The sequence below is a fragment of the Mastigoproctus giganteus genome, chromosome 2 (genome assembly GCF_048544385.1).
Source record: "Mastigoproctus giganteus isolate SK-2022 chromosome 2, ASM4854438v1, whole genome shotgun sequence".
In the NCBI taxonomy this organism is placed as follows: domain Eukaryota; kingdom Metazoa; phylum Arthropoda; class Arachnida; order Uropygi; family Thelyphonidae; genus Mastigoproctus; species Mastigoproctus giganteus.
In genome coordinates this window covers 180,768,429-180,833,395 of record NC_143576.1, presented here as the reverse complement: position 1 = coordinate 180,833,395, position 64,967 = coordinate 180,768,429, and the positions used below count along the sequence as shown (strand labels likewise).

Sequence of the window (64,967 nt, the reverse complement as noted above, 5' to 3'; positions counted from 1 at the left end):
GGTCACCGTGCATCCACAGGGCAATTGACTCGTCCAGCAGGATAGTGTGGCCCCTCACCCAGCTGTGGTGACTAGAACATGGTTCGAAGCGCATTCTGCACATTTTGCGACCATAGAATGGCCTCCCGTTCACGAGATACGAACCCTGTGGAGCATCTTTGGGATGCTGTGAAAAGTTCCGTTCGAGCTTTGGATCCTCCACCCAGGAATGCGGTGCAGCAAGAATGGTTCGCCGACCGGGCTAGCCAGGTGGGTAAAGTGCCTGCCTGGCAACCCAAAGGTCTCGGGTTCGAATCTCGCCTTGGGCTTGGATCATAGTAAAATGCAAAAATCTTGGGAGGTGCATTATGGCCACAGAAGCTGATGCGTCAACAACTAACAAAAAAAAAAAAAAAAATGGTTGGAAATGCCCGTGGAATGCTTTCATGAATTAATGGACTCTGTGCCTCACCTCGTCACTGCCCTTATTCAGGCGAAAGGTGGGCCTCCCCGTTACTAGGTAGGTATCCTTGGATTTCTGTCCACTCAGTGTATTTAAAGCAACGACCAACACAAAATGCAAGTGAAGTGCTGGCAGGAAGGTGAAAATTATTAAGAAGTGGGAAGCAGGACAAAGTTTGCCATCTATTGCACGGGAATTAGGTCGCACCGTTTCAACAGCGAATACTATTTTAATGGACAATGCGGGTATAAAAAGAATACGTCAAAGATCCACGCACTTAAGATCAACAGTAATCACAAAACAGCGCTCAGTGCTATGTAGAAGATTGAACACATGTTAATAATGTGGATGGAAAATCAGTTTCAAACGCGAGTGTCCCTGAGTCTAATGGCCATTCAAGCAAAAGCAACAAGTAGTTATAAAGATATTAAGGATAAGTACGGCAAACCCCAAGCCATGTTCGTAGCAAGAAACGGACGGTTTAATAGGTTCAAGCATCGCACTGGTTTCCAAAACATTAAAGTATGTGGTCAAGTCGCCAGTGCCGATTCTGCAGCTGCAGAGAAATTTTGTGATTATTGGAAAAATTATTGATGAAGGCGGCTATTCAACGCAGCAAATTTTTAACTTTGACGAGACTGCTCTGCATTGAAATAAAATGCCGGATCGAACATACATTGCCAAAGAGGAAAATACAATGGCAGGTTTCAAGTCATCAAAAGATAGGGCCACGCTCTTTCTTGGGGCTAATACAGCAGGAGATTACAGATTAAAACCACTGTGTACCATTTTGGAAATCAGCGGGTATTTAAGGGCATCAATAAAGCCATCCTACCCGTGAATTTCCGATCGAACCAGAGAGCATTGATAACAAAATCTCTCTGTGAGGATTGGTTTCAATGCTGCTTAATTCCCGAGGTTGAAAAATATTGTAAAGACAACGAGGTTCCTTTCAAGATTTTGCTTCTATTAGATAGTGCTCCTGGGTATCCTACGCATCTAGATGATTTCATTTCAAACGTGAGAATCATATTTCTACTGCAAAACACGTCTTCACTCATCCAACCTAAGGATCAGGGTATTAATTCGAATTCAAAAGCATACTATTTACGCACAACATTTTCTCAGGCATTGTCTGCAGTAGACGATGAGAAAAATTTTACGTTAAGAAAATTTTCGAAATCTTACAATATTTAGCACGCCAACTTAAACATTAATAAGATCTACGCGGAAATTATTAAAGTTGTTTAAATGGCGCACGTAACAGGCTTCGAAGGATTTGAAAAAGACGAATCATATGAAGCGGTTACAGATAATATTGTAAAGGTTGCAGCGTTACTTCAGCTGGAGTTGATGCCAAATACATGGAGGAGTTAATAGAGGAAGAAGAGAAGGAATTATCTAACGAAGAACTTATTGATTTGCAGGTAGCAATGGTGAAAGAAGAAAATGCTGCCGAAGCTCAAGATGAACCAAATGAGGAACCGAGACGATTCATCACCAGAGAGATGGCAATGGCAGTTCGTGAAATTGCATTGGCAATGGCGACATTTAAGAAGATGGATCCTGACAGCGAATCATTTTTAAAAGTTAACAAAGGGGTGAATGACATGCTTGCTTGTTACGAAGAAATCAACGAAGAAAAGAAAAAAGACACCATCCAGTCATCCATTAATATGTTCTTACGTAAGGCTGTGCAGATTTAGGAGTCGAGCGGCAGACTCCTAAATCTGCACAGCCCTCAACCACCGAGAGACTTACTTGTCAGCTGACGACGTCGATTCTGGCAACGAAACTCGAGAGATAAATCTTTCTGAAGTTATACCATTCTCCTCTCTTTTTATGTAATCTTATAATTTTGAAATATTTTTAAATTTCACGCTTTTGTAATTTTTCCTGCGCATGAGATAAAAAAAAAAATTGAATAAATACAATAAATAATTCTATTTATGTTGTTCGTCGAACATTTCTTTTTTGATTCAATCAATTCAGCGAGCAAATTTGCGAGTACTGCACAAGCAGGGGGCAAATTCCGACTTACGTACCGTTCCGCAGAACGCAACCCTTACGTAAGTCGTGGAGTTCCTGTATTATATTAGCCCACTCCAATATTTAAATTCATCTGCCGTGCATTGCATATTATGTCTTTAAATTCCATGTATTCTATGGTCGATTTGCCTGTTTTGCTGGATAAAAACCCCCAGTTTCTGGCGCGGGAACGCTTGATATCTATGCCTGAGCTCGACTAACTCGACTAACTCAAAAGGATATCAAAAGGATTTTGACAAATCTTGATGCTAAGAAAGCTCCAGGTCCTGATGGTATTTCGCCACTTGTTCTCAAAACCTGTGGTCCTGAAATTACTCGTATTCTTTGCCGTCTTTTTTCACTTTCTTATTCCAAATCTGTTTTTCCTTCTGCTTGGAAATTTGCTCATATCCAGCCAGTTCCTAAAAAGGGTGACAAATCCCTCCCATCCAATTATAATCCCATTGCAATTATTTCTACTCTTTCTAAAGTAATGGAGAAATCAATTAATCGCCAACTCTTAAACTACCTAGAAACCTACCGTCTGATCAACGATCGCCAGTATGGATTCCGACAGTGTCGACCGACTGATGATATTCTGGCTTATGTTACCCATTTATGGACTAATCAGATGGAAAGTTCGGTGAAACACAAGCAGTTGCTCTTTACATCTTAATGGCTTTCGATCGTGTTTGGCTTAAAGGTCTTCTAAACAAGCTTCCATCTTAAGGGGTTGCCAACTGTTTTTAGTAATTGGTTATCCAGTTTTCTCTCTGATCGCTCACTGAGGGTGATGGTAGATGGCTCTTTGTCTTCTAACTTCTCCACTAATGCTGGTGTCCCCCAAGGTTCAGTTCTTTCCCCCACTCTTTTCTTCTTGTATATTAACGACCTTCTTCCATTGAATGGCAGTCCTATCCATAGTTTTGCCGATGATAGCACTTTGCACTCTACTTTCAATTTTGAGAAACCTTGCCCTGCTCAATCAGCTTCAATGTCTCGAAAATCTGCTACCAATTCCTTAAATGCCGATCTTCAGTTAATTCTCCAGTTTGGCAAAGACAACGTAGTTGATTTCAACCCTTCTAAAACTCAGTCTTGTCTTATATCTCGCAAACAAGGATTCTTCTGCTCCTATGCTTATCTTTAGTGACACTCTGATTTCTAGGCAAAATTATATATCTCTTTTATGGATTATCCTGACTTCTAACCTCTCTTTGCACAAGCACATTACAAATATTGCTTCCTCTGCATCTAAAAAACTTGGTTTTCTCTTTCGCTCTCGGCGTTACTTTCCTTCCAAACAGCTGCTTACTCTGTATAAATCGCAAATTCGCCCTGCCATGGAATATTGTTCCCACATCTGGGGTTGTGTGCCCAAAACCTCTCTCAGGCTTCTTGATCCGTTCAGAAGAGGGCAGTTAGGTTAATTAATGATTCATCTCTAACAGAGTCTCTCCACTCGCTGTGCCATAGACGTTTATTCATTCAACTGCCGTTTTCTGGAACAACCTTCCTTCATACGTATTTCCTGAAAATTACAATCTACAGAAGTTAAAGTCAAATGTCAACAAACATCCCGACGTAGCCCAGTGGTCAGGGGCGAGAGTGTATATCGCGCGTTCTTTGAGTGGACCGGGGTTCAAACCTGTGACTAATAAATACGATAAATATTTGTTTGCCGATTAGATAGCTATTGAGTGGTCTTATAGGACTGTCATCACAATATACAGGGAATTTTCAGGACTTTTGTCAGTATGATATGATGTTATAGCCTTAACAAAAGGAAAAATTGACCTAAGCGGTTGTACAGTTCTGTAATCTAAAACGAGGAATACAAAACTCCACTTTTTTTTTTTTGATTTTCCAGAGTATATTTACTTAGTTCAGTTGGATATTTCCTTACTGTACACACATTTGTTTGTTTGTATTATTTTTAACTTATTTGTTTGTATTATTTCCTTTTCAATTCCGAAATAAACACACTGAGGCAACTGCAAATTTACGTCTATTTATTTTTCAAATACAAAATGCCAAACCATGTATTTGAAAATTAGTTAAGCAGGTGGCGAAAGAATACATCGAAGAATGTATTCTTCACGTTCGTTCAATCGGAATCACTCATTACTTGTCCACTCCACAGCGGTAGGTAAACCAGGAAAATGAAGGTATCGGAAAAGCAGGCTTCGAATTTTTCTCGTCTGGAAATATAATATTAAATGATAATTTTAAAATATCTAATCCATAGAAATAACTTTTCTGTTAAATTCTAAATAACAAGAGAAGTTAATTCTTTATTTTCACATCCATTCATTTAAATATCTGGAATAGTTGCAAACATCATCTTTTACTTGTGGTTCGTTTTTAACTGAATATAGACAGGGTGATTAGAAATTTTGGAGCTTGGGAAATAAATTGAAAATGGATACGTGAAACTTCGAAGATATATTGCAGTTACATCCACTCTAGAATGCCATCACTGCAAATTTTGATTACTATGGAGGAATTACTGATGTTTACTTTTGTACACTCGATCTATAGACATGTATAAAAAAACGAAATTATTATATTAGAGTTATTTGTAATGGATTTACCTAAACCCGCATTTCTGTCTGTAAATTGCGTGTGTCCTCTGTCGATTTGCCTGTTTTGCTGGACGGAAAAACCTTGATATCTACGCCTGAGACAGACTAACTCAGCTACGGAATGAAAAGAATCCCATTAAAGTTCCTCGCATCATCGACGGGATTCGAACCCGGACCTTTTCCACCTGGTATGGAGAAGACGTTGACGATACCACTGTGCTACCGCACGGACTATAGACATGTAGAGTCGTGTTGACTTGTACAGTATCTTATGTAGGGCAGCAACTGAACATCAGGTTAATGCCCTCGTGGGTATCGCAGTTGGTAGAATCGCCATCCTCCCCCACACCGGATGGAAAAGACCTGAGTTCGAGTCCCATCGATGACGTGAAGAATTTTTATGGACACTCTTTTTTCACAAAGTGGCTGAGTTAATCGGCCTCAGGGGTAGCATGGATTTTTCTACCGGAAACTCGGGTTTTCTTCTAGCAAACAGAAAATCGACAATAGAACACGCGCAATTTACAGATAGTTTACAAGGAGCAAAAGGCTTTAGTCGCTAATGCTCCTGAAACCCTACTACAACATCCCACCTTGGTACACTGTGTTGAATACAGAACTCCGTATCAGTAAAAGGTCAGAAATCTGTGTGATGTTATATTTAGGTTGTTTAGTTTTTTCTGGCTGCTTAACCACAAAAAAAAAAAAAAAAAATCATCTGGAAAGCTTGCCCAGTGAAAATAAACCAACCCAGCTGAACCCTAGACCTATATCGACTACTAAGTTTCATCTTCGAAGCTAGATTTCAAGTGTTATGGACTCTTCGAACGTGATTTATATTATAATTCAAATATGGAATATAACCTGGAAGAAAATAATAATGGAAAAACGAAATACATTATCGATGCCTAAAAGCTCGATGAACATGAGGTTGAGCATAATTCATTTAGAACTATACTGTGACCTCCTTTATTTTTTTAGAACACAGAAAGTTGGAGTTGGAGTAAAGCGGATGTAAATTGCTCTCCCGAAAATTTTTACAAAACTGTTATTAAAAGTGCTCTTTTTGACCTTTGCTATCAGGATTCAGCGGATGAATTACGTCTACAATGTGCTGCCTCTTTATTAGGTACACCCCTGCTGTGCACACAAATGTTTTGTCCCACAATGTTGCAAGTCACATGACCACAGTTGTGGATATAAAAGCTGCAGAACAACCTTTCTAGTATCAGTTAAGCGTACAAACTGTAGAAAGAATAGGGAAAAGGAGTGATCTAACGGACTTCGAACGTGGCATGGTAGTAGGTGCAAGACGTGCTGGACAAAGCATCTCTGAAACGGCAGTTCTTCTGAACTTTTCACACTACACAGCTTCGAGGGTGTGTCGAGAATGGTGCAACGAACAGAAACATCCTCTCAACGGCACTCCTGTGGAAGAAAATCGCTTGTTGATGAGAGAGGTCAGAGACGGATGGCTAGAATTGTGCAAGCAAACGGGCTACAATGTCGCACATCACATCAGAATACAACCTTGGTGCGCAGAACAAAATATAGCAACGGACCACTAGTCGCACTTTGTCGCAAATGGGCAAAACCAGCCGACAGCCACATCGCCTACCTTTGTTATCAATGAAGAACAACAGAGCACGCCTTCTGTGGGCACAGCAACACCAGCACTGGACTATCGAGCATTGGAAAAGAGTTGCCTGATCTGACGAGTCGAAGTTCCATTTCTGGTCAATCATGTTGATGGAAAGCTCAGAATTTGGCGAAAACAACATGAATTCCTGGACCCGTCATGTCTGACTACTGTGCAAGGTGGTGGGGGCAGTGTTATGGTGTGGGGAATGTTTTCTTGGCACACATTGGGTCCATTGATACCCATATATTCACGTCTGAATGGCACAGCGTACCTAAACATCGTTGCTAACCAAGTGTATCCGTTCATGTTGACAGTTTATCCTCAGTCAGATGGTTACCTCCAGAATGATAATGAGCAGGTGCACAAAGCCCGAATCACTATGGAATGGTTCCAGGAACATGACAATGACTTTTCTTTGCTGCAGTGGCCCGCTCAGTCCACGGATCTCAATCCTATTGAACATCTTTGGGATGAGTTGGAAAGGGCTGTTCGCTGCAAGCCTACACCTCCGTCGAACCTCAAGGAACTGCGTGACTCACTTATGTCTGCAAGGTACTCCATTTCTACACAACGTTTTCAGCATCTTGTTCAATCCATGCCTAGACGAATTCAGGCTGTATTGTAGGCTAAAGGGAGCTCAACCCGATACAAGGTAGGTGTACCTGTTAAAGTGGCAGCACAATGTATGTACTGTTGCAAGAACAAGAAAAAACCTCAAGACTGAGAGACGTTCGCGTTTTCTGTTACTAATCTTGAATGTACCACGGCTTGCTATTATTAAATTCTTCATTGCATTTTTACTTTTACATAATGACCATGAAGAAGAAAGTATTTTCTTAACCGATGAGGTGTGGGGTCGGCAAAGGAAATGTACTCAGTGGATATGGCAAAAGGATAGGAGTTCAAGGTGTGCTTCATGGTCGATTGGATCCAGAATGCGTTTGCGATAACTCTGCTCTTTGGAAACCCTCACGACAAATAGACTAAGCATCTGAGTCAAGATGAACCAGTTTGTGAGATGGAATCGGATTTTTTATGGTACAGTGAAAAAGTAGACCTTAAGCCATAGAATGGGAATCGTGCAGTGGCAAGGATCCTCTTTTTAGGGAACATCAGTAGTATGGCAAAAATTTTCATAATAGCTGTTACTCTGATATCTCTTATTCTGATTGGAAGCGTAAGGATTTTGATTTCGGTTGCTACGTCGATGGTTATACGACAGCCCGACTCGATATTTGAAGGGACTCCATGATAGCAGTCATTATCCCTCTGTCAGCAGTACCTCAATTAGTGGGGGCTACAGATCCTAAAATCTTCTCCATATAGAAAGGAGGATTAAATGATAGTGTTAATATATTGCATGGTTATGCAAAGGGTATTCCCGTGCAATAGGTGCTGCTTTTCATTCCAATTCAGCTTTTGCATTCGTGCTATGATAAGACGACAGATATCCAAGCCATAAACATGTAGAGAGAAAACTGCAGACATGTCAGGCGTGCATACCTTTATTTCAAAATAGCTAATATTGGTAAAATCCAGTGTTCCCACTTCGAAGTGTGAAGTACTTGATGGTATCAATATATGCGTCATGCAAAGTTAATTACTTCTGCAAGCGATTCACCCAACTTAGCCAAAATAATAGCTGCCTCCAACAGAGAAAACTCAAGAAAACAATAACAACAATTCAAATCCAACCTTTCCAGACTCAAACAAATGGACAGAATATTCCCAAATGCATCCCTTCGCCTCATAAATCAACACAACATTGATTGTGAAAGGTTGCTCAACTCTAAAGCCTACAGGAGTGAGATTTCCAATCAGATGATGAAAAATAAAAACGACAGCCTGCCTGCAACCCTGTAATTGTAACTGTGTGCCAAATGTGATGCTCTGCAAAATTTTTAAAAAATTAATAGGTGTAATTCGTATTCACTTTATGTATATATGATTGTGCTATGTAATTATTTTGTATTTTTTATATCCTTGTACTGAATTTCTGTCAGTAGCCTAGTGCTGTGATGGGTGTGCTGTATTTGCAATAAAATTAATATTTATTTATTTATTTATTTATTTGTGTACTGTCACTGAAGCAACCCATGGAAGCAACATTCATTGCTCTGTATAGACACAAGAGGAGAAACAATTTCTATTGGGACAGATCTGGTGAATACTGCGATATTGGTAAAATAGCAATTCAAGGTCGTAGCCGACGGTGTTATTGACGAAGTGTTTTCAAATCATGTACGATATCATAAAATACCTTAATGATTTTGCACCCTGTTTCTATCTTTTGTAAAATTCTTTGACTCTAGTTATAATTATACACACAAAATTTCGATTTTGATTTGATTTTTTCGGCAAAAAATATATCAAGGACCACCTTGTTGATATGGATACTCATTTCGTCTGCTAAGAGACTAATGAGCTGGTTGCTCAAACATTCAGGAATAGGATACAGATTTTCAACCTGAATCTATTTCCAAGGAATGTGGAAAAGAATATTGAGTTTAATGGTAAATTTTCATTAATAGCACACACACACACACACACACTTGCAAATATCGTATTATCTTATATACTTACGATTAAGCACAAGCTGGGTTGGTATAATTTTCGAATCTTGTACACATATATTTTTCAAGGTCCAGTCCGCATTTCTAAGTGTAAAATAAAGCATCGATGTATAAACTTGAATATGCAAAAAAAAAAAGAAGAAATTTTTGCACTGCGTTTGATTATATAATAAATAATGAACACTTTTGAAATAATTGAAATTAAATAAAAATCCTTTATTTTTATATAAGATGAGCCTTGAACACAATTCCCGCCACTTCAAAAAGCCAGGGGTTGACAATGAAATTGAAACAAAGCACAAAGAAATAAAATAAGTACAATAAAATAAGAATTGTTAATTAACTAATGGAATATTATTCTAAGGTGCATAGCTAAGTATAAAGTTACAAGTAAGTACATAAATCAGTAGACAACTGCAATACAGATAACTAAAACTTATTACAAAAAATAGGTGTAGTAAATAAAATAAGAGTATAATATTGTACATTCGGTAATCATTATACTGGGCCTATATAAAAAGCGAACTAGGAACTGATGACATTGCTGGCATCCTCAGATAAAGAACATCGATCCTATGTGTGTGTCTGGCGAATGGACTCTTGATAACATTTTAATTAGACGGCCCCATTATGTATTGGAATTAAACCGCTTCCGACTATGATGCTGAATTTGTCGAGAAGAGAAGAGAAGAAGAAGCCGCAGTCCGGCTACCACTCTGAACGGAACATTTACTTTTGTAGAAAACGATTTATCAATACATGTCTGTTGTGTGCAATCAGTTTGGGTGCCTATCTCAATCCTAGTATGGGGGTTCGCTAAGAACAAAGTTCCCAGTTATTTCGCTCGGTAATTATTCCTACAAGAACTTTGGCTCTGAAGACAAGCCACATGTCGGTAATTAAGGTGGGCTCCTAATGTAGTGTTTGGGTCATGGCAGTTGTTCTCATCTGAGGATGGGGGCATGAAGTTCATATGTGGCTGACTTCAAAAATTAGCGTTCTCCTACAGTACTAACCAACTAACCAACCAACCCACCAAATGATATCTGTACATTGGTGGGGAGAAGTTTATAGGAAAATTTGAGTGGGACGGCAGATTTCTGCACCATAAAATGTTTTTTTTTTGTTGTTGTTATTTATTGTACTATGTGGTCCCAGCCAGCTTTCTTAGCAACCAAGCAATATGTTTAGAATGCTGTACCATTTAACAATGTTTATGTTAACTTCTCTCAGATTCCTTCGTAGAGGGTCAATTCGTTCTCAGTGTAATGTCCATATCGCAATGCAACATCATGAAGGTATCGTACACTATAAAGACCCAACATAAGTTTGAGATGAACTCCGAGCATCCAATTGACACTTTTAGGTCCACCATGAAGATTCAAAATGAGCGGAACTGCAATCTAGGAAATAGATGTCTAAACCAAGAATTGTGGTCACAATGAAGACGTCAACTTTTCTTTAAACCTGAAACGTGCCAACAGTAGAGCAGTTAACAGTAAAGGGGAATACTTCAACCAGTCTCCACGTATCGCAGTACAGTCTATGTCGCTGATTGGCCTAAGCCCTACAATAACAGACCAACCAACCAACCAAATGTTGTCTGTACATTTGTGGGGAAAAGTTTCTATTAAAATTTGAAAGAATTTGAATGCAATTATCTGAAGACATTAAGGTATTTTTTGTGATCATCAAGTTTCTTATCGATTGTATTAGTAACAATACAATCCAAGACCGCATTTGAAATACTGTGTCAAATTTTGAAGACCTCATCTAAAATAAGATATTGAGTTTCTTCAAAGGGTTTTTCCATTACTTCATTCAGTATGAATTCTGAAATAGGACAAAATGAGGCAAGGAACCAAGCTTATACAGTAAAGGCAAGGAACCAAGCTTATACAGCTAAAAAAAAATCTATCCACCTCATCTGTATCCACGCCCTGCAATAATCGACCTAATGCTTCCTTAAATTTATTTAAACTACCCAGTTCCAATGCATCAGATGGGATACTTTGTTTCTACAATCAACTACCGCTGGCTAAAAGCAAATTTCCTTATATTGATCCGGCAACCATCCTTCCTCAATTTAAATACAGTAATGTCCTTCATTTGTGTTATCTGATCAATGGTAAGCATGTCATCAGCATTAACTTACTTAATCAATACAAAGCCTTGAACTACTCAGTCAGCTCTCCGGGCAGTTTCCTTGTTTCTCGATGCGGCAGTTTGCAAAAATTAAAGCCTTTATTAGTAAGAGTAGCCTGTTATTTCTCGCCCTCCATTGCTCTTCTCTCAACCCATTCCAACAGATCCTTCAGAAATGAAGTTTCCGGGTCTGGATGCAATACTCCAGATATGGTTTAAACATCGCTTTATACAAGGGTATAATCACTTCCTTATCCCTGGTGGCAAAATTCCTGTATATCATTGGCAAATCACCATTAGCTGTTCTCGAGGCTTTTTTGCATTGTTCAGAGAAATCTGAAGTCTCAATTGACCTCAGTGTTTTCAATTCTCCACTACCTCAGTTTGGTACCACGTAGTATGTTAATCTGGGGTAACTGATCCCCATATGAAGTATCTTGCGTTTGTCAATATTAAACTTCAATTGCCACTTCTCAGAGGCGCCTCCGTAGCCGGGCAGGCAGGAACAGCAGTGCGTAGCATACGCTTCCTGATTAGACCGGGGTTCGAGCCCGTAACCACCAAATACGGAGGATGCGGAAAGGTCAGGAAATGACCATCGCATATCCCCGCAGCAATATGGCCTTAGTTGCTAATGCTCCTAAAAACCAAATAACAACAACAAGCCACTTCTCAGCCCACCTGCCTAAATTTGTCTATATGTTGTTTCAGTATCATATCGCGATTACCGTGATTAGCCACTCAGCCAACCCTAGTATTATCTGCAATTATACAATAAGTCTGAAATGCCGTTATCAATATCATTAATAAATACGGAAAACAAAAATGGCACTGAACGTTGGGGGAGGGGTACATTAGTCTAAGAAGAGCTGTGCCAATTGATAACCAATCTCTGATTTTTCCCACTCAACCTTTATCCTTAGCAGTAACTTACCCCTAATACCATACTCTTCGAATTAGTACAGCAATCTTTCATGAAGAAAGAAGCAAAAGCGTTTCTGAAATCTAAGGATGTGATATCAAAATGATTTTGTGCATTGGTTTCCTTTGTTACTGCGCCATATTATCCAATCTGATTGGTCAGACAAGCCCTTAACAAATGTCTGTTTTGATTGCACGATAACTGGCTTCCTGTCTGGATGATCCCGCATTAGTTCGTTAACCAACGGTTCCACTGGTTTTCCTGAAACAGAAATCAAGCTAAATGGTCTGTAATTACTCATTTCGCCCTCTAATCTTCCTTTGTGAATTGGGGACACATTCGCACTTCTTCAATTCATAGGGACCTCCCCTGAATCCAAGAATGGTCTCATAATTTTGGCTAAAAGTTTGCTTACCTCCTTTTCTGCCTCTTTTAATACAGTTCAATAGAAATCGTTCGCTTCAGGAACATTGTTTACTTTTAGCTTTACTTCTGACTATGTTGATGTATAGTGCTAGATTTCAACTTACCTTATAGGCAACAAGGCCAGCTTGCACGTAAGGTTCGCTGTCATGGTAGTTATGGTTTTTTTTCCCCCGAACGCATTTTTGCGCTTCCACCAGTTTCTAATAAAAAAAAAAAGAATAAATAAGCAAAAATAAAAAAGGTATATTTATAATTTTTTGTGGAAAATTTGCTTGAAAAAAATCACAATCATAAATTTCAGTAATTAACTGCAACTAATCCAGCAGTGGTTGGCTATAAAAGAAAAAAAATTAAGTTATTTCAGCATTCGTAGAGAAAACATTTCTGGTGTGGAGTACAAACAAATTTGAGATAACTTAAATCAGGAGTTCTCAAATGTTTTGCGATACCAGGAAACCCTAAAAATTTTTAAGTGGTATGTGTCTGTTAAGCGCTAAAGAAACTAAGGCTATGAGGCGTCAGCATATTGTATCTCTAATGACCGTTATATGACCTACATCGGTAACTCGTGAAAGAGATTTTTTTTTTCTTCTACACCGTGTGTGTCTACAGTCGTCTTTGCTCTTGCTGAATAGTAATACAAATTAGTTAAGATACGCAGTGATTTAATTTCAAGTGCGTTAGCAAGTAATTTATGATTTATAATAAAAAAGAGGATGGGAGCAGGGGCACGCCGTCCACGTGAGCAATGTGTGAGAAGCACACAGGCTCCACGAATCCAAAGGTAAAATTCGTTGAATTTTAGAATATTATTTTTTGATATTTTTAATTAATGGGGCTCCATATAAATTTTTGCACATTCCTGGCGCCCTCCTGGTTGAGAGAAAGTACGACTTTTATGCGTTTGCACAGATTTCGTTTCTGCGCATTCGCTACATTGCCCTTTCATTCGTTCAATCAGTGCATGGCATCAGACATAATGTCTAGTGCATTATCTACAATATAGTATACGGTATAAGAATAACCTATGTGATACATATGCTATTCATATACCGGAGCTTAAAGGGGAATAGGTATTCTGTGTGTTATCAGACACTTAGTCTAAAACACTGATGGATCCAATATCTTTCTGTTACATAAGGTTCAGGAGAAGTCCGGTTGGCTTGACTCTCTAAAATCCACTCATGCTCACCTTCTCGTTGGTAAGCCCTATTACGTCACTTAAGTGGCAACGAACGTGTAGAGTAGTTCTCTTCAAGACGCCTGATCAGCGTGAAGAGGAAAAGACCAAACTCTCCAGCATATAACACCACGATGAAACCAATGGCCCTCAGTCCCCAGCAGCTTTCACTCCCCCTCTTACGGCAGCGAGAAGATCAGAGTGGAAGCAGAGGTTGCTAAGAATCTCTGGGTACGACCAGGCTGCCATGCACGGAAACTGACCTTGGCCTGTTACAACGTAAGATCACTTATTGATGAAGGCAGGATATTAAAGGTGGAAAATAAATTAGAAAATGTGAATTGGAATATCATCGGTTTGGCTGAAACAAGAAGAAGAAATGAAAGTTTATGAAGTGGAAATCTGCTGTACACCAATGGAAACAGTGAAAGGAGCGAAGGTGGAGTTGGTTTTCTGGTACATAAAGATGTAAAAAACAACATTTTGGAATTCAAGAGTACATCACCAAGGGTGTCAAGACTAATACTCAAGATTTCTAAGAGGCACCAGCTAAAGGATATAATGATTTATGCACCAACATCGAGTCATGATGATGAAGAAGTTGAAGAAATGTACACTGAAATTGAGAGTCTTCTAGAATCTAGATGATCAGTAAACTCACTACAATCTCATTATGGAGGACTTCAATGCTAAGGTTGGAAAGAGACAAAACGGCGCAGAAAGGGGAACTATAATAAATTTTGGAATTGGTGAAAGAAATGAAAGAGGTGAAAGACTTGTGGAATTTGCAGAATCTCAAGAATTGTCAGTAAGGAACACTTTTTTCAAGAAAGGAGTGAGCAGAAAGTGGACATGGAAGAGTCCAAATAGATTAACAAGTAATGAAAACGACTTCATCCTCACTAACAGAAGATATATCGTGAATGATGTTACCGTCCTGAACAAGGTAAATGTTGGAAGTGATCATAGAGTGATAAGGTGCACACTTGACATAGATGTAAGAAAAGAAAAAAACTGACTCAAGTAAATAATACGAACGTCTTTTAGATAACAGAAGAGGAGAAAAAGCAGTATGTACTGGAACTTAAGAACAAGTTTGAGCTTCTGCAGATTGTTCAGGACCGAGAGTCGATCAGGGATAATACAACTTTCTGAAAGTCATAAAGCTCAAGAAACCTATAGATAAAAAGAAATTCAAAGAAGAAAAAATTAGTAAAGAAACACTTGTCATGATGAACCGAAGACGACAAATGAAGAGCAAGATAAACAAGATAAACAAGAGCAAGATGATAATTAGGTAATTTAAATGAACATTTAGGTAGATTACGGTCACTAATAAGAGACCGTAACTATATACATTAATATTTAAAACCTTACTGTCACTATTCTTTTATCCCATTATTCGTAAATATATAGGACGGAGCTTTGTGAAATTCTGAAGTTTAGAGAAAATCTTTATTGCAACTATATGAATTCAATGTACATATATAGATTTAAGTGAAGTTGCAATTGTCACGGCCAACGGCTAATGCAGTTCTTTATAATCAGATATATAAGGCTATTAAATATAGTCACACATAGATAAATTAATAATTTATAATTTAACTGACAAGGAGAAAATTGAGTATACTGAATTATGCAAAGCCATTAGAAAGAGACTCAGAGAGGACATAAGAAGATTTAACACAAGAAAAGTAGAGCAAGCATTAAGGGAAAACAAAGGACTTAAATCAGCAGCCATTATCAGTAATACAGAAAGACGATTGGTACTGAAATTGAAGAATAGCGATGGCGTACTTATAAATAGCAGAGAATGCATCATTCAAATAGCAGAAGACTACGATAGAGAATTTTATAAGGAGCGAGGGAATGATATCAGCAGTGGGGAAGGTGGACGGCAAATTAGCAAAACATACGACATACACAATATTATTCCTGATGAGGTAGAACATGCGTTGAAGAAAATGACGTATCAGAAACCCCCGAGGGAAGATGGAGTTACTGTAGAGTTGTTCAAATTGGGAGGAAGAGACATAACACAAAAACTGGCAAGGCTCCTCACAAAATTCATTAGAAAAGGTGTGACGCCTAAGCAGTGGAATAATGCAATCATAGTTTTGCTGCATAAGAAAGGAGATAAATCAGAAATTGGAAATTATAGAACAATTAGCTTGTTATCCCACATCTCCAAGTTGTTCACAAGAGTCATTATTAACAGATTAGAAAGAATACTTGATGAGAATCAACCGAAAGAGCAAGCTGGCTTTAGAACAGGATTCTCAACTATGGATCACCTTCACATAATATCACAGCTAATGGAGAAAGCAAATAAATATAAAACACCATTATGCCTGGCATTTGTGGATTATGAAAAGGCATTTGACTCCATACAGCATAAGGCAATGTTTCGGGCACTGGAATGACAAGGCATAGACAACCCCTTATATTATGATTTTGAAGAAAATATATGAGAGTGCTACCTCCTTTATTAGACTAGAGAAAGACATTGTCAAATTTAAAATCAAGAAAGGAGTTCGACAAGGAGACACAATATCTCCGAAGCTGTTTACTGCTGCCCTTGAGGAAGCTTTCAGAAGATTAGACTGGTCGCAGAAAGGAGTCAATGTGAATGGAGAGTACCTAAACCATTTACGATTTGCAGATGACATTGTGGTCATAAGCCACGATCCCAAAGAATTAGAGGAAAATTTTAATCAGTTATGCACAGTTAGTAAGTATTTTGGACTAAAGATGAATATGGCTAAAACAAAAGTAATGATGAACAAGTATGCCACGGAAAGGGAAATAATGATTGAAGGAGCAGTAATTGAAAAGGTGGAGTCATATACCTATCTGGGACAAGTTATTAGCTGTAATAATGATAAATGGCTGGAAGTCAAGAGAATAATAAATTTTGGATGGATAGCATTCAGGAAATATAGTCCCATACTGAAGAGCAATATCCCAGTTTGTCTGAAACGTAAAATAATGAATCAATGTATACTCCCCACCATGACTTATGGAAGTGAAACTTGGGCACTCACCAAAAGAATAAAAGAGAAGCTGAGAACTACACAGCGAAGAATGGAACGAATTATATTGGGAATATAACGGAGATGGATAGATGAAATTCACGAGTTTGTGAGTAGTAAATGGATGGCCATTAAACAAAACAGAAAAACTGCAAAGTTTCTGGAGAGGCCTTTATCCTGCAGTAGATTGAAAATGGCTGATGATGATGTGCTACATATTAAAAAAAAAAGACATAATCGTCGACGATTTTCTTTAAGTCTGATATTAATGGAATTAAGGATAGCTTTCTAAAAGAACGAAATATAAAATTTAATGAAAATCTATTGAACGTGAATTGAAGACAGAGACATTCTGAAAAAAATAATAGCACATTACGCGTATATGCTGATGCGCCTAATAAACAATGCCGCATGAACTCAGTAAGTAATATGATTCCTAGGAAAAGACGTTTCTTACGAAATGAAAGGACACGTATCCCATCGCGTCCGCTGGGTTGAATGCGAGGGAACGAATTTCCTGCATTTGCAGCAAATACATGCAATTCACAGAGAATTCAAAATTGAACCACTTCTGTCCAAGTGAATTCCATCATTACAAAGTAAATCTCTTTTGTTAATGTAGAACAGACGAAGCTTTTAGCAGGCTTGGTCAGGCCAATAAACTTTTCTGAGTCCATCGAGTCAAATCTATAGTTAATCCCTAAGGCCTTCATCACATAGTATTCCTCCAATTATACGAGTATCTCGGCAGAATTGCAGACAATAATATTCTGACCTATTTCGCGACATTCTACAGCATTTCTTGACCGTGTCATCAATTCGTTTATGCTTAAAGACTGTATTAATTTTGATATGTTTACCTTGTGATTCCTTTAAGCTTTATTTTAATATCTCACGTACTAATGAAAACTTTTGTTCTAATTACACTAGCCAACAAGATTTTTCTTCCAAAAACTTAAATGCTGTTTTTAAACAATTTTTATGCGTAGATTTCGAAAATCACCTCGATAGCTCTGCACGCATCACGTCACAGTTATTAAATAGAAAGGGAGTTACGTTTTAACAAAAATAGCAATTTCGCATAATCTAGCCAGTAATATATGACATACTGATCTGATTTATTTTAACAGATATAAGCTAATTCGCTTAATTTTAGTAGTCAATTTTGGCCTCGGTTATCTTGTGATAACCATAATCAGATTTCTATCTATTGTTTTTAGGTTCCAATTTCGATGCAATAATTTACAATTTCAATAACTTAGGGTTTTTGGTGAGGATTTTTCCTTTCAGTGTTTTCACACGAATAAAACTGGTAAGTTGCCACATCTGTGTACTGTCTAGTGATAAAAATTGAATTTGTGTTGTTTTATATTGTAGTGTTCAAAACGGAATTTACGTTTTCAGAAATTCAATTAGTGCTACAATGAAACAAATAGACACATAGGAAATTTATCAATCATCCAGACAATTTTTGTTATGTTTGGGGACGGTTTAGCACAAAGACTCAAAGAAAAAATATCTAAGACAATACAAAACGTTCGTATTCTTTTTTTTTTTTTTTTTTTTTTCGGATGTAAAATTGATGATCAAAACAAACCTCGGGCGCCTCACGAGTGTTTTTTTTTTATCTGAACGACAAACCTTAGGAAGTGGTTACATGGCAAACTCAAAGCGTTACCTTTTGCAGTCCCTATGGTTTGGCGAGAACCATCTAACTACATAAACCCTTAATTATTTCTCCTTCGGTATGACAAATATATCTGGTATATCTGAAAAGTCTAACAGGCTATAATATATCCAAATATACCTTCTGCAATTCTAGGTGTCGTGCATAAGTCAGATGAATCGCGTTTTATTCATAGATGTCTCAAAATTAAGTTTAAAAGCAGTTTTTCTTCATAATGGCAACCAATTTCCATCAGTTCCTGTGTTTCATTCAGTCGGACTTAAAAAAGGCATGAAAACATGTCTAAGGTTCTACATGCCATAAAATACCAGGATTATGGTTGGAACATATTCAGTGATCTTAAGGTTTTTGGTTTGCTTGTTGGTTTGCAGGGGCGTTTCACACAATATTGTTGTTTTTTGTTGTGTTTGTGGGACAGCCATGCAAGAGAAGAACACTATGTGTGCAACATTGGGAAAAGCGAGAGGAGTTCAAACCAGGACAGTGTAATGCAAAATATATATAGTCTTTTAGTGCAATCAAACAAGGTTCTTATTCCACACCCATGCACATCAAATTTGGATTGATGAAAAATTTCGTGAAGGGACTAGATAAAGAAGGAAACACACTTCTCAAGAATGCAAACCCTAACGGTCTTGCATATTTGAGAAGTGTCTTTTCTAATTTAACATATGTCAAACTTAAGGAAGGAATTTTCGTAGGACCCCAAATTAGGAAACTCCTGAAAAAGGATGTGTTTGAAACGCTGTTAAAGGAGGTTGATTTAGCAGCTTTGAGATTGTTTAAGGCGGTACATGGTGTTTTGGGTAACCGGAAAGAAAAAAAAAATTGAAATATTGTTGTCTAATTTACTCGAGTGCTACAAAAACATAGACTGTCGAATGTCGTTGAAAATTCATTTTCTTCTTCCCATCTCCAATATTTCCCCCAAAATCCGTGAGATGTGAGTGATGAACAAGGGGAGCGGTTTCATCAAGATATTTCCACGATGGAAAAGCGGTACCAAGATTGATGGAATCCTATAATGATGGGGGATTACCTTGTGAGGGAGAGTAAAGAGGAATATAAGAGAAAATCCCTTAGTAGCAAACATTTTTAAGGATAATTACAGGCATGCTGATTTTATATTATTGCCATATAACTATTTCGCTAGGATTTATGAAATTTTTATGATGCATACTATTTTTTTACACTTGTATTTCAAACTTGAATTATACGTATACAGTGTATATCCTTTTATTTTAACATTAAACGTTGGTACGTCTTTTGATGTAGAGGTGATAGAGATTTTTTTATGGTGATTTTCGGAATCAGTGCGTTTATTTCCTCCAGAAACACATATTTTAATTGCGGAGGTAGAAAAAAAATATTTTGTTGACAAGTGTTATAGAAATAATAAGGAGTAATGAAATCTTAAATACCTTTATCGTAATATTAGTATTAGTAATGGCCGCATCGTGCAAGGAAGCCAATGGCTTATGCTGCACCAGCCAAACAAAAAAATAATAAAAAATAAAATATTAAAAAATACATAAAATAAAATAATAAAAAAATACATATAATAAAAAAATGCATATAATAACAAAATACATAAAATAAAATAATAAAAAAATACATAAAATAAAATAATAAAAAAATACATAAAATACAATAATAAGAATGAAAACATTAATAATAAGAAGAAATTTTAAAAATATTAATAAGAGAAAAGGAAACGGACAACCTATGCATTTCCCTCCTCCCTTAGGTAATTATCCAGCTAACCTTTGAATTTCCCCAGACTGTCAGCCTCTACCACCCATGTAGTAACTTATTCCCGTAATTTATAACTCGCTGACCAAAATAAAACTTCCTGCAATCCAGTCTAAACAACTCCCCACGTAACTTGAAATTACGACCCCTACTTCTAGAATCATTTATAACCGTGAAAATTTCGTCCTTATTCATTTTGCTTATGTGTTTCAGAGCCTTAAACACCTCAATCAAGGCTTTTCTAAGGCGACTTGTTTCCAAGGCCTGCAATCCACATATTCGAAGTCTTTCCTCATATGGACGCTATTTTGCCGATTTCACCAGGCGATGTACCCATCTTTGGACCCTTTCAAGAAGAACAATGTCTTCCGTTAGGTGCGGTCTCCATACTTGAACTCAGTGTTCCAAGTGTGGTTTAACAATCGTCTAATATATTGGGACTATGACGTCCTAATCTCTACTAGCGATTGTTCGATAAATCATCGATAGGACACCATGGGCCCTGCTTGCAACCAGTCTACAATACTCGGGGAACTTCATATTTGACCGTATCGTAATACCAAAGTCCGTATCCTCCATTACCGGTTTTAGTTCGACTCTGTCGAGTGTATAAGTTATTTTGGAGTTACTGATCCCCATGTGAAATTACTTATACTTTGTGGATTAAAGCATAGCTGCCATTTTTCTAACCATCTCAGGAGTCTATCTAGGTTATTCTGAAGAAGCTCTGCTTGGCGGCAATCATTAACTACTCTACCAATCTTTACATCATCTGCAAATTTAGACATCACGCCTTCTATTCCTTTATCGATGTCATGTATGAAAATCAAAAACAACAGTGGTCTAATACTGATCCTTGAGTACCCCACTTTTTACATCAACCCAATCTGAGGAATAATCATTTATTACAACCTTCTGCCTCCTGTTCTGAGTCACCCTGTCATCCATCTAAGGATTTTCCCAGTGATTCCAACTTGTTCCAGCTTATAAAGTAACCGCACATGTGGGCCTGAGTCAAATGCTTTGACTAGAAATTATTTCCTAAATCCAGCTCTTGTCAAAATAGCTAACCAGATTAGTGAAACATGATTTTCCTTTTACAAAACCATGCGGAGTATCGTTCAGAATTTATTTTCTATCTAAACGATTCTGAATTCCACCCTTGATCATAGTCTCCATGACTTTCCCTACTACTGAAGTTAGGCTAACCGGCAGGTAATTTTCCACTTCACTCTTAAAACCGCCCTTATATATTGGAGATACATCGTCACTTTTCCAATCCAACAGAATCACTCCCGAGTCCGGTGATGCTCTCATAATTAGCCTCAATGGTTTAATACACTCACTTGCTGCCTCCCTGAGAATACAGGGTAAATACCATCAAACCCAGGAGCCTTATTGGCCTGTAGGCTCGGAATTTTGTCATTAAATAAACATGTGAAATTTCGAATTTATTAATTACATTTTTTTCAACTTCACTCCAATAATTTCTCATTGACGTGAAGGATTTTTCTTCTGTAAATATCGATGCAAAGTAACTTATTTTGAACTACCCTAACAGTTTTCACTCGAAGGATTCGTCAACAACAAAAAACAAATTTACATTTTCCTTTATAATTTCAATCTCTCTCACTTTTTCTCTCTTTCTCTGTCTTTCCCTCGACGCTTGCTCAAGGCGCTATTATGAAAAACAATGTATACAAGAAATGTATATAAAATGTTTATATAAACCTACCTCGGGTAGACAGCCGCAGTTGCAATTACGAAATACACCTTCACATCGCTCCTTGACAACTTCTTCAGCAGAACTTGCGCCCAGACAATTCATCCAGTTCTCTAAGTACTGTTGATGAAAAAACAATATTATCAGCATGAAAACAGAAAAAAAATTATGTATATCACTAAGTTTATGTATGTATCATTATCATTAAATGAAATAAATGAAGTATAGTGATCTTGCTTATGAAAGGGACTATTAATAAATTTTTTCGTGCAAAAAGTTTCGTATATCCGAGTGAAAGCATTCCGCCCGAAACAGAGGCGGAAGATTAAAGTTGCTGTTAACACGGCTAATAGCGGTCAATTTGCTAATAATTCTACATGTCTCGCATTCGAATTTGCACGATACACAATTCTCTCTACAGGGTGTCTCAAAAATGTACAGCATGACTTCATGAATGAGTTCCTCATACGTAGACAATAAAAATATTTTATATCAGTATAGTTCCGGAAATGCTTGTTTCCCGAATTATTAACCGGAATGTCTTATCTCCCGCAGGTGATTTCCTTCATCAAAAGGTACTGACAGAATCTGATGGTTTTCCATTCTGACCATTTACTCAAATCAGGAGCATGCGGATAGGCACTTTATGTACGGTTTGGCGGACGGCAATGCTCTGGAGGCTCGTCGTTTGTATCACGTAAGGTTCCCAGAACGAAGATGTCCAGACAGGAAAACGTTTGAAGGTATCCATCGTCGCCTTTGTGAACATAGAACCTTTACATCCCTTGCTGCCAACAGAGGACGACCAAGATCTACGACTCCTGAAGTAGAGGATGATGTGCATGGCACTCTTGGAATTAGCACACGCAGAATAGCGATGCAACTGACTGTTCAACGTTCGACTATTTGGAGTGCGTTGCGCGAACACCAAATGTATCCTTACCATCTGCAACGGGTACAGACCTTGTCACCAGCAGATTACCCTGCTCGAGTAATATTCTGCCAGTGGTTCTTGCAGCAGTGTGGTACAACTCCACACTTTCCTGCCTTTGTAATATTGACAGATGAAGCACAGTTCACACGAGACGGAATCCAAAACTTTTACAATCAGCATGTATGGGCTGAGGAAAACCCACATTCAATTCTTCCATCACATCACCAACAGCGGTTCAGCCTCAACATCTGGGCGGGTGTTTTTGGTGATAAGTTATTTGAGCTCCATGAACTTCCAAACTCACAGGGCAGGCGTACAGAAACTTTTTGGAAAACAGCATGCCTGATTTCTTGAACGACACGCCACTGATCATTCGTCAATAAGCACATTTCATACACGATGGCGATCCCGCGCATTTCAGTCATCTAGCCCTCAATTAAACTGAATCGACGGTTTCCTGGTAGGTGGATCAAATGCCTGGCCTCCACGCTCACTGAGTTAAACCTACTAGATTTCTTCTTCTGGAGCCATTTAAAGTGATTGGTGTATTCGACTCAGGTAGCTATGGAAACTCTCCCCAATCGAATTGTGGCAGGTCGTGAGGCAATACGAAGCATACCAGGAATTTGGCATCGTCTTCGCGAATCCGTTAGACGTCAATGTGATTCCTGTATTCAGGCAGAAGCTGGACATTTTGAAAAATTACTATAAGGTGATGTGAACAGTTAAGTGTCATAGACAGATGTCACTTCAATTAATCTTCGGGAGATAAGACAATTAATAACTCGGGAACCAAGAATTATTAATTTCCGGAACTTTGTTGATATAAAATATTTTTATTGTCTACATATGAGGAACTCATTCCTGAAGTTATGCCGTGTATTTTTGAGACACCTTGTATATCTCTACCGAAATGGTTGTTTCTTCTCCTTGCAGGAGCGCTTCAGAGTAGAAACAATAAATAAATAAATAAAAATAATAATAATACATCAGAAGACCTAGCAAAGAAAATACTATTTCATCAAACAAAGTTTACCGTACTACAAGTACAAACCTCAGGTAGTATTAGAGATCCCATCCCACAAGCTGTACTGGCACCGCTCCATAATAACGGATAAGGCAATACCGCACAACAGACCGGACATAACCCTTGTGGACATGAAGGAAAAAGCTACTACCTGATTGACACAGCGGTACCCAACATTGGCAACCTGTAGAAAATCTATGGGGAAAAATCAGGAAGTACACGAATCTAAGATAGGAGATCAAAGAGATGTAGCATATGCAACAAGTAAGTACCATCCCGATCATGTTGTCAACCACTGGTATGATGCCAAAGACCCAGCGTACCAGTACATCAGCAATAGGTTTCTCAGCGAACAACTACAAGAAACTCCAGAAAGTCGGAATTCTGAACACCTGTAAGATAGTCAGAGAGTTCCATGACCAACAATAACTTCAAACATAACAACAACCACCCTCTGTACTTGATGGCAAAACCAGTTTGGAGGTGGAACCTCCAATCAGGGAAAAAAAAAAAAAAAAAAAAAAAAAATAATAATAATAATAATAATATTATTATTATTATTATTATTATTTCTAATTATAACATAGAAGGTTATGACAATGTCTATATGTTGAGAGATTTGAGGAGTGCAGAAATAATAAAATAGTATAGAATATGTTTAAGGCAGTACAGGTTTACCACTTAACTCAGTCTTGTGAAAACTGCTGTGTCAAATTATTTTGAGAAGATCCAGAAAACACATTCATGATTTGTGCTTTTTATAGACCACCATCAGATTCTATAAACAGTTCCCTAATTGAATTAGATAACACAATTCTGCTATGGGATGGCATACAGGCTGATAAGACCATATTAGTAAGAGATTTGAATTAGCATTAGCATTAGCATTAGTAGAGGCATATGATGCAAGAAAGCAAGCTTATGCAGCATCAGCCAAAAAAAAAAGAAAAAAAAAAAATCACTTCCACTTCACCCCTCTGTTCGTTCGAAATACCTGTCCAGCTGAGCCTTAAATTTATTTAGACTATCAACTTCCACGACAAGGAATGGAAGACTGTTCCACCAACCAACTACACGCTGGCTAAAGGCAAATTTCCGTACGTCTATCCTACATCTGTCTTTCCTCAATTTGAATTTATGCCCTCTCAGCTTATTATTCTAAGCAAGAGGAAGAATCCCATCAGCATTGAGCATGCTCAAACCATTCAAGGCTTTATACACCTCTATCAGATCACCTCGCTGGTGCCTAGTCTCCAGACACTGTCATTTGCAAAATTTAAGCCTTTCTTCGTAAGAGCACCCCTTTGTTCCGTTCACTAATCTTGTTGCCCTTCTCCATACTCGTTCCAGCAGCTCTACATCCTTCTTGAAATGAGGCTTTCACACCTTTATACAGTACTCTAGGTGTGGCCTGACCATGGCCTTATACAAGGGAATAATCACCTCCTTATCCCTGCTAGAAAACTTCCTGTATATCATTGACAATACACCATAAGCTACTCTTGTAGCCCGTGTGCACTGCTCAGAGAACTTCATATCTGCCTGAAAAAATAACCCCCAATCCTTTTCATTCTCTACCACTGCCAGTGTAGAACCACAGAGTTGATACGTTGCTCTGGGGTTGCTGTTTCCCATATGTAGTACTTTAATTTGTCAATGTTAAACTTCATTTGCCAGCTCTCAGCCCATCTGCTCAACCTTTCCATATCCTGTTGCAGCAGCATAGTGTCAGTAGTGTCCTTGATAACTCTGCCAACCGTTGTATCGTCTGCAAACTTGGACATTAAGCTTGATATACCATCATCAATATCATTTATAAATACAGAAAACAATAATGGACCGAACACTGAACCCTGAGGGAATAAGCAGTGCCCATTGATTACCACTCTCTGTCTTCTCCCCCTCAACCACCCCTTTATCCATAGCAGCAATTTTCCTCCAATGTCGCACTGCTCCAATTTGTGCAGCCGTCTTCCATGTGCAACAGTATCAAAAGCCTTTCTAAGATCCAACTATATAATATCAAAGTTATTCCCTGCATCCAGTTCTTTTGTGATTGTATCATAGTATCCATTCAAATTGGTCAGGAAAGGCTTTTCCTTAACAAAACCATGCTGTGCCCGAGCTATAACTGAAGTCTTGTCTAGATGATCCTGCAGTGCTTCTTTAATCAGTGCCTCCATTAATTTTCCTGGAACAGAAGTTAAACTCACAGGTCTATAATTACTTGTGTCAGCCTTTGATCCTCATTTGTGAGTTGGGGTCACATTTGCACATCTCCAGTCTGTGGGTACCTCCCCTAAGTCCAAGGAAGCTCTCATAATTATGGCCAAGGGTTTGCTTACTTCCTTTGCTGCCTCCTTTAATATAACTCGATGGATCCCATCTACCCCAGGTGCCGTTCTTGTGTTTATCTTCAAAAATTTCTCCTCCACTTTACTCTCAGTTATTACAAGATTCTCTAGCTTACTGTTGAATACACCTAGAGTTGAATACACCTCTGGCATTCCCCTCGCTGAATAACTCCTGATGTGTGAATGTCGATGCAAAATATTCATTTAGTTTGTTAGCTACCCGAGTAGGATTATCAACAGTTGACCCTTCGATATCAAGTGGACCAATCTGATTCATCCCCTTACTTCTAGAGTTTACATAAGTAAACAACTCTTTGCTGTTTTCCTTTGCCTCACTTGGAAAAGAGTTCTCGTAATCTGCCTTAAGAAGGTAGATTAACCTGCCTAACCTCATTTGTAACTTGGTTACAGATCAACTTTTGTCTATAATAGGCTTCTGTGTCACGTGTTAATTTGTATGTATCCTATGCATTTTTCTTTTCTGCCATATGTCTCATTAGTTCATCTGATATCCATTTACGCCTAAACCTTGAACAATATTTCTTAGTTGGTATGTAAAGCCTAGTAGCTTCCAAGATAAGTGCTTTGAATGCTTCCCGTTTTGAATTTGCTGTTGGTAACATCATCAGTTGGTCCCACTGTATAGAATTTAAATACTGTCTCAGACTATCCTAGTCGCTTTTACGAAAGCAAAAACCCTTCCCTTTACCTCTGATGGTAGTTACCTCTTTGAGTAAATCCCACTTCATCACACTGTGATCACTGCCACCTAGTGGTTCCTTTATCTGCAGATTCTTAATGCATGAAGAATCACTACTGATAATCAAATCAAGAGTATTACTCCCTCTAGTTGCCTCTTGAAGATGCTGATGCAGAAAAGAATCATCCAATAAATCCACAAAACCCATGCTAGTGTGTGAGTGACCAGCCCCCAAATTCCAGTCAATATCTGGGAAATTAAACTCTCCCATTATAAGACTCTCTGATTTACTGGCCCACTCTATTTCCCTGTACAGTTTCTTATTATACTCATCAGAGGCATTAGGCCTATTGCACACTCCTACTCTCAATTTTGATCTCGAAATGCTCATGTCACACCAAACTGACTCGACACTGCGCTGTCCAGCGATGTCGACTGGCTTCACTTCCTTGGTTTTTATGTGTTTCTTAACTAATAGTATAACCCCTCCCCCTTCCTATCCTGTCTATCCTTTCTGTAGAACGTTGTACTTCCTATCCTGTCTATCCTTTCTGTAGAACGTTGTACTCCGTAAATTCCAGTTCTGCATTCCTTATATCTGTGTGACACCACGTCTCTGAAATCCCCACAATATCTGCCTTTGATGTTTTGAGCAATACCTCAAATTCATCAAATTTGTTTACTAAACTCCTAGCATTGGTGTACACGCAAGTATACCTGCACCTGTTTCTATTCTTAGCTACCCTAACACAACCCATGTGTTTACTTGTACCGCAATGACTCCCAGCAGTCTCTGAAATATCCTGCATCTTGTTTTCCAGGCTGCTGCTCATTCCAATAGAAGCAGTGCAAGAATCTCTTTCACCTCTGCCAGTGACTACTGTTAATCTATTCGTCTTTGTCTCCCCCCAAGCTAGCAGTTTTCCGACCCACCTAACATTGCCTCGATAGCATCAGCAAATATTCTTGCACCCTTTCTATTTAAGTGTATCCCATCCCTGTAGAAGCAATCTCTCCTGTTAACAAGTACAGTCCAGGCTGAAAAAAATTCTACCCCTTGAGCCTTGCACAATCTTTCCAGGGCCGAACTGATCGACACGGCTCTCATCATATACGCCCTCCTATCGTTAATATTAATTTACTAACCAATGAAACTGATAATGTGTTACTCAGATATTCTGCAATCTTAAACAATTATGGATTTGAACATACCTTATTTGGAATAACTAGACAACAAAGGATGGAGGGTGACAGAACAGTAAGCTCTTGTTTAGATCACCTTATAACAAATATAAAGTTGATGTATGCAAATTCCTACATACTATTAAATCAATTTTCAGATCACAGAACATGTATACTAATAGCGGATATGTACTCAAAACAACGTCCATGTGAAGATACAATAACAAATGTCATGAAGAAAAAGTATTTATCAACAGGTAAACTGAAACAGAACATGGAAAATATGTTAATATAAGAGGAAGTATCTTACACAACAAATGTAAATGTCTTTTCAAATAAGATTGTACAAATGATAAACAATTCGAGGGTTTAATACAGAGAGAAAAGTAAATTACTGAGCTTGCAACATAAATTCTAAGAGTAGCAGGATTAAGCTTAAGAAACTTGGATGAATAACGAAATAGAAGAATTAATGGTACAAAGGGATAAATACTTCAAGCAGTATAGAAATTGTCCATCAAAGATAGAACATTATCACAATTATAAAACACTCAGAAATAAATTGACAGGTATGATAAGAAAACAAAAAAACACTTACATCAACTTTTTATGGATAAGCAGATAACTCAAAAGGATAAATGGAACATTATAAATAACCTGTTAAGTACAAGGAAGGAATTGTTAAGGGGAAATCGAATTAAAACACTATTAGAACAGATATCGGATACAAACAAACAATATGAGGCTGTAAATAGCTTTGCCAAAGCTGTATTAAATCTGAATAGATATTATATTCATTATTGCCAAAATCCTTTAATCAATAAGATAGTCTTCCTCAGATAGTGAACTCTTGTGTTGTCTTAACCCCACAATATACTGAGATTCTCAAGATCATAGAACAGTTAAAGAACAAGAAATCTTACGGACTGGACGGTATTACAGTAACCGAAGTAAAGAGAAATAAAAAACAGTTCTCTGTTATCCTATAAATTTACTTTCATTTAAGGTAATTCCTATATATAAAAAGGGATCACCAGATGACTTTTGCAATTATAGACCAATAACAATACAGTCAGTTATAAATAAGATAATAGAAAATTATATTTCTCCCATATAAGCAAATAATTACATCAATATGGACTGTTAAGCAACTCTCTATTCTCATATCAGAAGGGCAAGAGCACACAGACATTATTAGTAAGTTTAGTAGACTCTTTTAACTTACATTTAAACAACAATAACTTCATATTGATTTTATTTATAGATTTGACCAAAGCATATGACTTAATTGATATCCCAATATTGCAACAGAAATTACAGAAATATGGTATTAGGAGAAGAATCAATCAACTCTTAGCATGTTATTTAACCAATAGAAAAATAACAATTGAAGTAGAAAATACAAAGGGAAAATCATATAATGTAAAGAGAGGAGTACCTCAGGGCACTTGTACAGGGCCAATCATGTTTAGCATCTATATAAATGAAATATTCGAAGTAATTAAGAACTCCTTTATAAATATTTATGCAGATGATATAATCTTATATACAATTGGAAAGAACCTGACAAAAATGGCTAAAGATTTATAGCAGAATGTAATACATTTTAATTAATAATTTTAGAAAATCGGTTGCATGATAATAAATTAGCTTTCAGCTTTGAAAAAATAAAATTTGTGGTAATTAGACCTCCTCATCAAACCCTGGACATTCATCCCTCTATTAAATTAAATAAATATGAATACCTACATGATCAGAATTTCCCGAATTGCAAATGTCAAACTGTGGAAGAAGTCTCAAATCACTGTTACCTTGGTTTATGGATTGACTACAGTCTAAGTTGGGCAAGACAAATAACAAACTTGTACAAAAAAATGAGATTTTATTTGTACTTTTTTTACTACATTAAGAATAAGTTAAATCTGAGAACAAACGTTACCTTATATTATGCATTAGTGGACTCCCAACTCAATTATTTAGTAAATATATGGGCACGAGCAAATATAACTGAAATAAGGGTAATAATACACAACTTAATTAACAGGATTTTGAGACTTTTAATGGGCACAAACTTTTGGAATGACCTGTATAAAAGAAGGCAATTTTTGTTTAACTCTAAAATTCTTTATCCAATTCAAAAACTGAAGTTAAATTTAATCTTGAAAAATCTTAACACTATTTTTGAAGAGTCGAACCTGCAAAGAAATGTCTCACATAATTTAAGGAACCCAAAAGCAATTGTTTTGCCTCACCCTAGGATACTAAATATATTTGGAGATAGGCACACAATGAATATAATAAACAACTTGTTGGCTATATATATAACTTCTACTGAGCCTATAGATTTCAGGCTCAGGAGAAGTTATTCTAGCTCCAAATTAAACTTTTTATTAAGAAAATTTTTGATACTGAGTGATACAGTAGATTAGAATTACTATGCAGATAAATTGTTATCTTTGTTTGCAGTGTGGAATGTACTATTTGTTGCGATTTCATTATCTTTTATGTTAGATAACAAATTTGTATGCAAAAACTGTTGTAAATGAAGAATTACAACTTAAGAATTACAAGAAATTTACTTTCCTTAACAAGTTCATTTATTGTAAACAAATTATGTTCATAAAAATAAATTCTATTGTATTGTATGGTATTAATCATAAAAATAATTATAGCCGCGCCACCTGGATAGAACTAGAACGGAAGAAAACCAAGGACGCACAAGAAATGAGAGGATGGGAGATTCGGCAAGAAGAAGTAAAACAGACGATCAAGAACTCTCACAACTCACAACTGGCGAACTCCAGGAATAGATAACGTCCACAACTACTGGTACAAGAAGCTCACTTGCACACACAAGCACCTGGCAGAGCAGTTCGTCCAAATGATAAGACACCCAGAGACAATCCCGAGGTTTCTCACTCAAGGAATCACATATCTGAAGCCTAAAGACGAAGATACAAGAAACCCGACTAAATATAGGCCAATCACCTGCCTCCCAACAATGCATAAGATCCTGACCAGCTGCATTACCAGGAAGATAACAGACCACATGGAGAGCCAGAGCATAATGGCCGAACAGCAGAAAGGATGCAAGAGGCTGAGCAAAGGTTGCAAGGAGCAATTAACCATATATGCTGCGGTTATGGAGCAAGCATACAAGAAGCACCGGAAGATGTACACAGCCTACATCGATTACCACAAGGCCTTCGACTCCGTGTCTCATAGCTGGCTAATAAAGGCGCTGAAAATCTCCAAAGTCAATCCTATAGTGACAAACTTCCTAGGATAAACAATGGCGAAATGGAGTACTACCATTAAGTTCGAAAAAAACACAACCAGGCCAATCCCCATCAGGAGAGGAATCTTTCAGGGAGGTGCCCTGAGCCCATTGTGGTTCTGTCTGGCACTTAACCTGCTATCTACCAGGCTCAATAGTAGCAAGTACGGATATAACCTCAAAGAACGAAGGAAGAACCTGCACACCCTAACCCACCTGATGTAAATGGATGACATCAAGCTCTATGCGGAAACCGAGAAGCACCTTCAGCAACTACTCCAGATCCCCGAAGAATTCAGCAAGGATATTAGGATGGAATTTGGTCTAGACAAATGCAAGACCAACGGATTGCGTCTGGGAAAATTAGTCAACCGAAACGACCAGCTGTAGAGTGGTAAAGAGATCGAAGCCATGGCAGAGGGAGAGGCCTACAAATACTTGGTGATGATGCAGGTTCAGCAGTTACAGCCCAAGAAAATTAAGGCCTGCCTGACAGAAAAATACCATCAGAGACTCAGAAGCCTGCTGAAAACAAAGCTGAACGTGGGGAACACAGTTAAAGCCATAACCACATATGCAGTCCCATTGCTAACATACTCTTTCTGGATCGTAGATTGAACTAACACCGAGCTGGAGGATATCATGAGAAAGACAAGGACAATGATTACCAAGAGCCAGCAACACCACCCGAGAGCTGCCATGGAGAGACACTCCACCGGGCCATAAGGAGGATAGACAAACGGTATACCCCACTCAACCTAAGCAATGAGTCCCTCTCCAAGTAGGAAGTACAAATGAAACTAGAAAGATTGGCGCCGACCGGGCTAGCCGGGTGAGCAAAGCACCTGCCTGGCAACCCAAAGGTCGCGGGTTCGAATCCCGCCTCAGGCTTGGATCAAAGTACTGCAAAAAACGTTGGGAGGTGCACTATGGCCACAGAAGCCGATGCGCCAATAACTACCAAAAAAAAAGAAAACAAAGATTGCCAGAGAAGACACTCCATGGCAGACACTACAATGATTTCCATCAGGGTCATATAGATAAAATTGCTTCCAATGCATGGCTCACGAGCGGGACGCTCTTGCCCGAGACTGAAGGATTCATACTCGCCATCCAAGATCAGGTAATGAAAACCAGGAACTACAGAAAATACATCGCCATGGAGCCAGGAATGTTACATGATACATGTCGACGATGCCAACTTGCCTCAGAAACGATCCAGCACATCACCGTGGGATGCAAGGTGATTACCCAGACTGTGTACACTCATAGACACGACCAGGTAGCCAGGATAATACATCAGAAGTTAGCAAGGAAATACCAGTTGATCGAAGAAAGTGTACCGTACAAGTACGAACCCCAGGCAGTAGTAGAGACCCCGACCCACAAGCTGTACAGGGACCACGCCATAATATCGGATAGGACAATCCCACACAACAGACCGGACATAACCCTTGTGGACAAGAAAGAAAAGGCTACCTATCTGATTGACATAGAAGTTCCTAACACTGGCAACCTGCAGAAAACCTTTGGGGAAAAATCAGGAAGTACACGAATCTAAGATATGAGGTCAAGGAGATGTGGCATATGCAACAAGTAACAACCAACCCGATCATCGTGTCAACCACCGGTATGGTGCCAAAGACTCTACACAGCAGCCTAGCAGCAATAGGTCTCCCAGAGAACACCTACAAGGAACTCCAGAAAGTCGCAATCCTGAACACCTGTAGGATTGGCAGAGATTTCCTCGACCAAAAGTAACACCAGACATTACAACCACCCTGTGTACTTGGTAGCAGTAACTGTCACGGAGTTCACTCCCCTAATCAGGGAGAAATAATATAAGAGCAATAATAATAATAATAATATATAGTGTATAATAATAACAATGCTACCTATCTGAGTGTCATAGCGGTACCCAATACTGGTAACCTCAAGAAAACCAACGAGGAAAAGATCAGGCAGTACACAGACCTAAGGCAGGAGATCAAACACATGTGGCTTATGCAACAAGTAACGACCATGCTTATCTGTGGTGACACTAGGATTTCTAGGCAAGATGATATATCTCTTTTAGGGATTACCCTGACTTCTAATCTCTCTCAGCACAAACACATTACAAATATTACTTCCTCTGCATCCAAAAAACTTGGTTTTCTCTTTCCCTCTCGCCGTTATTTTTTTCCAAAACTGCTATTCACTCTGTACAAATCGCAAATCCACCCTACCATGGAATATTGTTCCCAGATCTAGGGTGGTGCCCCCAAAATATCTCTCAGGCTTCTAGATTCCATTCAGAAGACGGCAGTTAGGTTAATTAATGGGTCATCTGTAACAGAGTCTCTCCACTCGCTGTCTTATAGACGTATTGTTTTTGTTTGCATGCCTTTTCTACAGATACTTCCATGGGCACTGTTCTTCTGAATTGGCATCTATAATTCCAGGTCTCTCTCTTTCAAAACAGTGCGAACACGTGCCGCCACTAGCCAACATCCATTTACTGTCCAACTTCCAACTCACAGAACCAACTTTCATCTTCCTCGTTTATTCATTCAACTGCCATTTTCTGGAACAACTTTCCTTCATACGTATTTCCTGAAAATTACAATCTACAGAAGTTCAAGTCCAATGTCAACAAATATCTTCTTTCGTCTTCTCAACCTCCAACCCAAGCGCGATACTAAGTACTGTAGGTTCTAATACCTCTCGTGTTTGGGGTTTTCATAAAAAAAATAAATGAATAAATAAATAAGCAACAAAATTAATGTTTACTTACTCCTTTATAAAACTCTTTGTCTAGACACTCGACAAACTTAATTCTGTCTTCTTCTAATAGACCTAATAAAAATGAATAGTTATTTAATATGTGAGCATCACACATAATATATCAAGCGACTGATCGCTTAATACAAATATGAAATATAATTAATAATCTGCATTTGGAAATATTGTTGATTAGCATTCATGTTTTCATAGTAATTCTAATTGGAATTAAACTCGCTCTGAATTAATTATTTATTTACCCCAGGCAGAGAACTTCTTAAATTGAAGAAACATTACAGAATCAAGCAATTAATTTTAAGTAATTTTTTTTTATTGAAACCGTTACATTGGAATATAAATAAAACATTTAAAGCACAACCGGAGACGTTTCAAGATTCATCGGGATCTCCTCATCAGGTCTGAAAGTAGAAATAACAAAATTTTGGACAATAACAAACTACACCATGACAATGAAAATTGAAGGGGTTACGAATGTGAAAAGTTCAGGAAGCGTTGAATGGATTTTGATTAATCAAATCAGCGTTATGACAAATCGAAAAGAACATAGGCGTAAAAGTTTAGACGAATACTGAAAAACTGTTTCATGTAGTGTGAAGAGAGTACAAACGATTTATTAACGATACGTAGAAAGTTAGATTTACGTGTAAGAAGTTGTACGGAAATAAAAGGAATGTAAAAAATGTCGAAAAGGGAAGAAAAGTCGTAAAGCGTGACAAGTATCATACAGTATCTAATGAATGTTTAAATAATTATAGAATTATTAAATTTAATAATAAAGTGGAATGAAAGTATGAAAAAACGAAATATTATATAAAAATTAAAAATTCAAAGCAGATATATTCAAGGAAAACGTGAAAAAAATATATACATACGTAAATAACATTGTTTTTATAATACATATTTTGTTTCATCTCATTCAGGTTTGTGTTTGCTGTTGTAGGGTTTTATATCCATTAAAAACGAAAGCCATATTGCGTATATAATTATGCCTCTAAATTGAGTATGTTCTTTAGTAGATTTGCTGGACGAAAAACCGGAGTTTTCGGGAGAAAAAACCATGATACCCTTGCCCGAGACCGACTAACTCAGCCACTTTATGAAAAACACCGCGTCATTGACGGGATTCGAACTCAAGTCTTTTCCACAGATTGTGGGGAGCACGGTGATTGTACTAAAAGTGCTATACACGAGGGATTTGTGTATACTTCGCTTGTTCAAGAGAAATTCGCATTTATGACAATATTTTCTATGTATCCACACAGAAAATATCCTTCGTTCTTGGATCTTTTCATCACAGAGATAAGTATAGCAAGAATTGCACTTACTGTAGGACTTAGTGCATTGAGAAAAGCTGCTGTTACAAAGGTTTACAATAATTGTTCACGAGAGCAATAGTAAAAAAAAGTAGAATGAAAAAAAAATAATAAAGAAAAGGTAAAAAAGGTAACAGCCATTAACAAGGAACAACAGTCAAGTAACATAGCACAAGGAAAGGATTTTGTTTATTGACTACCTGAAAAAGAGTAAAATGAAAGTGATGTTATTCATCACTTTTGGACAAAACTCAATGCAGTAAAGCTCACCCGAGGAGTGCTTATTTTGTTTACACGCAACACATGAAACATGCCAAATTGGTTGAACTGGGCATCCGGCTTTTACATAATCCCCGTATTCACTAGATTTTGCACTCGGCTACTAATATCTCTTCCGAAATCTCAAAACAAGGGTATAAAATTAGCATAAAATGATGACGTTATACGAGCAACAGAAACCTGTTTTTGGGAGCAGTCTTTCCAATTCTGTTTGAGAGGTTAACAAATGCTAGAAGGTACCTCCGTAGCCGAGTGGTCAAGAGCGGGAGTGCAGTAGCACACGCTCTTTGAGTAGACCGGGGTTCAAACCCCTAACTGCTGAATACGGTCGATCTACCAACCCGCACTGGATCAGCGTGGCAGATTATGGTCCATTTCCCTCAGCATGAATTGTTGGGGAGGCATCCATCCTGCAGTGGGTTGATAATGGCTGCACTTTACTTTTTTTTTTTTTTTTAAATGCTGGAAGATCATTGTAGAAAGTGTGTGAAGTTGAAAAGCGAATATGTCGATTAAGCTAAGCATATAATTAGATTGCCTTATTATTTTTTTTATAGGCCGAAAACGTATCAACATCCCTCTTATAAGCGAAAATAAAACAAATAAATCAGAAGAAAAAAATCTGTGCTAGGTACAAAATGTGTCCTGCCGCGTGCATATTTAATGTGTTTTACATTTAAGAGTCATCGGCAGGCGTTAAAAAACGTTTAAATTTTCAGATATTAATAAAATTCATGGATAATAATATAACAGTGTTTTTATTTTATTAATAATAATTACATATCGGTTGTTGTTGTTGTTGTTGTTGTTTGTTTATTTGGTTTTTAGGAGCATTAGCAACTAAGCCCATATTGCTCCGAGGATATGCGGTGGTTAATCCCTGACCTTTCCGCATCCTCCGTATTTACATATCGGTTACTGAAAGTATTGGTCTATGATGACCAAAGTAGGATATATAATTTTTTCTTTGAAGAGTTCACGACTAAATACACCATCTATAGTTGTTCCATTACGTGTAATATTCATCGAAGGATCTGATGAAATGTCCAAGTGGAAGAATGTTTTCATAAATATCACAACTCTTTACCAGCCTCACAATTTATTTGTAAAGAAAAAAAAAATTACATTCAATCTGAAAACGCCAGTTGACTTGAAACCAGATGCGTTTTCGAATTAACGCATTTCTCACTTTCCGAAAGTTTTTTTTTTGTATCTTAAAACCTTAATATTTCTGTTTCTAAATTTCTTAGCTTTCCAACGACATGCAATTCGTCCACATTATCACGTTTATTAGGTGAGAAAATGTCCGCCCTGGCTAGTCAGGTGGGTAAAGTGCCTGCCTGGCAAACCAAAGTTCGCGGGCTTGAATCAGAGTAGTGCGAAAACCTTGGGAGGTGTATTACTGCCAGAGAAAAAGGTGAGAAAGTTTCAGTGATTACGTGTTTATAAGTATGTTCTCCACTATTCTGGAAAAATTAATGCAGTTTGAGAGTTTTTTATTTAGTATAGATCTAAGACGAAAATCCGTGAAAAATGTCATTAAATTTAAAGCAGTAGAAAATAAAGTTAAACTAGAATAAGTTTTTGTGACGGTTTTTCGTTACAATAGTTTTAGAATGACGCCAGTAAATACGTTTTTAACGTTGAAACACAGGAGCGCATTAATCGTAGTAATCGAAATTGTTTACGATCATTACTGTAAAAATAACAAAACGCTTAAGCAATACCGGTAACAAAAAGAACTTAAGCAAAACCGGTACCAAAAAGGACGTGTTATCGAAATTATTGGTTAGACTGGACATTAATCCTTAACGGCATCGGATAACATGCCATTCCTTTTCTTGTGACAGGCCTCAAGTAGCGTTGGTATTTGTAGCTAGAGCTGTGTACTGATTGGCCGTACATGTACAGAGTTTGAAGAAGTGCTACCTTAGACGAACTCAAAAATTAGCCTCAGTTTCCGTTTCGCACATCACTGTGTGCTCTAGTCCAGAAAACTTCATTAAATGGCTAATTGAAATGTACAAATGTCATCCTCTGGTAATCCCATACGTGACGTAGCTTGCTTATTTTTAAAATGAATATTATTATAATTTTTTTTTATTTATTTATTTCCATTTTTTGAAAATAAAGTTTCGTTTTTGAAGAAACAGTGGGAAAGTCGCTCTGGTCTGTATATTGCTTCCTCCACTGTTAAGGGTTGTTAGCCGTCATAATAATTTTAATTCTTACTTCACTGATTTTATACCATAAAATGATTATTTCTTTTCTTTTGAAAACAAAAATAAGAGCAACCGTCCGCTGAGTTCTGATCCTTTCCAGTAAACCTAAAGCATGCATAGAATTTTAAAATAAGTTAAACATTCTCGAAAAAAAAAAAGAAAAGAAAAGCTGTGATCTTTCATCTACCATATCACTGAATACGCTGCCGCATTACCGATTTTGAAAGATTGAGGGAATTTTGTACAAAACTTTTTTTTTTCTTTCTTCCTTCCCGCATCCATTTGGTATTGTGGTTAGCCGGTTTCAGGAGACGTCCGTGTTATCGTTTAAAAACTTCGTTTTCATCCACGAATATTTTTTTCTTTCTGCCTAAGATCGGCTGACTGCAACCTCGGCTGAAGAGGTTTTTATACATTCCTCCAATCATTGTCGAAAATAAAACCTAGACCACTTCATTTGACCTTTCCGATCAGAAACAATCATTGCTAGCCAAAAAAAAAAAAAAAAAAAAAATGCTCCCTTAGTAATGTTTGGGTATGTGTTTGCGTTTGTTAATCGCCAAAGAAACCAGGCTATGAGGCGGCAGTGTATTATATCTGTAATTTCACGTGTTCTTTCGTCAGTTTGCTATTTGCTAGAAGAAAAACTCAAGTTTTCGGGAGAAAAACCCATGAAACCGCCTCCTCAGACCGGCTAACTAAACCACATTGTGAAAAAAGCCATAAAAATTCCTCGCCTCACTAACAAGATTAGAACCCTTTTCCATTTGATGCGATGAACGGTGATTATGACCACTATTGTACGAGTGAGGAAGGCGTTTGGTTTGTCTGTCATGTCAGTGTCATGGATGAAATCCGTCGACAGCTAGCGCCTATTTTGCACTCTCACCAAAATGTAAAACGCACTTTAAAAATTCCGAAATTGTAACGTATTCAAAATTAAATTAAATTAACAGTTAAGTACATGTTGGAAGGCAACTATTAGTTTATTGACTGTAATTTTAAAAATTCCTACCATCTAAAACATCCAAGTTTACTAAGCCTTTCTGAAATAAATTTGTATTCTGTTGTGAAGTCATTTGACAGCATTAAATACAACTTTCCCCAGACAGAAACCAAAGAAAAACTCATTTCATTTCTGTTTTAAGACAGCAGTGGAGTTAGGTGTAATTCGTTTAATTAACTTTTAATTAACTTTCATTACTGAATTATTAAAAACAAATAGCAACTTTGTCGCTTAGCCTCAAAGACCGTCACGATGTAATGCAATTAAAAAATATGAATGCAGATAAATAGGAACACCGACACATGCACAGTAACGAATTCATATTTAAACTATTTTGAGCGAAAAATCTCAAAAATCTATTGAACATCTAAGTAGAGAACCAGGAGGAAAGGGCTCTTCAGGACTACTTACTACACTGATGGCAAAAAGCTATAGCTGTGATGTCACTGAATGTAGGAACGGCAGGCTGCCACAGAGCCAGAGAAACAAAAACCAAGGCAATCAACTTCAGGGCCATCTTCTTTACTTCTGGAATTAGAAAGTGCTCGCAAAGCGTTGTGCATCCGTATTTAAAGCAAAACGCTGAATGTTAGAAACATTTCCATTGGTTATGAGAGATGGTCGCATATTGTGAATCTGCGTAGTATGCTGCTACCATGTTATTCTACACCTGTGCAACCATCCTCCTTCCATCTGTTCTTTTCTCTATGCTTGCCATTTAGTATGCTATTGTATGGGCAAACGTTAAGAAATATACGGACGTTCTGTAAAAAAAAGGTGTTTACAACTAAATTTAAACTACCACTATTTTTCCAGTATTGCGAGGTTTTCTGCAGTAGCATTATAACCGAGTATCAATAAAAATTTTATATCACTTTTGGAAGCAGGTAACACCATCAGGCATCAATATATAATGTCTATAAACAGTATATATTCTCGGATCAATTTGTAGAGGGCAACCCTGCAAGTGCCGACTGAGACCGATTAAGACGGCCATAGCGTGAGGACTCTACAACAGTAGTGTCCTCACGCCATGGCCACCAATGGCGAAAACACTACAACAATAGTGTTTTCGCTATTTTTCGCTCGTTTGGAGAGGTAATAATAAACATATTTCTGTTTATACTCTGAGACAGGAACCTAGGGTGCGAGGAGTTTAAGTTTAGAGAATACAAGGACATTACCGTATTTAGCAGGCTCAACAATGATGAATTCAAACACATTCACTGCTCAGTTCTAGCATTCACTACTTGACTAACACAGGCAGGATTTCGAACCTGTTGAACAATGAAGAATTTGTAATAATCTTAAAAAAAAATTAATAATGTGATCTTTCATTATTCCAGGAAAAGAAAAATTAATTTCCTGTACACTATTGATCATCAATTAATCAATAGAGCTTCTACCATCCTAAATTTAGATATTAATTAACTGATAATTTTTCATTCGTCATGCATATTTATAGTATTGTATCTTCACTCTAACCCTGCAGAAAACTAGCTTTCATAAAAAGATCCTCCTAATTCTTCCGAATTGGTTTCTATAATTCCCACTCTCTTTTTCAAAACAGTCCGAACACGTGTCGCCACCAGCCAACATCCATTTACTGTCCAACTTCAAACTCACAGAACCAACTTTTCATTTTCCTCGTTTATTCATTCAACTGCTATTTTCTGGAACAACATTCCTTCATGCGTATTTCCTGAAAATTACAGTCTACAGAAGTTCAAGTCCAATGTCAATAAATATCTTCTTTCGTCTTCTCAACCTCCAACCCAAGCACGATACCAAGCACTATAGGTTCTAATACCTCTCATGTTTGGGGTTTTCATAAAAAAAAAATTACCAGCTCTAGTTTAATGTAAACGTTTTACGCTACGGTAATTCTCACAGTATTAGTATTTTCTTGTCGTATTTGGTTTTTGCACTCCTCTTAACTGATAAAAAAGTTGAAATAAATTCAATTTCGTATCCTCATTTACCTCCTTAGAAAAGGTGAATTGTTAACAATCAATATCATAAATATCATTCTTAACTTACAAAATACAACGTGATATCTTTATATGTTAGAAGATACCGCATTCTATTCAAGGATTTGGATTATTTATAATGTTATTCACAAGTTCCAAAACAGTTATCTACAGGGGGTCCCCGGTATCTAAGTATTCATTATCCGAGTCTCCGCAGTTACGAGGATCCCCTGCAATGGACGAAGGATACCGAAAATGAGAAAATTGACCAAGCACTTGAATATTTTTTGTGAGAAGGGTCTTCTTCTTCATGATCGTGTAATAAATGTTAAGCGCGAAGTTAAAGACATAACTAAATGCTACGACACAATTTTATCTGAAAAAAGAAGACAAAAAAAAACAAAAAACACGAACACCTCTGGATTCATTCTTTATTCGTACAACTGAAATATAGTTTAACTTCAATAAACTTTACTTTACCTTACATTGTGTAACATATTATAATAAAAATGTCTAATAAAATAATTTTCTCATTTTCGGTATCCTTCGTCCATTTTTACTACGTACAAGTACATAACAACCGTTACTACATAATATCGGTGTAGATATACCATTTCTACTCATCCTTCACAACGAGTTGCCCATGTATTGCACTACTTCGAATAAGTAACGCTTCACTTGCAATACCAGGGTACCTGCCCACCCACCGATGAAAAGCAAACTTGCTTTGGAACGTTGCTGTCTGAGTGGTGGCGCCACCGACAATAAGAAGCAATAGTCTTCTCTATTAATGAACGTTACTTATTCGAGGTAGTGCAATACATGGGCAACTCATTGTGAAGAATGACACAATATGAGATACAGATAAAATGATGCTTTTCACGCTACTGTCATAGCTTTTCTTTAAGAGTTGCCTATGATGCATCTACACCGATATTATATATATATAGAATCTTAAACTCTTAAACTAGTATGCCTTGTTGCATTAGTTGCATTATTTAAATAATAAACATTACGAAAATTGGTCCCCGTTTAAAGTGGAATTTTCTAGAACCAATTATCCTCGGATAACGAGGATCCCCTGTACTTCCCAAAATGAATTTTAATTTTCATTTTATAAGAGAAAAACACGTCATTACAAGAATTTTTCTTTAATTATAAAACGGACAATGGAAAATACAGTCCACTCAGTTCTCATCATTTCTTAAAAGACCATTTTGATTTAGATTCCTTCAGAGATTTCATGAATTCTGAAAATAGTTAAAGAAGCTATATTTGCATCAATGCTCAGTTAAATTGCGGTAATGTTCTGATGGATGAGAGAATTGGCTTGTTTATTTTCTTCTTAGCCAAGATTACATTGAAAATATTCTAATTGTTTAATTTTAATTTTTATTTTTACAATTTCACCGAGTTTTAAATTTTACATTAAAAAGTTAATGCTTTTAGTTATTACTGTTAAAATTAAATTGTTTAATATCGTGTTCACTTTTAAATATATCGTCTGGACATTATGTGCATACTGTTATTTAAAGTTTCATTCATTATTTTTACTGGCAGTGATGAAATAGTCGTACAGTTAAACCGGAATTCTTTTCTGTAATGTGCAAATAAAATAAAATAAAATAAAAGTAATAGCAAAAAATAAATAAAGTCCTCATTATTTATTTTTTACTGAGAGAATAAAGTCTTTTTCTCCGTGATTTAGTTTTTTTTGGGTTTTTCAGTTGTACAATACGAAAATCGGAAAGGGAATACATGCACAGTACAGCACATAACGAACTAGCTAGCTCTCTTTAATGTCCTTCAAAGAAGCACATTAAATGGGAAGGATAAACTGATGATAAAACTATTCGTTCCTAAAGTGAATATCCTTTAAGTGCCAAAGGAACTAAGACTATAAAATGTCAGTACATTGCGACTATAAATTGCGTCTATTTTATGGTTGATTTGCCTGTTTAAAAACAAGAGTTTCCAAGAGAAAAACCACACCACTCTTGCCTGAGACCAGAGAATACACATAATTGCATGTATTCTGGCCTCTTCTACCTGATTCAGAAAGGACGAAGATTAAATGCTACTATGTCGTCCACTAGGATATTTAGTTCATAACTGTAGAAAAAAGTCTGGACAGGGAATTTAAAATACCATTTTCGAACTACAAGCATATAAGCACATGAAGAGAGAGAACAAAACTCAACATTCTGTACTAGTTGTTCTTTATTTTTCATTGCAAAACGCAGTCCAGCCGGATGCATAGTGTGTAATACCATATGTACTTGAATATACAGGGTGTCTCAAAAATATTGGTACAAACGTTTAGGGGGAGGTAGGTAACATCGAAAGGAGTCTAGGAAAATTTACCGCCGCGTCAGTTTATCGCATTTTACCGTCTAGAAGCAATGAGATGAGTTTGGTCAAATCATAAAAAGTTATTTTTTATTTAAGTTTCTGCCTTAAGCTATGATTAGCATATTTTTGCAATTCTATGGACTGTGAGGGAATAGTACGGAAATAAAAAAAAAAAACACATGTATGGGAATATGTAATTTAATAGGTAGATTATGTATTTTAATATTTACATGTATCACAAAATAGTAAAAAATCCAATATTTGAACAATATAACAATTGGTTAATTTTAAACTAAACTAATTATAACATTAGGTATGTCATAGTACACTGCAAAAATTCAAAATGAATGTTTATGCAATCTTCAAAAACAGTCACGTTGGGATAATTAATTACTAAGAAACTGTAATATTTACAACGCAGTATGTAAATTATTAATAAGAAATATTATGCGCTGTACCTCTTAGATATTCAACAGTATCACCCTTTCATCGTATGCACTAACAAGTCTTTTAATTCGTTCATCACAATCGCGATACTTCTGTTTTTTTGTCTCCCGGATCACTTCCACTTAAGTTAAATGAATTAAGTAGGTACCAACCTAATTACAATTTTGGAAAATAACAGGAAATTAAATTAAAGCATCTGCAATCGTATGTATTTCTAGGAAATATATACCTAGCATATAACTTCCATTTTTAACTGCACTTAATTCTTAAATAACACCTATAGAAAAGCTTTATTTTCAATTTGAAATCACCAATAAATTTATATAAATTGTAGATATTGCCTGGCGATAAAATATGCTAGCGATCATTTGTAGGCTATAAATTGTTCATGAATGTTCTTAAACTTTCGGCGATAAACTTTTCTAGACTAAGTCTAGGAAAGTTTAGTGGACATTTATTTCATAAAGACGGGCAAAATGAAACAAAAATTCATTGGAAGTGTCAAAATTACCGAAAAACCAAATGTGCCGCTCGAGTTACTACGGTAGATAACACCATCGTTAAAACACGGAAGGAGTACAATCATTGTGGAGGCGCAGCAGGAGTTGAGGCAGCACAACTTCTTGATACCATTCGAACTTATGCAGAAAAAACAAATAATACGCCTCATAGTATTATTTCAAATATTTCGAGAATCTGTAGCCAAGAAGCAGCCCCTAAGCTTCCAAGTGTAGATTCAAGGAAACGAACGATCCGAAATATAAGAAATCGAAATTTTGATGGCCCAGTTCTTCCAACGCATCGTAGAGAGAGAGTTTTTACAGAAGAATATAAAACATCGTGCATTGGAGAATTGTTTCTACAATTGGATTCTGGACCCGAGGACAATCGTATGTTAATTTTCAGTACGAAAATAAATTTGCAGTTGTTAGCCCGAAGTGAACATTTTTATGACGATGGGACTTTCAAAACTGTTCCCTTACATTTTTATCAGCAGTATACGATACATGGATTCGAGGACAAAATATCGCTTCCATTAGTTTACGCATTATTGCCTAACAAGTCTGAGGAAACGTATGTATCTCTACTACAGCAGCTGAAAGTATTGGAACGGTCTATGTCCGCGCAATCAATAACTATAGATTTTGAGACGGCGATGAAAATGCTTGCAGAAGAGTTTTTCCTGACGCTTCGCAACGGGTTTTTTTTTTTTTTTTTTTCACTTTTCACAATGAATTTTTCGTTCCATTCAGAATAATGGATTCGAACAACGTTATGAAACTGACGCTAATTTTGCTTTAAATTAGCGTCAGTTTCATAACGTGTCATAATTTGTGCCCACTCCAATTGTGACGGTCGTTTTTGAACATTTGTGTGAAAATGGTGTTTTTCCTCCAGAATCGCGAGAAGTTGTTGATTATTTCGAGGATACATGGATTGGACGCCCAACCAGACGACATCTTCGTCGACCACCAAAGTATTCCCATGAAAGCAGGAACGTACGCTAGCTTGTTCTTGAAGGATTACCAAGAACGAATAATTCTGTTGAAGGGTGGCATAGAGGATTTGAGGAACAAGTCGCCGCTTATCATCCCAACATTTGGAAATTTATCGATTGCATTAAAAAAGAACAAAGTATTAACGAAATGCTCATTGAACAATATTTAAGTGGAAGTGATCCGGGCAACAAAAAAAGAAGTATCACGATTGTGATTTACGAATTAAAAGGCTTGTTAGTGCATACGACGAACGGGATGATGTTGACGATTATCTAAGAGGTACAGCGCATAATATTTCTTATTAATAATGTACATACTGTGTTGTAAATATTACAGTTTCTTAGTAATTAATTATCCCAACGTGATTGATACTCAAGATTGCATAAACATTCATTTTGAATTTTCGCAGTGTACTATGACATACCGAATGTTATAATTAGTTTAGTTTAAAATTAACCAATTGTTATATTGTTCAAATATTGGATTTTTTACTATTTTTGTGATACATGTAACTATTAAAATACATAATCTTCCTATTAAATTACATATTTCCATACATGTTTTTTTTTTTATTTCCGTACTATTCCCTCATAGTTCATAGAATTCCAAAAATATGCTAATCATAGCTTAAGGCAGAAACTTAAATAAAAAATATTTTTTTTATAATTTGACCAAACACATCTCATTGTTTCTAGAAGGTAAAATGCGATAAACTGACGCGGCGGTAAATTGCTGGCGGTACATTTTCTGGACCCCCATCTAAAGGAATGTGAATCACTAGGAACCCATAACCGGAAAAGTTACCGTAAGTCGGTACACGGCGTTATTCATCAGTTCGCGAGAGGGAAAATTTCTCGTTTGCTCATTCAAGCAGTAGTCGCAGCACGAAGAGCATGCATCGATATACGAACTGTGAGCACCTAGTGTATGGATTAGCAGAGGGCAATGGACGAGCCGCTCAACGAATTTATAGAGAACGCTTCCCAGACAGACATGTACCGGAACACCGTTTGTTTGCGCGTGTGCATCAAAATTTGTGCGATTATGGGTCATTTAGAGGTAACAGGAGTAGTGCGGGCCGACCACGTTCGACGCGAACTCCCGCCATTGAAAAAGGTATGTTGAATGCCGTCCAGAATAATCCTACTACCAGCACACGTGCCGTTGCCTCTGCCTTAGGAGTGTCTCGTTGCAGTGTACAGCGTGTCAGGCAAAACGATTCCTTACACCCCTTTCATCTCCAAAGGGTTCAGTTACTGCTCCCCCAAGATCATGCTGCACGTGTGGCTTTTGCGCAGTGGTTTCTCCAAGAAAGTGTTCAAGACTTGAATTTTCCAGCCTATGTTTTGTTCACGGATGAGGCTTATTTCACTCGGGAAGGCTTATTTAATCAGCACAATGCTCATGTGTGGGCTCACGACAACCCACACTGTGTGCGCCCCCATGCGGCACAACATCGCTACGCAATAAATGTGTGAGCAGGTATGGTCGGTGACTGCTTACTCGGCCCATACCTGTTACCATCCCGCATGAACTCCCCTAAATATCGGATCTTTCTTGAACAAGTTCTACCAGGGTTACTTGACGATGTTCCAGCAAATGTGAGACGTAACATTTTGTTTCAACATGACGGGGGCGCCTGCCCATTATCGAAGTTGTGTTCGTGACCATTTGAACAGGCGTTTTAAGCGTCGATGGATTGGCCGTGGTGGACCCGTTGCCTGGTCCCCACGCTCACCTGATTCATCGAGCCTTGATTTCTTTCTGTGGGGTCCCTCAAATCTATCGTGTATGAATCGACTGTGGAGACGGAAATGAATCCCGTGGCGAGACGCGTCTGCGCTGCTGCTACTGTCAAAGAAACTCTAGGTGTGTTCCACCGTGTCTGCCAATCCATGCTGCGTCGGTGTCACGTATGCATCGCGTCTCATGGTGGAACCTCCGAGCATCTGTTGTAACATCATGAAATGCATCCATCTCGTACTCCATTGTTAATACTATGTCAAATAAATGTTTGCCACTAATTACCGTCTTGTGTCATTTCTGCTCACGTGACGTTTCCGGTTATGGGTTCCTATGCGATTCACATTCCTGTGGATGTTACCTACCTCTCTTAAACGTTTGTACCAATATTTTTGAGACACCCTGTATATATGGTGTTACCGTTTGTAATCACAGATCTATAAGCTTGACCTCTGTTCCAGGGGAAAATAATGGATTCAGTGGTTAAAGAAGAATTGCAGGATAATCTTGGCAAGAATGGAGTTATACGGAAATAGCAGCATGGATTTATTACGGGGAAATCTTGTGTGACCAATCTGATTACCAAGTATGACGCAGTATCAAAGGTACTGGAAACAAATCATATACTTAGATTTGAGAAAGCTATCGATACTGTTGCACATTAAAGACTGATGTATATGGAGTAGTGTTTTATTAGGGGATAAACTATATTATGGATAAAGGGATGATTAAGAGGCAGAAGACAGAGGGTGGTAATCATTAGACACTGCTCTTCTTGGACTAATTTATTAGTGGAGTCCCTCAGGATTCAGTGCTGGGCTCGTGGATGAGCTCAATGGTGCCATTATCACTGTGAACAGGACGTTGACAAAATTCCTCCCTGAGGTTATAGTATAATAATAATTTATAATAAATAAATGAAATAACTAAATCAAATAAAGCAATAATAGAACCTTACAATTTTATAGAATAAAAGCATTGGTTTGGGTAAAAAATCAATGATCAATCAAATTTATAACTTGAGGTAAAATCTTACTTTTCTTCTAAGCAACTACAGACTCTGTACAAATCCTAAATCCCTCATACCATGGAACGTTGTTCCCACATCTGGGATGATTCCCCAAAACCTAACTCAAGATCCTTAACTGATAATCCGAGCCCCCGGATGACCGAATAGCATGTTTTAAGCAACTCCAACTTTCTGAATGAAAGGATTCGTCAGATACTGCACAATCTTTTTTGTCACTGTAAATAAAGAGTTACATACAGACTGTAATTTAGCTTCATAATGATTATGCATTATGGACATTCATATGACTTTCATTAATGTATAAAAGGCAGTTATTCATGAAATGAGAAAAAGAAAAGGTGAATTTGAATATTGTCCTTGGAAGCTAATTCAAAAGAGGGGAGTTAGGTTAAATAACGGCATGTATTGCTTGAAATTTTTCAATCTACGGAAATTCACGTTGTCTTTTGGGCCTTTCGTCTCATATGTACTAAGTACTATAAGTTCTGATGTCTTTTGTATTTGGGATTTTCATAAAAAAATCACATTTCAAATCTGAGGCAAAATAAAAAAAAAAGATAATATTACTAATGTCGATTGCGTCATTAATAATACTGTAATATGAAGCTCGTATTCAACGTGGAACCTTTGGGGATATCATGTGAAACAAAACAGATGTGTGGCTTAGAAACGTAACGGAAACATCCGATACTACAAGGCCCTGGATGACCGAATACCATGTGTTAAGCAACTGTAACTTCCTGAATAAATGCATACGTCAGATACGGCACCATCTGGTTTTGTTACTGTCAATTGACTGTCACATACAGCCTATAATTTAGATCCATAATGACTGTTCATTTTTGACATTCACATATCCCTCATTTATGCATAAAAGCCAGCTATTCATGAAATGAGAAAAAAAAACAAACGTAATTTGAATATTGTTTTTCGTAGCTTGTGCAGTTTGTTAAAAGGTGCAGCTCTGATTTTATTCACAACTGCTCCGTTTAACACATCATTTCTCACCTGACAAACAGAAGGCTGGAGTACTGACTACGACATCTAAAATGATTTTTTGGATTTTTTCAGCAATCTTATTGCAGCCTGTAGTCTGTGGCTTGTATGAGCTCTCTGTGCAGTCATTCTGTTCGGAATGTGGTAGGTGCAACATCGAGAGTGAAAATATTGAGTTTCGTATTATTTGCGTATGCTGATGAGCAGACCCTTTCAGCAGTGTTAAGGGTTATTTGGGGAGTTGTAATTGTTTGCAACCCTATAGCAAAACAGAATTATACTTTCATTCCAAATTTTGAGCCTCAGGGCCCGTTCCGATTAATGTTGAGGAATATGAGGGGATCTGTTATGAGCATTTCTTTATAAACTATGTAAAATACTGACTATTGGAATTAGAATATCTATTTTTTCTTGCAACATATTTCTTATTAACAATATTACAGTGCTTGAAGTGCTATTTTTGTTATTATTTAGCAAATAATTTTGTTTAAGCAAATGCTAATATCACTGTTAAAAATAAGATGGAATTCATTTGCTAAAAAATGATAATACCTTAATGCGGGAGATTATCCTTTCTTAATGTGAATTTTTATTTGTTATAAGTGTTATTATTTATGTTTGTATTTAAATGTCACTTTATTTATTTGTTAGAGGTCTTATTATTATTCAATTTTTATTTATGGAAATGCTATGTGAAATATGCTGTTATTCAGATTTTTTCTTTTGGGTAACACTAAGGTATTCTATGGAATAGCTGTTAAGAAGACAAGAAAGAAATTTAATATTCAAAGTTAAGTAACTTTATAAAATAAAAGAATGCGTGTAATCTAATATTAGGTAAAGTCAGGTGGACTGGCAATACTTTTGCGAGGAAAGGAATAAAACTTCCATTTTACAATCACCGATTTTAAAGTATGTTTTATCCATTCTGACGAAAGTATCTTAAGAAAAATGCTATATATTCTTTAAAATTACTTTCTTCTTTCAGTTTTCATTTTTCTTTAATCGTCACAAGAGTAAAATTGCCTTGCGTTTATTTGCTACGTTATTTCTTATTGGTACATTACGGCCTGGCGTATGGACAGGGGGCGAGTATGGACTACCTTGTCCATACTCGCCCCCTGTCCATTTATAGTATGGACTACCTTGTCCATACTATAAATTGATGCTAATTTTATTATTTTTTGTTATGACTTTATTTCACATTTCATCTACTGTTATGGACAAGTACAGAGATGCAGTTCCTATTACATGGTCAGGTGTAGTCCCCTGATGAATTACCTGACCATGTATTTTGCATTTTTGCCATCCCTGTATTCGACTTATAACTAACTTTGTCCACCCATATCCGATGACAGCTCTGCCAGGTGTTATTATATTTTACTTTATTTTTGTTTAATCGCTTGGTACTAATAATTTTACTTTACAGTTCGTTTACCTCCAAATTGACTTTGCAATTCAGCCCATAATTTCCTTAATTCATCATATCTTTTATGATATTAAAGTTGTTTTGCTTTTTTTCAAATCTACAATACTTCTTTTTTCTACTATTCTTACCCTTTTAGTCCTTGACACTTTGGGTAATTTTACCTTTGTATAATTATATATATATATATCATATGGCTTTTAATCATACTGAAAAATCTAACCATAAGATTTTAGTTTCAATCTTATTCTTGATTATCACACTCAGAAATTTTTTTCTGGGAACTTCTACGTTACAAAATGCGACATTATTACATAATAATTATCTAGTAATTTTATTACTTCACCGACGTTAATGTGACATTTTTATTAAAATATTAAATAAATGTTACAATTAATCTTACATTAGAAAAAGCTTCCTGTTATCTGGGTTTACAATAGAATAATTATAAAATTAATGGAAAATTCCTTACAAGCAATAAATCAGTAAACTCAATTTCAATTTTAAATATTCAGTTTTTATTTCTTTTTTAAATTTTGTATTTTTGATTGTTCTATTGCACTCCTAAAGATCGATTATGAATATCTTTGTTATGATATGAAATGAAATTACACAATCGATTATTCTGAATCCCCAGTCTGAAAGTAATGTTACAGGAACCTGTTTTGAAGGGGGGAGAAAACTTTTATTCTTTCAGTGCTAAAATGATAGAGCCAGCAGTTTGTGTTCACTTTCAGCTTATTCTTCTGTGCTCAAATTTCAGAGTCGCATGTTTTTTGAGTGATATTTCGAGTACAACTGCATTATTTTTCTCAGGTAACGTTCAAGAACATAGGTGAGCAAGGCAGTCAGGTTGACCAATCACAAAATTACACTTGTACCGGATGAACTGTAACACGTACATTATTACTTATCGTTCTCGTGGGTGTCACTGTTGTATACTCACCGTCCTCCCCACGCTGGATGGAAAAGATCTGGATTCGAATCCCGTCAATCACACGAGTAATTTCGATGAATTCACAACGTGGCTGAGTTAGTCTGTCTCAGCGAGAGTAGCGTGGCTTATTTCTCCGGAAACTCGAATTTTTCTTCCAGCAACTCGACTACAGAACACACCCAATTTACAGACATATACTGGATAGGCGGCGCAATATGGCCTCAGTTGCTGACGCGCCTACAGCAACCAAGTACAGTACTCACATATCCTGCATGAAATCTTAGAACGAGAGCTCTTCTCCCTCAGTTTTGAGTCCATTACAGCTGCAGCTCACACAATAACACATTTATACGCTATTTCTACATTAACAGTACGTGATACCAGAGTACCGTGTAATTTTGGCTTACAGTTAAGGCCCATAAGATTAGTAGTACAAAATTTCTTTTAACGAAATATGAATTATCACCAGGATTATTATTATTGCCCTTATTTGTGTTTGTATATTTCCCAAAGAATGTACGAAAAATTATTGAATTAATTACTCAGTCTGATTAATTATTAGTAGGAACATTAATAAGTTGTTTAAAATGGCTATGGAAAATTAGATTTTTTGCTAAGAAAAAGCTTTTCACGGACATTGGAACATATGGCCAAGTTTTTATATAATGCTTTGATGATCGGAAATTCTTGTTTTCATATTTTTTTTTTTTTTTTTTTTTTTTGGCCCGTGAAACTGATTTCAATTTAATCTTTCACCTAACCTCATAAATATATTACCCAATAATTCTTGGAGCAATATGTGAATATGTATCATTCTAAGATGAATGTATTGCAAAGAAGATAAATATATTGCTTAAAATTATTGGAATAATATATTCATGTATTGATTATTAGCCCATGGTCGCCCAGAAGTGTCAAATTTCGATTTAATAAAGAGAATTTGATAGTTATCTGTTAACAGCCTCACATTAAAATTTAAAAAAAAAAGTATAATAGTGCCGATTGTTGTTATTTGGAATTAAGTAGAAAAAATGAACTGGGAAAATAAAATAAATTCATCTTTTAACATAAATTAATTTTGTGAAAGTGATTAACATAAGTGCCAGTTGATGGGAGACAAATTTTACTTAATATAAGATATTATTCTTATTTCACAGTTTTAGCAGTTGAGCCTCACAAAAATTTTCTGATGTGTCTGGATAAAGCATTCGGATTCAACGTAAATTATTAATGTAGCAAATTACAATTTTAAATATTCAATTTTCATTTATTAAAAAAAAAACACTTTAATTTTAAGCAGGCATCTCAAATTGAAAATTTTACATTTTAAATTCGAATAATCGCATTCCTGAACATAAAGGTCTAGATTTGTTTTTAAATTAAAAATGCACAATCTGCTCAAAAGTTCATCTGTTCTTTTGAAGTTTTAAAGTAATATTTAATGGGCCATTTATATTAAATGTATGTACTATGGTTCGTTTTAAGAAAACTGTAAACAAAAATTGTGCTAAAGCTTTGCTGTAGACTAATGATAATTGATATGACTCGTATCAGAGACGGAGTACTTCTATGAAATGCGAACAAAAATTTAATTAATAATAATAAAAGAGTGCATGAGAATAACTTACCCGTTATGAAATGACTCTCCATTTAAAATATAAATAGAACTTCAACAAAGAATTCACTCGTCCACTTTTCAGTGTGAAATTGTTTCTATTGACCTTTTAAATGTAACGAATAAAATTCGCGCAAACATGGACTACATGCCAAATAACGCACTTTACGTTTTGCAAACTTTCAGTTTTTTGTTTAACGCAACATATAGTATGATAGTATTTAATTATTTAACATACTAATGATCGCATATTTTTGAACAAGTTCTCTGGGTTTCTCTTATTGCAATTTTATTACAGTGCTATTTTTTTTTTTTAAACACACATTGAAAACTGTGTGATCACTGGGGTTTTAACATGAAAATTTTAATTAACAGGAATGTCATAAAAATAAATTACAATGGAATCCCAATTGAATCTAATCAGCTCCTGGACATTAGCAAAATGTTCATGATTTTTATGAATATGACGAATTTTTTTTAATATACATGAGAATAATTTTTTATTCGCATTTATATTTAATAAAACACCAAAAACCTCAAATAAAATTAAAATATTATATATCTCAATTTGTTCACCAAATTGAGATATATAATATTTTATATATCTCAAAAGCAATAAATTGAAAATTTCTCTCGTACCCTCAGATAAAATGCTGTACTACTGCTGCTGTATATTATTTTACTGAGCGAAATCAGTCAAGAAACTGGCTAATATTGTTTCAAATCTAATATATTCTATTGAAGATAGCAAATGATATGAACTTTTCTAAATTCCAACAAAAAACGAGGTTTATTCCTGAATTTAGAAATGTTAGGAAGAAAATCTATTTTAACATACTGTATTTTACAACAATAATAATAATAATAATAATAATAATAATAATAATAATAATAATAAATAATAATAATAATAATAATAACACTAGTACTACACGTTCCATAAAACATCACCATCGTCACTTAGTCCACAACACCTTCAGAAATCGTTGAACACTTCGGGTATGTCTGCCTCTCAACCTTTTCAACCCTTGTTTTTTTGACAAATAAGATGATTTATTGAGTTTTGATTAATATTGTTATATGTTATCTAAGAAACATTTTATTTTCAAAAATGAATATCTGTGAGATCTGACTATCAATAATGATTTAATGATTATTAACCAATTAATTAAAATTATATTATAATGAATACATATATATATATTATATGAATAAATAAATTATTATATATATTAGCATAGAATTAATCAATTCATCATTATTTCAAAATATATCTATATCTTCATAAATAATATTTTGTAAATTGGGCTGTTCAAACAATAAAATCTATTATATCCTGTTATAGACTCAATTAACCGATCATTGAAAGAAGGTTTACAGTATAGGCTCTCTCTTCAAGTATTATTGAACTTCTATAACGATAATATCTTCTACGCTTTCTATAATGCTATGAAACTCAATGGCCAAGATCTTGTATACAGTTATTCATTATTCATGCCAAATTTTCATAATATTTTTACCCCACGGCTTTAATCCTGGGCTCGGTCATTACCAAACATCAACACCTTTTGCATAGATAAAAAATAAAGTAGTCCGAACTACAGGGGGGTTTGAATCAATGAGTTTTACTATACATTAAAACAGATGCATTTAATTATTAATTTACTTAAAATGTTTTAAAAAAACACACTTTTTGTCATTCAATTTCATCACACATTTGTTATTTTGAAGATTTTTCTGCTGATTTACTTTGCACAAGTTTTTATTTTGGTACTGACTGAATTGATATGTTTCTGGTTGCTTAAATATGTTCCTAATTAGTTACTTGAAAACAAACCCATTTCGGGAGTTTGTTGGTGCCTGGGATCGGGCTCCCTAGGTACTGGATGGTAGCATCCACTAGTCTGGCACTTAACCAATGGACTTTAGATGTTCTCTCTCTCTTTTTTTATTATTATTTATTTTATTACATTTCGTTTTTCTCTTTGAATGATCCCAAACTCTTGGGCCTTTAGTACGAGATACTCGAGGCCCGCCACATTACAGGCGTAGTTGTGGCCCACCTCCCCGTGGTGTAGACGGACATTGGGCAGGCTTTCCAGGTGATCGCCTGCCTGGTGACAAAGAGGCCAGAAACAACTAAACAACACAACAACACACACTGCACAAACATAATATTACACCCAATTCTGGCCTGTTACAGTGATCTGTAATCATCACAGTGTACAAAGGCGGAGTTGCATTCACATTCAGGTGCCGTCCCACATAAGGTACTATATATATCTACATGTATTATCAAAACCGCAGAGAAAGTGGCCAGACTACCACAAACTTGTCTCCCAGTGTATCACGTTCAGGCTAGACTGTCTCCAGAGGATGAAGCTCAGATGAACATTTAGTTCTAGTAATGTTGTGAGAAAATTTGAGATCCAAAAGGTCTCAGAAGGTAAAAGCTGCTCTGATATCATCAGTTTAGTTCTCAATTTCCCAAGGATCCAAGCCGCATAAATTTTTAGGACATAGGAAACAATAGCGAGTAGTGACTACAGTATCACAAAATGGTAATTTGTTCAAAGAGATTTCTGTGGTTAGAAGAAAAGGTGAGAGGCTTGAATTTCAAGAGGTCTGTGGTAGATTGAGATATTTCTTGCACTCTGCTAACTGGAGAGACAATTATATGCTGTTGGAAACGAGTCGATTATGGAAGTATTCAAGGGAAGCCATAAAAACGCATTTGTTTCAGTGGAGAAGTTCCTTAAAAAGAAAGATGGACAAACTAATAATAAGAGAATTAAGTAGTTATGATTCTAACTGAGGAAAATAAAAAAAAGCGCGGGAGACGTGATGTCACCAGGAAATTGGGAATGATGAGTTTCAGTACAGCTTGTATAATGTATTTAGGAAGGATAGGGTAGATAAAAGGGGTGGTGGGGTTATGCTTCTTATCAGAAGCAGCCTGAGTGCGACGATAGCTTTCCCGGATTCAGACGTTTCACATGCTAGTATAGAATCTGTATGGTGTGAGATAGTTGGAAACAAAGGTAAAATGCGAGTAGGAGTAATCTATAGACCAGGTGATCGTGAAGATTATGACGAACGCCTCTACATGCAAATGGAATGGGCAAGTAAGCATCAATGTCTCGTCATGGGTGATTTCAATATGCCTCTAATTGATTGGAGTAACTGGGAAGGAAACTCGACATGGGGAACAAAATTTTTAAATCAACCAGATGACTTTTATTTGTATCAACATGTCAGGGAAAGTACTAGGGAAAAAAATATCCTAGACTTCATCATCACCCATGAATCATATGACATAACAGGGCTGACAGTAGAGGAACTAGTGGCAGGAAGTGATCACAGAGTTCTACGGTGGATGATGATGAGGGAGGTAGCAGCAGTAAAAGGCAAAGGGATGGGTTTTAATTTCAGAAAAGGAAATTACGATGCCTTAAGGTACTACATGGCCTCTATTAACTGGGTAGATATCGCACAGAGAATGAATAGAATTGAACTGTGGTATGCATTTAAAACATTAATCAGAGATGCCTTGAATGTGTATTTACCATTAAAAAAATACTCCACAAGAAGGGTTCCAAGTTGGATGAATAGTGAAGTTGCTACATTACTTGAGCAGAAAGAGGTGGCATGGAAAGGTTACAGAGCAATAAAAAGTACTGAAACCTATAACAGCTACAAGATGATCTGTAAAGAGCCCCAGAAAAGGTTCGACAGGCAAAGGCAGTTTATGAGAAATCACTAGCAAACAGAGCGAAGAGGGAGGGATAAGGAATTCTTAACATATATATAAATGCCAAGAAGAGCAGGACAAACCAGATCGGACCTTTACGTAGGGGAAAGGGGAAAGTTGATGTATTAAATACACCAGCTTCCGTTGCAGATGAACTCAACAGTTATTTTGCATCGATATTTACAAATGAAGAACCTTTTGTAGCAATGGTAGATTGTGGGAGCGAAGTTGAAAAATATGTAATTAATGATATTGAAATTTCGCAAGATTATTTAATGAAAAAACTTTCGAGACTACAGGCCAGTAAGGCTCCTAGAGTTGATGGAATATATCCTATAATCTTAAAGGAGGCGGCAAGTGAGTGCATTGAAGCCATGAGGCTAATAATTAATAAAATAAACTTTTATTTTATTTATTACCCTTTCCCTCTGGTGGGGCATGGGCATGCCCCACTGACTGCAGGGGCCATTTACCCTATCGGTCCCTTACTTCTCTTCCTTCCCCCAGCCTTCAGTCTCCCTACCCTTCTCTTTGACTATACACCGCGATAGCCCCACGCATCCAAATTTAAATTAGCACCAAAATTATTGCCTGCCCCATTAGGCCTCTAGAACTTGTCATTTTAGCGTACAACCCCATGGTAATTTCGGGGAACAAACCCCACATACTAACTTAATAGCGAATTTGCAATTATACCACCGCGATTATCTATATTTTTTTTTTTTTATTATTTTTTTTTATTTTATTTTTTTTATTATTATTTTTTTATTATTTTTTTTTATTTTATTTATTTATTTTTTTTTTTTTTTTCTATAGGACCCAGCCGCTGAAATCCCAGGAAATTAGGCGGCGGGACCTGCCAGAGTATAATAAATTTCAAGGTACACCTGGCCAGCCTCCTCGTTGGCATAGTACGGACAAAGTCGGGTCTCATCAGGGGCTCGACGGCCAATAGGCCAGAAGAACAATGGGCACAACATACTACACAACACATGATCCACACACTTTTAAATCTCTGGTCTTGACAGAGTACTGTCCCTCGATACAGCGAACACTCTCGGAGATGGGAGAAATTCCTAGTGCCGTTTGACCCTCAACATACTTTGTACTTTGTACTTAGTACCTGGCACACTCTTTCTCCACGAAGCACGAAGACCGCACTCCTTCCCACTCAGCAAAACTGCCTACTCTCCGCTACACTTTACCAGACGAAAACCTTGTATATAACCTATCAGAATCTTTTATCTTGTTTTTCTTTTCACAACTTACTAACTGAGTCCACCCTAGGTAACAATAGTCCTACTGTAAGATCTGAAAATCTTACAAAAATAAAATATTTTTTTTGACTTCTGAAGTTAGTTTTCCTTTTTGGATTCTTGCCGTTGGGAGAAATGTTAATAGCGTCAGTTTCAATAAACAAGAATTATCCAGTAAGGATTGTAAAACTTAAAAGGTAGGAAGAACGAAAAACAGAAAAATTAGCTTTGCATCCGTCAAAACAGAAAACTGACGGAAAATACTATAGCAAGCCCAGCAGGTGGTACGGCGCAACAAGTTTATGAGGGGTCACGCACCGGAAACGCATATGGCTAAACGCACACACAAGCCTCTAAAAATAGACGCGATGGTCTCCAGTGACACATTTGTGGTTTGTCTGTAGTGCTTTGGAGACAAGCTGTGATGACCCAGAAGGAGTTGTTTTGATGCATTCGGCCTACATGAAAGAGCTCAACGGATGTCAACAGGTAGGAAATAAAAAAGGAGAGGGGTATTGTGAATCACGTGACACAGGGCTGGCTGACCTGCCAACAAATGAAAGGATAAAAATGAATATAGAAAGGAGGAGATTGGTAGAACACTGTGGAGAGGCGTGACAGACTGGTAAGAAAAATTTGTGGATGGAGACGGACAAAAAAAGAGGGAGTTGGGCAGTAAGAGGAGAGTGGGTCAGTGTCAGTGAGTTGGGCAGTAAGAGGGAGAGAGTGTCAGTGAGTTGGGCAGTAAGATGAGAGTGGGTCAGTGTCAGTGAGTGGGGCAGTAAGATGAGAGTTGGAGAAGAAAAGAAAGGAATGAGTTCTTTTAGATAGAGTAGCCGGTGGAGAAAAGTGGCTAAGTTTTAATGTGTAGTCAGTATGAGGGGGAGATAAGCTTTAAGTGAACAGTTAAGTCGTTAATCTAATAAGTTAGTGAGAGAGGCAGTCGAGTAAGTGGAAAGATGAAGTTGAGGGGCAGAAGTCGGTCAGACAGTCAGTCAAAAGTAGACTGAGTTTTGAAGTGAGAGATGAACACGTGCCATAGAAAAGAGGGAAAAATTTTCAAGATCCTTAAAGTAGATGAGAAGGAGTCAACTCCATTATGAAGGAACGAGATTGCCTGATATTCTGAGAGCAAGTACGCTGGAGCTGATGAAATCCGAAGCCGGACAAAAAGAGTACAGCCATTCTGATCAGATGAAATTAATGCGTCCATAAAGAAATACAAAGGTACCCAGGAAGGAATCCAGCATCTTATGTCGAACGCCCCCAGTGATTGTGAGATGCGACCCAGATAGAAAGGATCCCCTACTCGCTTAGAGAAGGATGTACCGTGAAGTCTGCCAAGTTATGTAAGTAAGTGATTAGTTTGCTTAAGCACCATCACACCGCCTATAGGCACTCGATAACCAATTTATCAGAACTTTTGATTGAACACATATGTATAAGTAGTACTTTATTGTAATGAATAAGTTAGTGAATGTTATGGACTGAAGGACATTACCCAGGGCAAGTCATATATATATATAAATAAATTTTGGAAGGGAATAGATATAAAATTTTTGATGTGATTGATACTTGTTAATATTTGGTTAAATAAGTGAATGACTAAGTATGAATTTTGGAAGGGGATAGACGGATGTCAGTAACCCCCGAATGTGCAAGTAGTTAATTGTAGAAATTTGATAGTAATAATTACCTAGATTAGAGAAGGTTGTAGGCTATAATCTGTTAGAAAACAGAGTAATGATTTATACTGAAATTAAGAGTATCGGAGCTTTATCAATTTGGAGTAGGAATTGTTTTGTAATGAAAGGAGAATGTTAATAGATTCTTTTGAAAGTCAATTGAACTCAGGAGTAAGGAAGTAGAAACATTTTGTTAGTTTAAAGGAGGAGATAGTTGTTTATGATTTATGTAAAGGAAATAGCCCTCCTTGAGTTTGCTCAATAGGCAAATTACTTTGCTCATTTACATTCTGTTATAAGAAGATGAAATTAAATCTATTTGGTCATGAGTTTAATAAATTTCTTTTGTTTGATGTATCTATGTAAAAGTGTCCAATAAACTGTATTTTTATTATACAACATTTGTGTGTCTCTTTGTTATTCTGAGAAAAAGCCTATCCAAAGGGAATTAAACTCATCAAGGAGATTTTCCCCTAGAACTTGGAATTTTCTGAAGTAAAATAGTCAGATGCGCAAGTGGGGAGTTATTATAAAGGGGAGTTGTTAAAAGGGGAATAAAATATAAATAATATATAAAATAACATTTTCATAAATACACCCCCCCCACACTACCATGGGGAAAATCTTGGGTTTGGTCGCATTCGCTGGCTTTTAGCGCATATGTTGCTATTTTTCTTTGATAGAGAATTGGTGATGATTCAGCCACGTACAGCACTTCTTTCAAGGTGTTCCCTGAAACCTTGAAAGAAGTGCTGTATTATTATTTCTATAATACATAAATTTAAATTTATACTGTTTTACTATGCACATTATTATCTAATTAGTTATTATAAAGGTTTATTTATTCTATATTATTATAAAGCTCTGTCAATATTATTATAAAGCTGTGTCATTACCTCCATATATATTGAAATTGAGAGCTCAGACATGAAGAGAGACCCAAGCGGTGGTGATTTTTTTTTTTTTTTTTTGCTGGTCCAGAAAATTTTGGCTTCCTTGCACTGTATTTCAATGCTTTATTAATATTATTACTATCAGACTTGTAAACAGCATGAGAGCTCTTTGTCAAATTTGCTACACTGTGAGGAGTAATAATATTTTCTCATCAATGCCTGAATTTTGAAGGAGTGACCAGCAGTTTTGAACAGTGAAGATCTCACGACTATATTCATGAAAATGCAGGCATGCTTATTTTTAAATTAAATCTAATTAAGTCTTATAATAATACCTCCCTCTTATTCTACAAAAGTTTTGTATAGGATTATACGGTTGTCAATTGTCTTTGTTGCCATACCAGTGGATAATAACATCATTTAAATTACAACATTTGAATTTGTTCAAATTAATTTTGTTAAATCAAATATTGGAATTTGTGAAATTAAACGCTAGAATCTGTTATATTGAATATGTTCTATGATATCATAAATTCAAAATTTCATCATTCTAAATTCTCTACAGAAGCAGCATAAAACCGAAACGAAGCTTTTTTTATTTTCATTACAGTTTTAACAGAAGACCAGCTTATAAACTATCTTCATTGCTTTAATGTAAAGTTGTATAATTATTTACTTAAAATATAATGTTAGAATACCCAGTTTTGTTTGTATTAATCCTGCCTTAAATTTATAATACCTGCATCGACCAACATACTTATTTTCCTGCAGAAATTTGGATCTATGGTTAAGGCCCCAATAAGTTTCCAAATTTCAGTATCGGATGATGCCAGTATCCATGGTAATACTTTTGAAACGAATATTGTATTGAATTCACGCAGAAATGAAGGTTACCTCTACCGTCCAAATCCAATTACTGATAATCATTGAGCAACATGACTTATAACCCATTCGGATACCTTAATTAATTTATAAATTCATTGATAAAAATCATAATATTTGTGACTGTAGCTACATGATTTTCAAAACCTAGGAAACAAACAACAACAACAACAAAAAGGAATGCCTTTTAAAATACAAATAAAAATTAAACTAATTGCTCGTAATGAATAAATAATATTGAGCAGTGACCTGTATCATTATTTGTAGTTTGAAACACGTCAAATTTGATTGCCACAAGTGACCTGTACCATTATTTGGAGTTTGAGACACGTGAAATTCGATTGCAACAACTAACGTGGCCTCTTTGTAATAATAAATGTAGATAAAGTTTCGAAAAACGCACTTCATGAGTGTACTTGTTTATACTCCGTTGAGAAACATCCTTTGAAAGGTGAAAAATCTGCTCAAGAATTAGAATAACCATTATTTGTAGTTGAAACACGTCAAATTTGATTGCAACAAGTGACCTTACCATCATTTGGAGTTTGAAACACATGAAATTCGATTGCAACAACCAACGTGGCCTGTTTGTAATAATAAATGTAGATAAAGTTTCGAAACACCCACTTCATGAGTGTACTTGTTTATACTCCGTTGAGAAACATCCTTTGAAAGGTGAAAAATCTACTCCAGAATTACAACTTTACACACACACAGACAAGTTGGGTGCAGTCACCCAACTTGGCGTACAGTGACAAAAAGACAGGTGAGCTTATGACTCATCAAATGTGTGTGGAGATCGAGATGTGACCGAGAAAGTAAATTATCTTTATATTAAAGAGTTATTCATTTTGTGCTGATTTTTGAACAAGGCTGTACTAATTTCCTCCTAAATAGTGCCATGATACATACGAAATATTCTGTTAAATTTAATTTACGTTTATTTTTCGTTTATATGCCTACAGTATAGTAAACCTCGATAGCTGCAAAGCATTACCTAAATTGAATATAAAATGGGAATATGCCAGTCACCAATATGGACTATAGCAACAAATGAAGGAAGGAGAGGGGATATATTGAGATAAAGAGTGCTTCAGAATGAATGTGCTCGCTTCTAAATTAATTTAGAAAATGCATTAATTCAAATTTAACGGAGCCAATGATACTTTTCTAAAAATTTCCTTATTCAAACCTTTCCTTTCTCCTTACAAGCTCAAGCTCACCCTAATCTTTTCTTATAATTCTTTAGTTTAAAAACTGCACAGTTAATTTTAACATTACTGTTATTTTTTTATAATTTGCCTATGCGTACCTGAATGATCTTAAGACCGAAACGAATTATTCTCTCTATTTATCAAAAATAAATAACTAAATAACACACTTTACTTATTTTTACTTGTTGGTTTTTACTTGAATCACCTTAACCAAACTTGGAGCTTAGAGGGGAACAGGTATCCTGTGTATTTTCGGACACTCAGCCTAAAACACTGATGGATTCAATATCTCTCTATTACAGAAGATTAAGAGAAGTATGGTTGGCCTGCCTGCCTCCCTAAAATCCACTCATGCACACCTTCTCGATGGTAAGCCCTGTTACGTCACTTAGGTGGCAACGAACGTGTAGAGTGGTTCTCTACAAGACGCCTGATCAGTGTGAAGAGGAAAAGACCAAATCCTCCAGCATATGACAGCACAACGTAACGAATGGCCCTCAGTCCCCGCCAGCTTTCACTCTCCCTCTGACGGCAGCGACAGGATTAGAGTGGAAGCAGAGGGTGCTAAGAATCTTTCGGTTCGACCAGGGTGCCATGCACGGAAACTGAACTTGGCCTGTTATAACTTTAGATCACTCATCGGTGAAGACAAGATATTAAAGTTGGAAAAGGAATTAGAAAATGTTAATTGGAACATCATCGGTTTGGCTGAAACATGAAGAAGAAATGAATCACTTATAAATTTATCAAGTGTTAATCTGCTATACTCCAATGGAAACATTGAAAGGAGTGAAGGTGGAGTTGGGTTTTTGGTCCATAAAGATTTTAAAAACAACATTTTGGAATTCAAAAGTACATCACCAAGGGTGTCAAGACTAATACTCATGATTTCTAAGAGGTACAAACTAAAGATTATAATGATTTATCCACCAACATCGAGCCATGATAATGAAGAGGTTGATGAAATGTACACCGAAACTGAGAGTCTTCTAGATGAGCAGAAAACCCACTACACTATTATTATGGGGGACTTCAATGCTAAGGTTGGAAAAAGAGAAAACACCGCAGAAAGGGGAACTATAGGATATTTTGGAATTGGTGAAAGAAATGAAAGCGGTGAAAGACTTGTGGAATTTACAGAATCTCAAGGACTGTCAGCAATGAACACTTTTTTCAAGAAAAGGATGAACAGAAATTGGACATGGAAGAGTCCAAATGTATTAACTACTAATGAAATTGACTTCATCCTCACTAACAGAAGATATATTGTGAATGATGTTACCGTCCTGAATAAGGTAAATGTTGGAAGTGATCACAGAATGGTGAGATGTACACTTGATATAGATGTAGGAAAGGAAAGGAAAAAACTGACTCGAGTAAATAATACAAAGGTCTTTGAGATAACAGAAGAGGAGAAAAAGCAGTATATACTGGAACGTAAGAACAAGTTTGAGCTTCTGCAGACTACTGAGGACTAAGATATTGACGAGGAATATTACAATTTTCTGAAAGTGATAAAGCCCAAGAAACCTATAGGGAAAAAGAAACCCAAAGAAGAAAATATTAGTCAAGAAACACTTGTCATGATGAACCGAAGACAACAAATGAAAAGCAAGAAAAACACTGACAGGGAGAAAATTGAGTATACTGAGTTATGCAAAGCCATTAGAAAGAGACTCGGAGAGGACATAAGAAGATTTAACACAAGAAAAGTAGAACAAGCATTAAGGGAAAACAAAGGATTTAAATCAGCAGCCATGAGCAGTAATACAGAAAGACAAATGATACTGGAACTGAAAAATAGCGATGGTGTACTTATAAACAGCAGAAAAGGCATAATTCAAATAGCAGAAAAGGCATAATTCAAATAGCAGAAAAGACATAATTCAAATAGCAGAAGACTACTATAGAGAATTATACAAGGAGCAGGGGAATGATACCAGCAGTGGTGAAGATGGATTGCAAAGCAGCAACACATACGACATACCCGATATTCTTCCTGATCAGGTAGAACATGCATTGAAGAAAATGAAGAATCAGAAAGCCCCGGGGGAAG

The 64,967-nt window shown here is 36.6% G+C and overlaps 1 protein-coding gene across 1 annotated transcript; it reads right to left on the bottom strand.

The window, feature by feature from the left end:
* Nucleotides 1-4,467: 4,467 nt before the first annotated feature.
* On the bottom strand, nucleotides 4,468-39,751 carry LOC150089801 (uncharacterized). The gene is made up of 6 exons (XM_090368821.1): nucleotides 39,627-39,751; nucleotides 34,388-34,449; nucleotides 22,150-22,257; nucleotides 12,868-12,963; nucleotides 9,281-9,354; nucleotides 4,468-4,671 (listed from the first exon to the last, which is right to left on the bottom strand). Exons 1-5 carry the CDS (start codon nucleotides 39,730-39,732, stop codon nucleotides 9,283-9,285), a joined length of 444 nt encoding a protein of 147 aa, XP_090224947.1. The 5' UTR covers nucleotides 39,733-39,751; the 3' UTR covers nucleotides 4,468-4,671; nucleotides 9,281-9,282.
* Between the last annotated feature and the right edge of the window lie 25,216 nt (nucleotides 39,752-64,967).

What these genes read in the sequence shown, in the direction of transcription:
- LOC150089801 (XM_090368821.1), bottom strand. Translation starts at nt 39,732, where the DNA reads ATGGCCCTGAAGTTGATTGCCTTGGTTTTTGTTTCTCTGGCTCTGTGG. An exon ending in ACAAAGAGTTTTATAAAGGA is followed by an intron (nt 22,258 to 34,387) that starts GTAAGTAAACAT and finishes TTTCATCAACAG; the next exon opens with TACTTAGAGAACTGGATGAA. An exon ending in ACTGCGGCTGTCTACCCGAG is followed by an intron (nt 12,964 to 22,149) that starts GTAGGTTTATAT and finishes TTTTTTTATTAG; the next exon opens with AAACTGGTGGAAGCGCAAAA.